Source organism: Engystomops pustulosus, chromosome 2 (genome assembly GCF_040894005.1).
Source record: "Engystomops pustulosus chromosome 2, aEngPut4.maternal, whole genome shotgun sequence".
Taxonomy (NCBI): domain Eukaryota; kingdom Metazoa; phylum Chordata; class Amphibia; order Anura; family Leptodactylidae; genus Engystomops; species Engystomops pustulosus.
In genome coordinates, this window is record NC_092412.1 from 20,018,638 (window position 1) to 20,090,726 (window position 72,089).

Genomic DNA, 72,089 nt, shown 5'->3' on the forward strand with positions numbered 1-72,089 from the left:
TAGACTGTAAGCTCTTGTGTCACCCCTCATCCTCATAGACTGTAAGCTCTTGTGTCACCCCCTCATCCTCATAGACTGTAAGCTCTTGTGTCACCCCCTAATCCTCATAGACTGTAAGCTCTTGTGTCACCCCTCATCCTCATAGACTGTAAGCTCTTGTGTCACCTCCTCATCCTCATAGACTGTAAGCTCTTGTGTCACCCCTCATTCTCATAGACTGTAAGCTCTTGTGTCCCCCCCTCATCCTCATAGACTGTAAGCTCATGTGTCGCCCCCTCATCCTCATAGACTGTAAGCTCTTGTGTCACCCCTCATCCTCATTGACTGTAAGCTCTTGTGTCACCCCCTCATCCTCATAGACTGTAAGCTCTTGTGTCACCCCCTCCTCCTCATAGACTGTAAGCTCTTGTGTCACCCCCTCATCCTCATAGACTGTAAGCTCTTGTGTCCCCCCTCATCCTCATAGACTGTAAGCTCTTGTGTCCCCCCTCATCCTCATAGACTGTAAGCTCTTGTGTCCCCCCTCATCCTCATAGACTGTAAGCTCTTGTGTCACCCCCTCATCCTCATAGACTGTAAGCTCTTGTGTCTCCCCCTCATCCTCATATACTGTAAGCTCTTGTGTCACCCCTCATCCTCATAGACTGTAAGCTCTTGTGTCGCCCCCTCATCCTCATAGACTGTAAGCTCTTGTGTCTCCCCCTCATCCTCATATACTGTAAGCTCTTGTGTCACCCCCTCATCCTCATAGACTGTAAGCTCTTGTGTCTCCCCCTCATCCTCATATACTGTAAGCTCTTGTGTCACCCCTCATCCTCATAGACTGTAAGCTCTTGTGTCACCCCCTCATCCTCATAGACTGTAAGCTCTTGTGTCTCCCCCTCATCCTCATATACTGTAAGCTCTTGTGTCCCCCCTCATCCTCATAGACTGTAAGCTCTTGTGTCCCCCCTCATCCTCATATACTGTAAGCTCTTGTGTCGCCCCCTCATCCTCGTAGACTGTAAGCTCTTGTGTCACTCCTCATCCTCATAGACTGTAAGCTCTTGAGTCGCCCCCTCATCCTCGTAGACTGTAAGCTCTTGTGTCACCCCTCATCCTCATAGACTGTAAGCTCTTGTGTCACCCCCTCATCTTCATAGACTGTAAGCTCTTGTGTCACCCCTCATCCTCATAGACTGTAAGCTCTTGTGTCACCCCCTCATCCTCATAGACTGTAAGCTCTTGTGTCACCCCCTAATCCTCATAGACTGTAAGCTCTTGTGTCACCCCTCATCCTCATAGACTGTAAGCTCTTGTGTCACCTCCTCATCCTCATAGACTGTAAGCTCTTGTGTCACCCCTCATTCTCATAGACTGTAAGCTCTTGTGTCCCCCCCTCATCCTCATAGACTGTAAGCTCATGTGTCGCCCCCTCATCCTCAAAGACTGTAAGCTCTTGTGTCACCCCTCATCCTCATTGACTGTAAGCTCTTGTGTCACCCCCTCATCCTCATAGACTGTAAGCTCTTGTGTCGCCCCCTCATCCTCATAGACTGTAAGCTCTTGTGTCACCCCTCATCCTCATTGACTGTAAGCTCTTGTGTCACCCCCTCATCCTCATAGACTGTAAGCTCTTGTGTCACCCCCTCCTCCTCATAGACTGTAAGCTCTTGTGTCACCCCCTCATCCTCATAGACTGTAAGCTCTTGTGTCACCCCCTCCTCCTCATAGACTGTAAGCTCTTGTGTCACCCCCTCCTCCTCATAGACTGTAAGCTCTTGTGTCACCCCCTCATCCTCATAGACTGTAAGCTCTTGGGTCACCACCTCATGGAGGTGCTTCTGTACATTTTAGGACTGGGAATGAAGCGTCTACATGGAGCCCCTCATTAATATCTCAGGAAATCCCGCATAGACGTCGTTGATTGGCCGCGGCGGTCACGTGCTCGTTTTATTTTCATTGTCCATATGCAATGTTATGAGGCGACAAAGCTGTCACGTGTGACAAACCCACCAATACCAACCACCACTGCTTTGTCATAGATTACTATAGCTCCTTATCAGGGCCTCGCCCACTTAATGTTTGATTGACGGCAAATGCATCCAGTAGCATGAATAGTAATGGTACTCAGCCAATCAGAGGGCGGTCAGCGCGTCCAGGGGGCGGAGCTGGTTTCTGAGTGTTTGTGTCGGGGCGCGCCGCCGTGTGGGAGCGGGAGCGCGCTTGGTGCTCGCAGGATGGTGGCGCGCCTGAGACCCGGAAGGAAGCGGCGTCATCCAGTGAGTGAGCGAGCAGAGGAGCGGACACCGCCATGAGCCTCCCGGGGCCGCTCAGGGGCAGCGCCAGGGAGGGCCCCGTGTCCATCTCGCCGGGGGTCGGAGTGGTGGCCGGGACGCGCTCACTGCACGTAGAGCTGCACACCCAGCAGGTGAGAGCCCAGCGCCATCATCACCGGTGATACCATCCTGGCACCGGGCATTGTGGGTGATGCCCCCCTGGCACCGGGCATTGTGGGTGATGCCCCCCTGGCACTGTGCATTGTGGGTGATGCCCCCCTGGCACGGGCATTGTGGGTGATACCCCCCTGGCACGGGCATTGTGGGTGATACCCCCCTGGCACGGGCATTGTGGGTGATACCCCCCTGGCACGGGCATTGTGGGTGATACCCCCTGGCACCGGGCATTGTGGGTGATACCCCTCTGGCACCGGGCATTGTGGGTGATACCCCCCTGGCACCGGGCATTGTGGGTGATACCCCCCTGGCACCGGGCATTGTGGGTGATACCCCCCTGGCACCGGGCATTGTGGGTGATACCCCCCTGGCACCGGGCATTGAGGGTGATGCCCCCCTGGCACCGGGCATTGAGGGTGATGCCCCCCTGGCACCGGGCATTGAGGGTGATGCCCCCCTGGCACCGGGCATTGAGGGTGATGCCCCCCTGGCACCGTGCATTGTGGGTGATGCCCCCCTGGCACCGTGCATTGTGGGTGATGCCCCCCTGGCACTGTGCATTGTGGGTGATGCCCCCCTGGCACTGTGCATTGTGGGTGATGCCCCCCTGGCACTGTGCATTGTGGGTGATGCCCCCCTGGCACTGTGCATTGTGGGTGATGCCCCCCTGGCACTGTGCATTGTGGGTGATGCCCCCCTGGCACTGTGCATTGTGGGTGATGCCCCCCTGGCACTGTGCATTGTGGGTGATGCCCCCTCCCCTGGCACTGTGCATTGTGGGTGATGCCCCCTCCCCTGGCACTGTGCATTGTGGGTGATGCCCCCTCCCCTGGCACTGTGCATTGTGGGTGATGCCCCCTCCCCTGGCACTGTGCATTGTGGGTGATGCCCCCTCCCCTGGCACTGTGCATTGTGGGTGATGCCCCCTCCCCTGGCACTGTGCATTGTGGGTGATGCCCCCTCCCCTGGCACTGTGCATTGTGGGTGATGCCCCCTCCCCTGGCACTGTGCATTGTGGGTGATGCCCCCTCCCCTGGCACTGTGCATTGTGGGTGATGCCCCCTCCCCTGGCACTGTGCATTGTGGGTGATGCCCCCTCCCCTGGCACTGTGCATTGTGGGTGATGCCCCCTCCCCTGGCACTGTGCATTGTGGGTGATGCCCCCTCCCCTGGCACTGTGCATTGTGGGTGATGCCCCCTCCCCTGGCACTGTGCATTGTGGGTGATGCCCCCTCCCCTGGCACTGTGCATTGTGGGTGATGCCCCCTCCCCTGGCACTGTGCATTGTGGTCTGTAGTCATGGCGACGTATAGAAGCTGTGTACAGATAATTAGATACATACTTTAGCTACAATGAAGCTGTAACATATTGTATGATTTTGGGTTACATGGATGATACATGGGGCGCACTCATGTGCCGGACTTCTCTTCTAGCCTGAGGTGAATACAGACACAGCTGAAGGAGCATTACAATGTTGCAGCTTAGATAGTTTGCTGTATGAATGCAGCAGCTCCTAGCTCTCCCCTCACACTGACCCCAGACCTGTACCACAGCCCTTTGTAGACGATTGTTACATTGTATCTTACGGTTATTTACTAGAGCGTCCCTATTCAATGACAGCAAGGGGAGATCCTGGAAATGGTGATAGAGTGGAGCTCTCATCCATAGTCTCCCCTCTGCTGCGTGCGGCTCCAGTATACACAGTGTGATGCCAGCCTCTGGCTGGTGCCCGGCCTGTGATGCCATGTGCCTGGCACTGCCTGTGCCTCACCAGAGATGAGAACATTACAAGACATGACATTAATAATGGATGAGCTGCCAGCGGAGCGGCCGGTGCCTCGCTGCCCGCACCTGTGGGGGGTGACTGTAGTGCCCAGCGGAGGAACACGAAGCCCTGCTGCTCAGCGACATCGATCGTAATTTTTTGCAAATTCTAACCCTTTTCAAGATCTCTGCTTGCAGTCAGTGAAGCAAACCCTCCTGTCCCAGCCTCCCCTTACATCAGTATAGTGAGATTTTGTACCAGGGGAAGGATTTTCCATAAACTGGTAGAGGACTGTACACACTGATACACTGTAACAGTCCTGCAGCTGAGAAAGAGCGCTTCATTCTTACAATATCTCAAGAGGTTCTGCAGCAGCTGCAGTGTGTGTGTTCTCCTTCCCGCCCTGCAGCATTCCGTAATCCGGAGCGTGTGATCCTCATGTGCGGGGCAGAGTCATGTGGAATTTCACAATAGCTAAATTCTGTGGAATGAGAGAGTGACCGCTGCAGATTTGGTGGTAACCGGAGCTCCCTGAACGCTCTTTATCATGGATTTTTATGGGACGGATCGTTGACAATCCTGACAAATTAAAAAACTTACTTCTAAATCCATGTCATATACTCTATTCACATCCAGAGCTGCGTCAAGGGACTGTGCAGCTTTCTGTGTGAATGTTACATCTTCCACTATATCTGGGCTCTATCGATTCCTCAGTAGGGTGACTGCAGCTCTGGATGTGACTGGAGCGGTGATGTAACGCTGTAGTAGTGCAGGATATAAGCCTCTTACATCACCCGCTGTGGCCGGGACTCTCTCTTATGTAACGTCTACTGGACGGAGAAGAGGTTTCTTCCTATTTCTGGGGGTGCGAGTCCACACATGGCTGTTTTAGGCGATGCAAGGAGTCCCTGCATCTGAGACGGCACAGAGAACAGCAGTGTGAGGACACACCTCTTGGAGAAACTACAACACTGAAATATAAATCCATGTATCACAATCCTGCTTCTACTAACAACATACACAAAGGTCCGATTACACATCTCTCCAGGGATAATACCGAACACTGTCTGCGGAGAGCACAGCAGTGTGAGCACGCATGCCCTGTACAATGCTGTAAAATATATCCATTTTTCACAGTTCTGCTGCTACTAACGCACGCAAAGGTAATGATTACACGTCTCACCAGGAGCAATACTTACTTAACACTGTCTGCAGAGAGCACAGAGCACTGCAGTGTGAGGATACAGGCCCAATACAATCCTGGAATATATATCCATGTTTCACAGTCCTGCTGATACCAACATACACAAAGTTACTGATTACACATCTCTCCAGGGATAATACATAACGCTGTCTTCAGAGAGCACAGCAGTGTGAGGACGCATCTTGATACAATCCTGGAATATATATCCATATTTCACAATTCTGCTGCTTCTACCATACACAAAGGTACTGATTACACTTCTCTCCCAGGACAATACATAGCATGCTTAACACTGACTGCAGAGAGCACAGAGCACAGCAGTGTGAGGGCACAACCCTAGTGCACTTTGAGCTGCAATCCTGGAGTAAAAATCCATTTATCACAGTCCTGCTGCTACTAATAAAATACACAAAGGTCTGGTTACACATCTCTCCATGGACAATACAGAACACTGGCTGCAGTGTATGGTTGCACCTGCTGACAGGTTCCCTGTATGTCAGTATATGACTGTCCAGCACACGCAGTATTGTTCTTGTCACGTTGCTCCAGCGCTGGGATTTCCTCTCCGGTGAAGGCTCCAGGTTCTGCGTCATTGGGGCTTTGTGTTTGGAGTAGTTGATCTCGGTGTTTTGTACCAGGTTTCGGCGTGGCTCCGGGGCCGCTCCCGTCCTGTGGTGTGTACAGGGCCCTGTGTCTTATGGAGAATAAATCTATTTGTGTCTGACTACCTCTGTAGGAGGGATCCCAGTGGTCAGACCCTCGCAGACCCCTGAAAAAACGTCATTGTTTATGTTTCTGTAAACTATAAAAGATGGGCACAGCTGAAGGATTGTAACAATGTGTCAGTGGATATAAAGTGTACTCGCACCGCTGGTCTCTGTGCTCTCTGGGGACATTATTGGGCATTGTCACTTGTATTGTGTATGTTGTTAGTAGCAGCAGGACTGTGATATATGGTTTGTAACCTCTGGGGTGTCTCCTCACACTGCATTGCTCCCTGCAGACAGTATTGGGCTTTGTGCCTGGAGAGATGTGTAATCATTCCTCTGTGGATGGTGTTAGTAGCAGCAGGACTGTGATGTATGGATTTACAGGGCAGAATTATAATCTCCGGGGGGGGGGGGGGGGGGGGGGGGGCTCCTGACACTGCTGTGTTCTATATAGACAGTGGAGGGTAATATCTCTGGAGAGATGAATAGTCATTACGTTTATGTTGGTTGTAAGTAGCAGCAGGACTGTCCTCACACTGCTGTTCCCTTCTCTCCCTGCTTTTGGTTAGATAGTGAATTACACTTTTACTTTTTTTTTCTATGGAGTAGCACAAAGCCGAGGGCACAGTCATGTACATGCACACCCAAAGCAAATGCTTCAAGCGCACTGGTAGTGTCCTGACACTGCTGCGCTCTGCACTCTCTGCATTGAGCTGCTCTCCCTTTTGCACTGAGAGAGTGTGACAGGACAGTGCAGAGGACTGGAGGAGCTGTGACTGCTCTCCCTTATGACAGACGTGTGAGGAAGTGTCTTACAAGACGTGCAGAGCGCTGAGGCTTTCCCTGCTCCCCCCGAGCTGACTCTGCACATTCCCCAGAAAATTCCCAATCATCCAAAGGCCGGAGAAGAGGAAAAGGTCACCAGACCTGCAATGTATCCACCGGCCTGTACCACCGCCTGCAGGGGGTGTAGGGAGCGGCCTCTACCACCGACTACAGGGGGTGTAGGGAGCGGCCTGTACCACCGACTACAGGGGGTGTAGGGAGCGGCCTGTACCACCGACTACAGGGGGTGTAGCGCTGCTACTATGTAACAGTAGATGACACCTTTTCCCTGATTGTCCGGTGATTCCCTGTAATTTTGGGATGACTGGTGATCTGTGCTCCTGTGATCTCTTCCTCCCGCTGTGACAAGTCGTTACTTTGTTCTCTGTCACATGATGTATCCCTGACCCCGGTCACATGTTGGGGCTTATTAAGCTCAGTAATTTGGAGGAGCCTGTGGGGATGGATGCTATCAGGGGCACATGATGACTACATGTGATGGGTGGTGTGGGCTCGTGTGCTGCTGTTCTATGTCCGGCCGTGTGTCACTATTGTGATGGGTGGTGTGAGCCCCGGGTGCTGGATGTGCGGCTGTGTATCACTATTGTGATGGGTGCTGTGAGCCCCGGGTGCTGGATGTGCGGCCGTGTATCACTATAGTGATGGGTGGTGTGGGCCCGGGTGGTGGGTGCTGGTGCTGGATGAGCGGCCGTGTATCACTATAGTGATGGGTGGTGTGGGCCCGGGTGGTGGGTGCTGGTGCTGGATGTGCGGCCGTGTATCACTATTGTGATGGGTGGTGTGGGCCCGGGTGGTAGGTGCTGGATGTGCGGGCGTGTATCACTATTGTGATGGGTGGTGTGGGCCCGGGTGGTAGGTGCTGGATGTGCGGCCGTGTATCACTATTGTGATGGGTGGTGTGGGCCCGGGTGGTGGGTGCTGGATGTGCGGGCGTGTATCACTATTGTGATGGGTGGTGTGGGCCCCGGGTGCTGGATGTGCGGCTGTGTATCACTATTGTGATGGGTGCTGGTGCTGGATGTGCGGCCGTGTATCACTATTGTGATGGGTGGTGTGAGCCCCGGGTGCTGGTTCTGGATGTGCGGCCGTGTATCACTATTGTGATGGGTGGTGTGAGCCCCGGGTGCTGGTGCTGGATGTGCGGCCGTGTATCACTATTGTGATGTGTGGTGTGGGCCCGGGTGGTGGGTGCTGGTGCTGGATGTGCGGCCGTGTATCACTATTGTGATGGGTGGTGTGGGCCCGGGTGGTGGGTGCTGGATGTGCGGCCATGTATCACTATTGTGATGGGTGGTGTGGGCCCGGGTGGTGGGTGCTGGATGTGCGGCCATGTATCACTATTGTGATGGGTGGTGTGGGCCCGGGTGGTGGGTGCTGGATGTGCGGCCATGTATCACTATTGTGATGGGTGGTGTGGGCCCGGGTGGTGGGTGCTGGTGCTGGATGTGCGGGCGTGTATCACTATTGTGATGGGTGGTGTGGGCCCGGGTGGTAGGTGCTGGATGTGCGGCCGTGTATCACTATTGTGATGGGTGGTGTGGGCCCGGGTGGTGGGTGCTGGTGCTGGATGTGCGGGCGTGTATCACTATTGTGATGAGGATAGTATGGGACGCGTCCGCACATGGCAGAATTGCTGCAGATTTTACCTGTGCAAATGGGAGAACTGGACGTCCCATTGGTTGGGAGGGATCATGTGGTCCATAGCTCTGCGCTCTTTACACTGCGTCTGTGTTATCTTGTCCTGGATGCTGCTCCGATCTCCCGGGGAACACTGGGATCATTGCCACGGATCCACCCTTATCCTTGACTGACCTGGTATCTCACTCCTGAATATAATGCTAGAGGAGCAGTGCCCACTGACACACGGCTCGTATATAGTGACAAAGCATCAGCCACGTGTTTGAGAATTGTATTTCTTGTCTTTTAGAGACGTCTCCGCCACCTCCGGAGCATCGCCGCCCGGAACGTGATAAACAAGAACGGATACCGCCTGCTGGACACCTACTTCACCCTGCACCTGCTGCACGGGGAGAAGATTTACAGAGGTGCGTGTTATCACACAGTGTGTACAAGACCGGGGGCTGCAGGGGGCGATGGTGGGGCCAATATTATCCTGGGTGCTGACATCTAGCAGGATAGTAACCGCTCTCTTTTTGCTCTTTGCAGAGTTCTACAGGAGTGAAGTGGTGAAGGACTCCCTGGTAAGATCCCCCCCCCCCCCCGCCTGTGTGTGCGCTCCCTACTGCCCCCCTCTGCCTGTGATGTGATCCCTCCGGCGCTTCCCGCCTGTGTGTGGTTCCTACGGCACCCTCTGCCTGTGATGTGATTCCTCTGGCGCCCCTGTCTGTGGGTGATCCCTACAGCTCCCACCTGTGTGTGATCCCTACGGCTCCCCTCTACCTGTGATGTGATCCCTCTGGCGCCCCTGTCTGTGTGTGATCCCTATGGTGCCCCTCTGCCTGTGATGTGATCCCTACAGCTCCCACCTTTGATGTGATTGCTCTGGCGCCCCCCACCTGTGTGTGATCCCTATGGTTCCCCTCTGCCTATGATGTGATTCCTCCGGCGCCCCTCTAGCTGTCCTCTGGTTACGTGCCATGCTTCATGGACCTCTGAAGTGGCAATTTCCAATAAATGTATTTTTGTGATGAAAACCTTTAAAGGGAAAAGAATCTGTAGGAAGACGCCTTGTAATAAGAGATTATTCTATACTGTACTATATTCTGATACCACACACAGTGCGCTCTATGCACTGCAGGTTGGGGGGGTGATGTTGTATCCAGAGATTTGGATGGGGAAATAGACTGTGGAGGGCTGGGACTCCTGGGGGTCAGTATGTGTACATGGGGCGGCCGGGACTCCAGGGGGTCAGTATGTGTACGTGGGGCGGCCGGGCCTCCTGGGGGTCAGTATGTGTACATGGGGCGGCCGGGACTCCAGGGGGTCAGTATGTGTACGTGGGGCGGCCGGGACTCCAGGGGGTCAGTATGCGTACGTGGGGCGGCCGGGCCTCCTGGGGGTCAGTATGCGTACATGGGGCAGCCGGGACTCCAGGGGGTCAGTATGCGTACGTGGGGCGGCCGGGCCTCCTGGGGGTCAGTATGTGTACGTGGGACGGCCGGGACTCCAGGGGGTCAGTATGTGTACATGGGGCGGCCGGGACTCCAGGGGGTCGGTATGCGTACGTGGGGCGGCCGGGACTCCAGGGGGTCGGTATGCGTACGTGGGGCGGCCGGGACTCCAGGGGGTCAGTATGTGTACGTGGGACGGCCGGGCCTCCTGGGGGTCAGTATGTGTACGTGGGACGGCCGGGACTCCAGGGGGTCAGTATGTGTACGTGGGACGGCCGGGACTCCAGGGGGTCGGTATGCGTACGTGGGGTGGCCGGGACTCCAGGGGGTCGGTATGCGTACGTGGGGCGGCCGGGACTCCTGGGGGTCGGTACGCGTACATGGGGTGGCTGGGACTCCTGGGGGTCAGTATGCTTTGTCCAGCCCTACACGGTTGCAGACCCCTACATGTTAAAGCCTGATGGGTCAGTATGTGTACATGGGGCGCCCGGGACTCCTGGGGGTCGGTACGCGTATGTGGGGCGGCCGGGACTCCTGGGGGTCAGTACGCGTACGTGGGGCGGCCGGGACTCCTGGGGGTCAGTACGCGTACGTGGGGCGGCCGGGACTCCTGGGGGTCAGTATGCTTTGTCCAGCCCTACACGGTTGCAGACCCCTACATGTTAAAGCCTGATCCGGTCTTCTATTTTTATGATCCTTTAGTCCCCTTTTAGTCCGGCTCCTGCCGCCTGCATTGTGCTCAGATGTAATTTCTAGGTTTTGTCTCTTCTGTAGTTTTAATGTTGACTCCTACCTCTCACAGAATCCAACATGGAGAAGTCTCGACTTCGGGCTGATTCCTGATAGGCTCGATACGTCGGTCTCCTGCTTCATTGTCAGGATATGGGGGGGCAACAATGACACCTACCGCCTGCTAATAGAGTGGAAGGTGAATCTGGATGGACTCAAGTACATAGGTCCTCAGGTAAGAAATTACTGGAATCTAAAATGTGTTTTTATTCTGTATGTTAATGCAGCTCAGGATCAGTACAGGATAAGTAATGTCATGTATGTACACAGTGACTGCACCAGCAGCAGAATAGTGAGTGCAGCTCTGCAGTATAATACAGGATGTAACTCAGGATCAGTACAGGATAAGTAATGTCATGTATGTACACAGTGACTGCACCAGCAGCAGAATAGTGAGTGCAGCTCTGGGGTATAATACAGGATGTAACTCAGGATCAGTACAGGATAAGTAATGTCATGTATGTACACAGTGACTGCACCAGCAGCAGAATAGTGAGTGCAGCTCTGGAGTATAATACAGGATGTAACGCAGGATCAGTACAGGATAAGTCATGTCATGTATGTACACAGTGACTGCACCAGCAGCAGAATAGTGAGTGCAGCTCTGGGGTATAATACAGGATGTAACTCAGGATCAGTACAGGATAAGTAATGTCATGTATGTACACAGTGACTGCACCAGCAGCAGAATAGTAAGTGCAGCTCTGGGGTATAATATAGGATGTAACTCAGGATCAGTACAGGATAAGTAATGTCATGTATGTACACAGTGACTGCACCAGCAGCAGAATAGTGAGTGCAGCTCTGGGGTATAATACTGGAGGTAACTCAGGATCAGTACAGGATAAGTAATGTCATGTATTTACACAGTGACTGCACCAGCAGCAGAATAGTGAGTGCAGCTCTGGAGTATAATACAGGATGTAACTCAGGATCAGTACAGGATAAGTCATGTCATGTATGTACACAGTGACTGCACCAGCAGCAGAATAGTGAGTATAGTACAGGATGTAATTGAGGATCACAGACTATAAATACCTATGGATACATATGGAATGACTCTGCCCCCTCCCCTGTGTGCTGCTCACTGTCCGCTATCGCTGTGATGTCCCAGTAACTATAGACATCCTGCAGAATAGAAGCTGAGAGTGTAATGGAAAGTGTGTAAATAATGGAGGATGATCTATGAGGGGGCGGCTTTTCTGCAGCAGGTCAGGACTGAGGGCATAGAGCAGGTCTCTGCTCTCGGTCTCAGTGTCCGGTTAGTGATCGGTTGCAGTGTCCGGTTAGTGATGGCTGTGCACGGGGGGAAGGGATATGGTCATAGAGTGAGTCTTGGTGTTGGTAGAAGTCTTGTAGTTAATGAATGTTCACAATCCATGGTGTGAGATGCAAAGGTTGTGGTTTTATTTTCTTGATGTAATCCAACTGTTCGCTTTATCTACACAATCTGGTTTATATTCCCTCGTTATTCTTCTTCTTGTCTCCACAGATCCGCGCTCGTAACCCAAACGAAATCATATTTGGCCTCAATGATGGATATTATGGCGCCTCTTTTGACAGCAAGGTAAGTACCTGTACATAAGTTCTGAGCAGCCAAGTGCTGTCAATTGTTTACTACAAGTTTCACTACTTTGGAAGGGATTATAGGATTTTTGACTTGCCATATCTGATGGGACCTTGTGAGAGATACCCTGCAAGTCTGACTCTTGCTCCTTCAGCCGAGCGATCTGCATCTTGAGTTTGCAATCGCTCTTTAGCTATCATTTGTCAGGTATATGACAATTTTTATATATATATTTTATATGCCTCCCCTTGTGTGTGTATATTATGCTGATTTAGGTATTTATTGCTGCTGTATCCTATACACACAGTATGAGTGAGCAGCTTTGCTTCTTACAAGTGAACGATACCAGGGGCTGCACTCTCTGCCCATGTCTTATAGCTTTTATACAATCTATCCAAGGTCAACATTCAAAAAAAGTGTATTATCCTATAGAAGAAATACAGAAGCTTAAACCATATCCAAAGGAGCAGGGGTCAGGCTTGCAAGGCATCTCTTGCATGCACCCTGTCGCTATCGTGAGATCATGGTCTCACTAAATCTACAGCCCAAAGTGTGTTGTTATGTAGTTTCACATAATCTTCAATCACACTATATAATGCAGTGTAATCAGCTGCTGCAGTACATCTTTTGGAAGAGCTTGCTATAAAACTAACTCTTCCCTGAGACGCCAGCCAGGAGTAGACATTACAGCTGCTGAAGAGTCTCTTGTCTCTATTTTGGATCCTTATGCATTATGCACAACAAAAATCACCGGCAGGCAGAGTTATCCTGGGGTCATCAGAACAGAGAAGTCACAGTTTTTGGAACCGCAAGCATTGATTTTGTGGTGTTTTGTCTTTCTTCAGGGTAATACAGAGACGAGCAGGAACAGCCACCTGCAGGTGGAGCAGAACGCCGTGCGCAACTCCTATGGAGTCTTCTCTCTGCTCAGGTAAGTGCCGGTACTTCTCCTGTTTCGGTGAAGACCTGGGGTTTTGTGCCTGGTGAAAATCGGAGCAGTTATGGATACGGGTGTTAGTAGGCCCCTTAACGACTTGTGACATATCTGTACGTGCCAAGTCCGTTAACAGAGTATGGCGATGGCTCACGTGCTTAGGCCTCTCCATAAAAGCTGGATGTTTGCTATAAATTGCAGCAAACACCCACAAACTGTGCTGATGCCGATTGCAGGTGTTAACCCTTGAACTGCAAAGCCACCAGCGCCATTTAAACCTTGGCAGTGCGTGGGGGTGGCCATATTGCCTTTGATAGTCTCTCCCTGTGACATTGGGGCGAGATGATTAGGTGCCATGACAGCCTGAGGTCTTTATAAGCCTCCAGCATCTGTCATTGCTGAAGATCTGTATTGGTGTGCCAGTGGCACACCACCCGCTTCCCATCATTCCCCATCTTCTTAAATCTTGTAAATCGGAGATCTGGAATCTAATCGGAGCCTGAGATGGAGTGTGACATCAGGCATCTGCCTGGGCGGTGGAGATAGTACAGGCTTGGGTCTGCGGGGATATCGATTTTTCTTCTGGTCCGGTTACATAATCTCTCTTAAAAGCTGAACTTTTAACCTCAGCAGTGTCAGCCGAATGGTCAATGCCTTCCATGCATGTTGCGTTTACATAACAACAGCAAGCAGAGATGGTGACAACCATTGTTGCAGAGCTTTTTCATTATACAGGATCTAAGGAGCGTCTTATATAAATCTGGGCTCCATCCATATCCTTTCCTTTTAGTTACACATTAGTTGTGTGATTACTCATGTGACCACAAGGTGGCACTCTTGTACAGTCCAGGAACACTAGTGCGTCTAGGGGACCCTTGAAGCGCGGTGCCTCTTTGCTGCTGGTGCCTCAACCTCTCTGAGATGTCAGCTGAACCTTATGGGTAAACACTTACATCAAAAGCTGCTGTCTCAAGGATTGCAAAAGAGGGTCTCATTCAGACTGTCACTCAAGGCTGATATATTACACATAGACTGGAGGCTCATGTATAGAAAAGCAGCAGCGGTTGTATTGCATCCAAGGAGACAAACTTGATGCACTAAATGCTCATTTTCATCAGAACTTTACTTTATGTTATGCCTCTATGATCAACAGGAGTGTGGGGAAAACACTGCCTGGCAAACCCTTAAAACTAACATCATTTTATTCCATGCAGCTTTTATGTAAAATGCAGATCAGTATACCGTAGGTGCAAGGGTCAGACCTACAGGGCATATCTTACATGCGGATTGAGCAAGGGTCAGGCCTGCAGGACATCTCTGACATGAGGATTGAGCCAGGGTTAGGCCTGCAGGGCATCTCTCACGTGAGGATTGAGCAAGGGTCAGGCCTGCAGGACATCTCTCACATGAGGATTGAGCAAGGGTCAGGCCTGCAGGACATCTCTCACATGAGGATTGAGCAAGGGTCAGGCCTGCAGGACATCTCTCACATGTGGCTTGAGCAAAGGTCAGACCTGCAGGACATCTTTCTGCTCGAGCAAAGGTCAGGCCTGCAGGACATCTCTCACATGAGGATTGAGCAAGGGTCAGGCCTGCAGGACATCTCTCACATGAGGATTGAGCAGGGGTCAGGCTTACAGGACATCTCTCACATGAGGATTGAGCAGGGGTCAGGTTTACAGGACATCTCTCACATGAGGCTTGAGCAAGGGTCAGGCCTGCAGGACATCTCTCAGATGTGGCTTGAGCAAAGGTTGGACCTGCAGGACATCTTTCTGCTCGAGCAAAGGTCAGGCCTACAGGGCATATCTTGCATGTATCTTAAACAAGGATTAGGCATGCAGGGAATCTCTCAGATGTGGCTGGAGCAATGGTTAGGCCTGCAGGACATCTCTCACATGCAGCTTGTTTGTACATTGGCTCTAATGGACTGATCCTGGTCTCTGAAAGCAACAATGACCGTGTACTTCTCCGTCCTTTGTAGGCTTCACCGCGCCCAATGTGCCATCAAGCAAACCCAGGTGACCGTCCAGAAAATTGGGAAGGAGATTGAAGAGAAAATACGTTCCTCGTCACCTTCTACTGATTTGGTAAGAACAATTCCTTGTATGTTGATTTAAAGGGGTTTTCCTGGATGGGAATGCACACTGTGATTTGTTTTAAAGTATTCATGTTAGGAGGCAGATGTCTCTGTCCACTAGTGGCCAGCTAAGCTATACCTGCCAGCACCCACCATTAGAGGGAACCCATGAGCTTGCTGCACACTATGTTATAAATTAATTAAATGGTTCCTCTGTATTCAGGAGGTTCTCTAGCTCCCTCTAGTGGAGGCTGCAGGCAAATGGAATGTCAGTGCTGTATCTATACTTTTATATTATACTTTCTATTGGGGACAGAATTATTAATAGATTCAGATGCTCTTGAGTTTCGATAACAATGCTTTGTACTTAAGAAGGATTGTGTCTTCTTTCATAAAGAAGAAAGAGAGTGAGTGTCTACGACTTAAGATCATGGTGCTGCAGGACGAGCTGGAGAGACAGAAGAAGGCGCTGGGCCGGGAGGTGGAGCTGCTCCACAAGGAGCAAAATGCACTGAATGTTAAACGTGAGTAAGAGTTTTTTTTTTCCTTTAAATCTCTGACGCTTCCATTCAATGTCTGAGAGCGCTGGAAACAGAGCGCTGTGCTCAGCAGTTTCTGACACTCTCATAGCATTGTATGGAGACGCAGGACGCTTTCTTGGCCTCTGGCTCCGTCAGTTAATGAGAACAGGACCCCCATTCTCGTGATCGCTGGGAGTCCACATCGATCAGATCATTAACCCCTGTCCTGAACATGTCCATAGGTATAGAATCTACATCCCCAATTATATGAGTGTTAGAGAGGAAAGCGTGACCCCCTCATGCAGTCTTTTCGTGAGCTCTCTGTATATTTTCCTGTCTCCGGCCATCGCTTACAACGCTCCGTTAATCACTTTTTACATTTCATCGGCCAATTTCCATAAACCAATCTGTGCCAAGTCATCGGATTACATAAATACATCTTCAGGCGGTTTATTTAGTTACGCCCCATGACTGCTAGTGCTCACACATTACCATATTCACACATCTCTACACTGATGTACATAGGCACAGAGACTGAAACCCCCCAGGAATCTATGATAAAAGGATTAAATGTAAAGCTTAACTCAGGATATGTAATGTCATGTATGTACAGCATCTCCATCAGTAGCAGAATAGTGAGTGCAGCTCTGGAGTATAATACAGGATGTAACTCAGGATCAGTACAGGATAAGTAATGTCATGTATGTACACAGTGACTGCACCAGCAGCAGAATAGTGAGTGTAGCTCTGGAGTATAATACAGGATGTAACTCAGGATCAGTACAGGATAAGTAATGCCATGTATGTACACAGTGACTACACCAGCAGCAGAATAGTGAGTGCAGCTCTGGAGTATAATACAGGATGTAACTCAGGATCAGTACAGGATAAGTAATGTCATGTATGTACACAGTGACTGCAGCAGCAGCAGAATAGTGAGTGCAGCTCTGGAGTATAATGCAGGATGTAACTCAGGGTCAGTACAGGATAAGTAATGTCATGTATGTACACAGTGACTGCACCAGCAGCAGAATAGTGAGTGCAGCTCTGGGGTATAATACAGGATGTAACTCAGGATCAGTACAGGATAAGTAATGTCATGTATGTACACAGTGACTGCACCAGCAGCAGAATAGTGAGTGCGGCTCTGGAGTATAATACAGGATGTAACTCAGGATCAGTACAGGATAAGTAATGTCATGTATGTACACAGTGACTACACCAGCAGCAGAATAGTGAGTGCAGCTCTGGAGTATAATACAGGATGTAACTCAGGATCAGTACAGGATAAGTAATGTCATGTATGTACACAGTGACTGCACCAGCAGCAGAATAGTGAGTGCAGCTCTGGTGTATAATACAGGATGTAACTCAGGATCAGTACAGGATAAGTAATGTCATGTATGTACAGTGACTGCACCAGCAGCAGAATAGTGAGCGCAGCTCTGGGGTATAATACAGGATGTAACTCAGGATCAGTACAGGATAAGTAATGTCATGTATGTACACAGTGACTGCACCAGCAGCAGAATAGTGAGCGCAGCTCTGGAGTATAATGCAGGATGTAACTCAGGATCAGTACAGGATAAGTAATGTCATGTATGTACACAGTGACTGCACCAGCAGCAGAATAGTGAGTGCAGCTCTGGGGTATAATACAGGATGTAACTCAGGATCAGTACAGGATAAGTAATGTCATGTATGTACACAGTGACTGCACCAGCAGCAGAATAGTGAGTGCAGCTCTGGGGTATAATACAGGATGTAACTCAGGATCAGTACAGGATAAATAACATATCCCTCCAGCATTGCAGTGGTTAATATAATTTGGCTTCCCACGCCTGTTTCTGCCCTCTCTGGGGTCTCTGGGCTCCATTATAAATCTCCCATCACGGTATTTGTGTATTTGCATTGTTTTAATGAATCTGTGACTTGTACATGTTCTCACAGTGTGATAGTTCAGCATTTTTCCATGGATATGAGGCTTTTCCGGGGATCTCTCATCTGACTCTTTCCGGCTCAGGAAAACTTCTATTGTTACGAATTCATAGAAAAGTTCCTTATCCGTTAACCCTTCCCTCCCAGTCTGAGCTGCGGCTGTTCTGTAACTCGGTCTCTGCATGTGTCTCGTAGGTAATAAATTCAACTCTCAACGCGAGAAGCTGCAGAAGAAGAGCGAGTCCCTCGATGAGTTAAAGAAGGAGTGCGCGGCGAAAAGGTAATCGCCTGTATCCCGCCCAGAGTCTGCTGAAGACTACATTGTGTTAAAAGATGCAAAAATAACAAAAATTTTTATTTCCACCAGGGAGTCGTTCCTAAAGACAAATGCACAGCTGACTATTCGCTGTCGCCAGCTGCTCTCGGAGCTTTCCTATATCTATCCTATAGATGTGGTAAGTGCATCTTCAGGCCCTGTTCACATGTGCATAAGCCCCTCTGTCATGGCTGTCTGTAAAAAAGATGTAAAAGATTAACCGGTTAAGGACCGGGCCCTTTCCTGTTTTTTTCATTTTCCATTTTTCACTCCCCACCTTCAAAAATCTATAACTTTTTTTTTTTTTTTTATACTTTTCAAAATGGCAAAATAGTGCCATTTTCGACTTTGGGCGCTATTTTCAAAATATATTTTCATCAGGCATTTTCGGACCCATCGATACCTGATGTGTTTATGATTTTTACTGTTTATTTATGTTTATGTCAGTTCTAGGGAAAGGGGGGTGATTTGAATTTTTAGGGTTTTTTTATTATAATTTTTTTAAACTTTTTTTTTTTAATTTTTACTATTTTTAAGACTCCCTAGGGTACTTTAACCCTAGGTTGTCTGATCGATCCTACCATATACTGCCATACTACGGTATGGCAGTATATGGGGATTTTCCTCCTCATTCATTACAATGTGCTAGACCCTAGGCTACCATGGAGGCGGATCGTCGCTCCCCGATGACGTCACGGGGAGCGCCGATCCTAGGCAAGATGGCGGCACCCATGCGCCGCCATCTTTTTGAGGCTGCCGGCAGCAATCGCTGTGATAACGCCCGCGATCCGTGCTAGCAATATGCAGCAAAGACTTACCGGCTATGGAGAGGGCTCAGCCCGTGAGCCCTCTCCATGCAGCGGGACCCGAATACACGGCGGGCGGTCGTGAACCAGTTAAAGAAAATCCATCCTGATAAACCAGGGACACTTACTCATAGATCCAGGCACCGCTGACTGTCGTAATCTTCTTATATTTGTTATCCATGGCCTCCTGCTTTCTAAAGTCGACTTTAAAAATTATGCCAATGAGACCGAGGGACTTGTGGTTTTGTTACGAGAACCCCTTTGTGTTAAAGCTTCAATGGCTGTTACACTGTGCAGGAGCACTTCCCCCTTCCCACTGTGTTAGAATACATCAGCCAGAAGGAGGAAAGTCTTGAGTGCACAGTGGGAGGGGGAGATATTGTAACGGCCTATGAAGCTGCTGCACTGAAGGGCCCTGGTAACCCCTCAAAGCCCTTCAGGCTCATTGGCATAATTTTAAAAGTTGATGTTGGTAGGAAGGATAACACATGAGAAGATTACCACTGTCACGTTGCCTGGATCTTTGAGCAAATGTCCCTGGTTTATCATGATGGATTTTAATGAGTTGTCCAGGATTACAAAAACCTCCAATCCGACCCTTAGCAATGGGGTCGTGTCTGGTATTGCAGCTCAGCTCCGTCAAAGTAAATATTGTGGGATGTGCAATACCAAACACTACCTATTGTCAGGGGTGGTGCTCTTTCCAGAAGAAAGCAGTTTCGGTTTTCTCATCCTAGACAACCCTTATAACATGTTTTTTTTTTAAAGAGGATCAAATGTTATCCCTTACTCCTAGGATAGGGGGAAAACTTATTGATCCTTGTAGCCATTCAGTTGGGTGAACAGGACCCCTTTTCCAGAATTCGTCATGGATTCCTGATCTTAGAATGTCCAATGTAAAAACTAACCTTGTCCTCTTCCCACAGCTTGACCAAAAGGATTACTTTGTATGTAACGTGAAATTACCAAATTCAGAGGATTTTCAAGGTAGTGTAACCTGCATCCTGTATGTGTATATTCTTATTTATTGGTGTTTTTTTGCACTCATTCTGCAGAGCGGAATTGCCTTTTTTCTCACAGATGAAAGCTCAGACCTGCTTCTCCTCACCCTTCTCCATGGCCAATGTCACAGCGGACGGCTCAGATAATTCCAGCTACTCCCCTCCCTCAGCCATGCCCCATCATCTCACAGCAGACAGCTCAGTTCTACTGTTTATCTGCCTCACAATACCTCATCCAGACTCACAGCAGGACAGATCATTCTAGCTGCTCGTCCCCCCACCCCCTCGGCCCGCGCCTCCTCTCGCCTCCCGCCCCCCCTCTGCCCTCGCCTCCGCCCCCCCCCCCCCCCTCGGCCCGCGCCTCCTCTCGCCTCCCGCCTCCTCTCGCCTCCCGCCCCCCCCCCCCCTCGGCCCGCGCCTCCTCTCGCCTCCCGCCCCCCCTCTGCCCGCTCCTCCTCTTGCCTCCCGCCCCCCCCCTCTGCCCGCTCCTCCTCTTGCCTCCCGCCCCCCCCCTCTGCCCGCTCCTCCTCTTGCCTCCCGCCCCCCCCTCTGCCCGCTCCTCCTCTTGCCTCCCGCCCCCCCCCTCTGCCCGCTCCTCCTCTTGCCTCCCGCCCCCCCTCTGCCCGCTCCTCCTCTCGCCTCCCGCCTCCCCTCTGCCCGCTCCTCCTCTCGCCTCCCGCCTCCTCTCGCCTCCCGCCTCCCCTCTGCCCGCTCCTCCTCTCGCCTCCCGCCCCCCCTCTGCCCGCTCCTCCTCTCGCCTCCCGCCTCCCCTCTGCCCGCTCCTCCTCTCGCCTCCCGCCCCCCCCTCTGCCCGCTCCTCCTCTCGCCTCCCGCCCCCCCTCTGCCCGCTCCTCCTCTCGCCTCCCGCCCCCCCTCTGCCCGCTCCTCCTCTCGCCTCCCGCCCCCCCTCTGCCCGCTCCTCCTCTCGCCTCCCGCCCCCCCTCTGCCCGCTCCTCCTCTTGCCTCCCGCCCCCCCCCCCCTCTGCCCGCTCCTCCTCTCGCCTCCCCTCTGCCCGCTCCTCCTCTCGCCTCCCGCCCCCCCTCTGCCCGCTCCTCCTCTCGCCTCCCGCCCCCCCTCTGCCAGCGCCTCCTCTCGCCTCCCGCCCACCCCTCGGCCCGCGCCTCTTCTCGCCTCCCCCCTCCCCTTCGGCCCGCGCCTCTTCTCGCCTCCCCCCTCCCCTTCGGCCCGCGCCTCTTCTCGCCTCCCGCCCACCCCTCGGCCCGCGCCTCTTCTCGTCTCTTGCTTTAAGTGAAGCATTTGGGTCATTTTAAACCCCTAGTCCTTCTATATTGAATACATTAAAAAAATAATATTTTGACCACTACAACACCGGGGGGAAACTATAGTAATGGGTTGTATCTAGAAATAGCACCTCATGTGCCCAGAGGTTGTTTCCGGTATTGCAGCTGTGTTCTAGGTGCAATACCAGACATCACCTAGGGACATATGTGGCGCTGTTTCAGGAGGAAAGTCTTATTTTCTTCCTTTCGGACATATATCCTGGGATGAAACCGTGCATTGAGATGTCCCAGGTTGTGTTCCCACATTTTCTGTTCTTTGTTCTGCAGCTAAGGATGACGGCAGCGTGGCGGTGGCGCTGGGTTACACGGCTCATCTGGTGTCTATGATTTCCTTCTTCCTACACATCCCACTACGCTATCCTATTCTCCACAAAGGCTCCCGATCTGCAATCAAAGACAACATCAACGACAAACTGACGGAGAAGGAGAGAGAGTAAGTGCAAGCTCTGGGGGTGTCAGGGGTGCAATGACCTGGCGGGTGCCTTATACACATTACCCCAATTCCTTGGCTGAGGAGCCCCATTGTCGTCAGATCTTTCCCCTAATGTGTGATACTTCCGGCTTACCGTAATGTAATACCACACTTGTCCTGTAGAGGCCACTGTAAGATAAATGAGCATTGGGAGGCCTCTCCGGCCCTGATCATTCTGCTGTTGGTACTAATTACAGAATCAGAGATTGGGCTCATTTATTCTGCACAATCTGTTCAGGTTTTATGGTCCTTATAATCTTTTTTTTATAGGAATTTTTGGGTGTGTTAAAGTTTAAATTCATCTTTTGGTAAAAGTCCCTTTTGATTTGTAATTTCAAAGGTCATTGCAACAAAAGAATATACTTTTTTGTGTTATAATGGAACATTTTGGCCAAATTATAGAAAATTGCCTCCTCCTCTGTGATTGGATAATGGTTTTAGCATGTGGGGGCTGAGCCGGGGGTCTCTGCGCCGGGAGCTGCTGCAGGTTTACAAGGGTTTTTTTTTTTTCTCTCTCCGCTTTTTTCGCCGTCATTAAACAAGTTTCATATTGTGAGAATTTTTTTGCAAACCTGAAGGTTTATGAAGTCATTTGGTTGAAATTTCGTTTATAGCCCCGACTTCAGCGCGTAAAAAATGTTCGTAATCTGCGGCCCACATGTCCCCGAGCGTGAGAAGAATTAAAGGACATCAAATATTCACATACGGAATTAAAAATTTTAAATTTAAAGTTTGGCGCATTTAGCAAGTTCCAAGTTAACCCCTCCAGGGCCAGGCCCAATTTAGAATTGCCGTTTTTTTTTTTTTCTTACCTTTCCCGTACTTCATATTACTATTAAACATAAGCAAGTAATAAATCCTAAGTACGATAAAACCCAACTAAGGCCACATTCACACAGAACGTGTGCCCGATGTACTGTAGCACGGCGGGCACACGTCGGCGCCGGGGAGAGGAGGAGCAGCACTCACCCCCACCTCTCTCCATAGAGTAACAAGGGGCACGGCGCCGTATTCCGAGATAAGATAGAACATGTCCTATCTTTTCACGGAACAGTAGGGTGCCGCACTTGTACTGCACTGTACCGCTCCATACGGCGCCGCGTCGTATATATGTTCCCACCCAACGGCCGTGTAATTGAGGCCTTAGTCTTTTGCTCATTATACTTCCCTCAATAATCGGCTTTCCATATTTGGAATGTGGCTCCGCAATTTTTGATAAAATTTATTTGTATCTTTTATTCCAGTGAAACTTCTTTTAGCAGACCACCCAATGTTATGTATGTATACGCCTATGTATGTATACGCCTATGTATGTATACGCCTATGTATGTATACGCCTATGTATGTATACATGTGTGTGATAAATATGTTCCATAGCGTTGAAAAAAAAACGGAAAAAAAATCCATTTTCTAGGGAGGGGGTCTTCTTATTTCCCCCTCCCCCCCCCCTTATTTACAATGTATGCCCCCATCTCGCTGTGTTTCCCCTTCCATGCCCACAATTTCTCTATGCTGCATTTCATCTCTCTATGCCCAGCTTACTGCAGACTCCTATTTCACATTTCATGTGGGTTGCCCCCCCCCCACTTGTCTTTTAACCCCATTTTCCTTCCACACCCCTACCTCATTCTCACCCATTCCTCGGTTGACCCCAATTTATTTCTATGCCTCTCATCTCTGAATACGTCTGTGAATTGACTAGCCCCTCCTGTGTCATGCTGCTAGCTCTGCCACAGGGGTAATAATTCAGCTGCAATACCCCCACCCCCGCCTCTGCTGTTGGGAACGCCCCCCCCCCCCAAGCATCTGCTGTTAGGAACCCGCCTCTGCTGTTGGGAGCCCCCCGCCACTGCTGTTGGTGCCCGAAAACCTCCCCCACCTCCCGGCCCTGCTGTTGACGCCCGCCCAACAACCCACCACCACCCTTTATACTTTTTTTTTTTTTTTTTTTGTGGTTTTATAATTGTTCACATAATAATATGCTATAATCTTAATATGTAAAAAGTTCCATAGTGGCTGCTGTATCCCTTCAAATTGGTACCACAAAAAAATAAGCCCTGGCATAGCAATGCATCTCGAAAAAAAAAAAAGATAAAGTAGAAGAATAAATAATAAAAAAAAAAACTAAAATTGTGCAATTGTACAAAAGCAAAATAATAAAAATAACACGTTAAATTAAAAATTGACATACAAAATACAACTTGTCCTGCAGAAAACAAACCCTCATCCGACAGCTCCGTTCTCTGTGTGATGACTGATTTGAGTCACTGCAGCTCAGCTCTTGTATATGGGAGGATAAGGTCACCAGTATCTTCCATCATATAGCCCCCTGTATGGTCTTGTACACCAGGGAGAGCAGTTTTTATACACAGGGCTGTGCTGATAGTTTAGAAAATACGGTATAATGCAAAAAAAATTCTCAGGCATCCACTTCATACACAGCGGCGGCTCCTGGCTGACCTCTACACACAAAGCGGCTATCATAGTTTTGATTTTTCCAAAACTTCAGCGGCTGTTACCATTTATATGTATTTAATGTGGGATCTATCTAGAATTTTTTATCCCCCCCCCCCCCGCCCCCCTGAAAAAAAGTGGAAAAAGAGAATTTGATTCAATGTCAGACAAGAAAATTACTGATTGCTGGAGCAATAAAGGGCCGAGTGGTCTACCAAAATAATGGATTCCAGCAGTTTTTGGAAAAACAAAAAAACAATGGGTTGGTTTAGAGCCAAGAAGAATAAAAAGATGGGCGGAGGCAAAATATATGGAGATCAACAGAGCAAATGTGATGAAAGGCTGTGATGACAACATCCTACTGCCCAGAGATCGTGATTATACAACAAACCTCCAGAAATACATGATTATAACTACTAAAACACCGCCCCCTATGTACAAGAATATAACTACTATAATACTGCCCTCTATGTACAAGAATATAACTACTATAATACTGCCCCCTATGTACAAGAATATAACTACTATAATACTGTCCCCTATGTACAAGAATATAACTACTATAATACTGTCCCCTATGTACAAGAATATAACTACTATAATACTGCCCCCTATGTACAAGAATATAACTACTATAATACTGCCCTCTATGTACAAGAATATAACTACTATAATACTGCCCCCTATGTACAAGAATATAACTACTATAATACTGCCCCCTATGTACAAGAATATAACTACTATAATACTGCTCCCTATGTACAAGAATATAACTACTATAATACTGCTCCCTATGTACAAGAATATAACTACTATAATACTACCCCCTATGTACAAGAATATAACTACTATAATACTGCCCCCTATGTACAGGAATATCACTACTATAATACTGCCCCCTATGTACAGGAATATCACTACTATAATACTGCCCCCTATGTACAAGAATATAACTACTATAATACTGCCTCCTATGTACAAGAATATAACTACTATAATACTGCCCCCCTATGTACAAGAGTATAAGTACTATAATACTGCCCCCTATGTACAAGAATATAACTGCTATAATACTGCCCCCTATGTACAAGAATATAACTGCTATAATACTGCCCCCTATGTACAAGAATATAACTACTATAATACTGCCCCCTATGTACAAGAATATAATTACTATAATACTGCCCCCTATGTACAAGAATATAATTACTATAATACTGCCCCCTATGTACAAGAATATAACTACTATAATACTGCCTCCTATGTACAAGAATATAACTACTATAATACTGCCCCCCTATGTACAAGAGTATAAGTACTATAATACTGCCCCCTATATACAAGAATATAATTACTATAATACTGCCCCCTATGTACAAGAGTATAAGTACTATAATACTGCCCCCTATATACAAGAATATAACTGCTATAATACTGCCCCCTATGTACAAGAATATAACTGCTATAATACTGCCCCCTATGTACAAGAATATAACTGCTATAATACTGCCCCCTATGTACAGGAATATAACTACTATAATACTGCCCCCTATGTACAGGAATATAATTACTATAATACTGCTCCCTATGTACAAGAATATAACTACTATAATACTGCCTCCTATGTACAAGAATATAACTACTATAATACTGCCCCCTATTTACAAGACTATAACTACTATAATACTGCCCCCTATGTACAAGACTATAACTACTATAATACTGCCCCCTATGTACAAGAATATAACTACTATAATACTGCCCCCTATGTACAAGAATATAACTACTATAATACTGCCCCCTATGTACAGGAATATAATTACTATAATCCTGCCCCCTATGTACAGGAATATAATTACTATAATACTGCCCCCTATGTACAAGAATATAACTACTATAATACTGCTCCCTATGTACAGGAATATAATTACTATAATACTGCCTCCTATGTACAAGAATATAACTACTATAATACTGCCCCCTATGTACAAGAATATAACTACTATAATACTGCCCCCTATGTACAAGAATATAACTACTATAATACTGCCCCTATGTACAAGAATATAACTACTATAATACTGCCCCCTATGTACAAGAATATAACTACTATAATACTGCCCCCTATGTACAAGAATATAACTACTATAGTACTGCCCCCTATGTACAGGAATATAATTACTATAATCCTGCCCCCTATGTACAAGAATATAACTACTATAATACTGCTCCCTATGTACAGGAATATAATTACTATAATACTGCTCCCTATGTACAGGAATATAATTACTATAATACTGCCCCCTATGTACAGGAATATAATTACTATAATACTGCCTCCTATGTACAAGAATATAACTACTATAATACTGCCCCCTATGTACAGGAATATAACTACTATAATACTGCTACCTATGTACAAGAATATCACTACTATAACACTGCCCCCTATGTACAAGAATATAACTACTATAATACTGCCCCCTATGTACAAGGATATAACTACTATAATACTGCCCCCTATGTACAAGAATATAACTACTATAATACTGCCCCCTATGTACAAGAATATAACTACTATAATACTGCCCTCTATGTACAGGAATATAACTACTATAATACTGCCCCCTATGTACAAGAATATAATTACTATAATACTGCTCCCTATGTACAAGAATATAACTACTATAATACTGCCCCCTATGTACAAGAATATAACTACTATAATACTGTCCCCTATGTACAAGAATATAACTACTATAATACTGCCCCCTATGTACAAGAATATAACTACTATAATACTGCCCCCTATGTACAAGAATATAATTACTATAATACTGCTCCCTATGTACAAGAATATAACTACTATAATACTGCCCCCTATGTACAAGAATATAACTACTATAATACTGCCCCTATGTACAAGAATATAACTACTATAATACTGCCCCCTATGTACAAGAATATAACTACTATAATACTGCCCCTATGTACAAGAATATAACTACTATAATACTGCCCCCTGTGTACAGGAATATAACTACTATAATACTGCCCCTATGTACAAGAATATAACTACTATAATACTGCCCCCTATGTACAAGAATATAACTACTATAATACTGCCCCCTATGTACAAGAATATAACTACTATAATACTGCCCCCTATGTACAAGAATATAACTACTATAATACTGCCCCCATGTACAAGAATATAACTACTATAATACTGCCCCCTATGTACAGGAATATAATTACTATACTACTGCATGCTGTGTAATTGATGGTAACGACTATTTTACTCTCTCTTGCAGGTTTCCTATGTATCCAAAAGGGGGTGAAAAGCTTCAGTTTGATTACGGAGTTTATCTTCTTAACAAGAACATAGCTCAGGTCTGTGACTCCAGTAGCTTTCTTTTCCAATATATATTATATATTTTTTTTTATTTTCATGCTATATTTGATTGTGGTTGATGCTCCTTTTAGGTTTTATAGAGATTTATTCACCCCTAGGTGGGGCTGATGGGCCCTCTGTATACAGTTATATAATGACGCTCCCCCTAGTGGTGGCGGCAGCTCATAAGAAATCTTAGTTGTCTACTGTTTGTATCAGATCAGACGTGTTCTCTTAGATCAGATCTATTATTACAGAAGGGTAAAGGTTAATTCCGACACTGAAGGATAATTTATCATTTATTTATAATCCTTTCACCTTTCATCCTCTATCACCTCATCCCAATTGTCTCGCCTCCATTAATGACAACAGATTTAACCTGAGCGCTTTCACAGAGCGGCGGCTGCGTTTCAATGTGTTTGTCCTGACACTATACGATACTCTGACAATTAGTGGTGGAAAAACGGAAATTAAAATCCCGTGTCAGGCCGTTCACTGGAGAGGTAATGGGATCTGTGCACCTGTAGAGCGCCTCCGCGGCGGACCCCCAGGGGTAACCTTCCCATGAACCCGGAGGATCCAGGGATGTAATTGTCTCCTGACCTCAGTTCACCAGAGCAGCAGCTGGAGGCTTATCCTACTCTCCGGTAGAACCTGTCACCAGCTTTACATCACTAAACTACCTGTTGTGTGGAAAGGAGCTGAGAAGAGTCACTTTTTATCTGAGATGAGACCCATTTAGAGGCTCGAAAGAGAATTTTGAAAATTTAGGGAGTGATAGAAGTTAGAGACCAAAATACAGAAGCGAGTTACTTTTACACTGTGAGGAGTAGGAGCAGCAGCAATAACTTGGTATCTGTCGGATGGGAAGTTGGCTGCTGTTTTTTCACGAAAATTGGGTCTGAAGGAAAAGTAATGAAGATTTAGAGACAACTTGAGTGTAATAATCTTTGTGACCAGGTTACTGAGAAATGGGAGGTGTGAGGACAAGCGTGGCTCACGTGGTGGTCATCGGACAAGTTATTGGCAGCTCCAAACACTATTCAGGTTTAATAATAATAATAATAATAATAATTCCTTTATTGATATAGCGCACACAGATTACGCAGCGCTGCACAAAGTTTGCCAAATCCCCAATTGGGCTCACAATCTAATCAACCTACCAGTATGTTTTGGAGTGTGGGAGGAAACCAGAGGACCCGGAGGAAACCCACACAAACACAGAGAGAACATATAAACTCTTTGCAGATGTTGTCCTGGATGAGATTTGATCCCAGGTCCCCAGCACTGCAAGGCTGTAATGCTAACCACTGAGCCACCGTTTCTTTAAATTCTTTATTGAGGAAAGGGTTACAAATAAATCGCGGGACTCGCAGGTCCCTCAGATGATCTCCAAAGATGAGAGCATATTTCTATACAAGCAAATGAGTTTTCGGCATGAACATATACAAGTGTAAGGTCATAATATATAATATCATCTGGTCCGTGCCGAAACATATTCCCCAGCATTGGCAGCACCAATGCGGTTACTAGGCCAAATAAACTACTGAGTGATTGGTTGAAGTAGAAGTTATTGCCTTCACGTGGGACACGGAGGCAGTAGCCAAAACTTGGGAAGTGGAAAATTTTTGGCTACTTTGTTGATGGAATTGAGGAAACGGCAACAACCTGAGCATTGGGTAAAGTAAGCAACATCCTGTATTAGAGACTGGACAACTACAAAAGTACAACATTGTTAGGCTACATTCACACTGCCGTGAGCCCGCCGCGCCGTAGCACAGCAGGCACACGGCAGCGCGGGGAGAGGAGGAGGAGGTGAGTGCCGCCCCTCATCATAGCGATATATGGCCGCGGCGCAGTAATACGGGGAAAGATCGGACATGTCCTATCTTTTCCCGGGCTACGGAGCGGTACGGTGCCGCACGTGTGCTGCACCGTACCGCTCCCGTACAGGGCCGTGAGCCCATAGAAGTGTATGGGGGACGTATTTTTGGCCGCATATAAGTTGGCCGTATATACGTCCCCCATACATGTGTGTGAATGCAGCCTAACTTTGAGAATTTAGCTACTTCTACTTTGCACAGCGTTAACGTACCCGAAAAACTGTAGTAGGGGGAAAAAAATGGCAAGAAGTCACAATTTTGGGGTAGAGGAGTAGGAAGAAATCGGAGAACCCAACGACTTTGGGTGGTAGAAGAACTTGGTTACTTGTATGTGTGAGGATTGTTGCAGCAGAAAAGACTCAATGATTGAGTCGGAGAAGTTGGCGACTTCCGTCATGGAAGGAAAGAACTTGTTATGGAGAAGCAGGAAGCTACATCCTCGTTGTTGGAGATGGAAGGAAACTGCTGCAGGAGAACCCTCCTATAATAAAAGCAGCAGCAGAACCTTCACTTGTAGGAGAAGAAACGACTGAAATCACAGCAAAACAAAAACAAAAAACACAAAACTTGTAATGGAAATAAATGTAGCCATGAGATGGAAGCGTCTGCAAGAAAACTTACCTATAACAGAAGCTGCAGCAGAACTTTCACTTGGAAAAGTTATCCACTTCCTTCATGTACTGAATAACCCCCCCCCAAAACTTCTGATGGAGAAGCGGGGGATCTGCTGTATCCTTGCAAGAAAACCCTCCCTAAATAAAAGCTGCAGCAGAACTTTCACTTGGAGGAGAAGTTACTTCCTACTACGGCAAAAGAACCCAGAAAAATTCTTGGGGGGGGGGGAAGCTAGCTGGTTGGAGATGGAAGGAATCGGCTGGAAAAAAACTTATAATGAAGGCAGAAAAGTCATCGCTTGGAGAAGTGGCTGCTCAGTTTGTCCCCTTTGTTTCTCTCATGGACATTTCCACCTCGGGGCAGGGTGAAAATTTTGGGGATAATGGGATGGGTCAAGGAGATCTTTGTAACCAGGTGTCCTGTGGCTGAGGGTGGCAGTGCCCTCGTAGCCATAGAACATGGAACACCGTATGTAACCGTTACGTTATTCCGCTCCCCGTTTCCCCTGCGCTGTACTTGGATACGCCCCCGGTCTTGGCCGCCTGTGTTTTACGTGCCGGGGAGGCGGTGAAGCTCGGAGTTATCTTGGCCTGGGTTTCCCTTTTCTTTAAGAACCTTCAATTTCTATCTCTCCCTGATGAAAAATGAAGCCCAGAACCTGTAGCGGGAGAAGTCGCTGAGCTGTAAAGTGCAGCGTCTGCTCCGCACACGTGTAAGTAATAAAGTCTGGAGCGCACAGGATTCTTGGATTTTCGCAGCAAAACAAGTCGGAATGTAGGAAAAAGAGAGGTCAAGTCCTAACTTTTTGCTTTTCCTGAGCCACTAAGGTGGAAGAGACTGCGCCGTTATTTCCACGTGCTCAATGTGTCATTTTGACTATTTATGAAATGGGCAACCCCTTTAAAAAAAGGATCCTTTCTCAATTAGCTAGAGCACGATAGGCGAGACTCCTGGGGTATGAGGAAACCATGTGGAGAAGGGAAGGAGAGCAGTTGGCAAGGAGCTGAGTACACAAGTACAGACAGAGGCTAATGGAGGTTTTAGTAGGGTTCTATCTCGCCCCAAGTGCTTTATTCCCATAAAACGGGGCCAGTACTTCTCTATAATGTCCTGTTTGATGCTGCTGAGCGACAAAAGAGGAGATAAAGGTACAGATGGAGGCTGCTGGAGTAAATAGTAAGTTTCTATCTCACCCCAAGTGCTTTTATACCCATCAGTACATGACAATACTTCTCTATAATGTGACTTCTTCTATATATATGACCCTGCTGACTCTTCTGGGTGTGAGAGGTTTTGGTAAGTTTTCTATATCGCCTCAAGTGCTTTTTTTTCCCCCCATCAGTACATGACAGTACTTATAATGTGCTTTATTACACTGCTGACTGGGTGTGAGAGGAGAGGCACAGGGGGAGGACGCTGGAGGTATTAGTAAGTTTCTTTCTCATCCCCAAGTTCTTTTTTCCCATCGGGACAGGATCATAAAGGCACCGACCTGTATTTGTGGGGATAAAGCACATGAGGTAGGTCTTACCCCGGAAGCCCCTGTCTGTCTCTCTCACCCCAAAGGATCAGCAGGATCATATAGGGCATTACAGGAAAGAACGGACCTGTACTGATGGGGGGGGATAAAGCACCTAGGGTGAGATAGAAACTTCCTATTATAGAAGAGGAAAATGTTCAGACAAAGATTTCTTAGGTTCTTATCTTGCCCGAAGAGCTTTATCCCCATCGGTACAGGCCAGTACTTCTCTGTAATCTGCTACATGACCCCGCTGATGCTTCTGAGTGAGAGAAAGCAAAAGCACATACAGAGGCTGCTGCAGCGAATAGTAAGTTATTATCTCACCCCAAGTGCTTTATTCCTATATGTACGGGTCAGTGCTCCTTTATGATGTCCTATATGGAGTGAGACTTTCTGGGTGCAGTGTACGGGAGACCTCATAGCAGCCGGTCTCCCGCTCCGAGACCTACAGAATATACATATAGAGTCACTCCTCATGTACACCCTCTGGACTAGGGATGTATGGAGAGTGTATAGGAGGGTTAGATACACTATAGAGGAAACGACGGATTCCCTTTCCATAATCACGTGTGATGTCTCAGTAATTTAGTGTCTGCCTTGTGATGGGATGGGCTCCCCCAGTGCCCCGCACATGTCTGGCCTCGGGGAGGAGGCGTCTCGTCGCGGTGGTTTTGATCAAACTTCCAGCAGATCCAATGTGACGGCGCGGTATTACATGTGACGGGCTAATGCTCGTCTCATCCTCGTGTCATCCAAAGAGACGGTTTTATTAGCTCTAAGATGGGAACTATTTGTAGTTAAAAGCCGGCAGTAAAGCAGAAGTTCTCCCTTAAACGCTGGCAGCGCCTCACATGTCATCCCCGAGATGTCTCGTAAACGGCGATCTGCGCACCCTAATGCACCATATAAATTCCATCGCGGATCTTATCCCCTCCCGGCAGGACAATATATTCCTGGCAAGTGTACACCGCTTCTACTTACTGTAATAGTCTCAGGACCGATCATCTGTCTAGTGTATCCTTCAGAGGCTTCCTGGTTTACATTACTTAAAACTTCAAAATTTTACCTTAAAAGAAAAATTCCAAGGACTCCTACTCATGTCATTTCGTTGTAAATTTGCACTTGGATGAATATTATTTACTAGTAATTTTACTACTTGTTTTATTTATTTAGTTTCACTATCAATTGGGTTCGTAAGGAGCCTTCTGTACACAGCTGACCCTTTAGCCCCCTCTAGTGGTAGCAACTGGAAGCTGAGAATTCAGCTATTGGTGTGTGGTGGGAGGTTCCACCGCAGTTATGTCACCTATAGGCCGGTTGTTGTCTACACTAGGACCACCTGTAGTGTTCTAGTAATACCCCTGCAGGGAAGTCCAGACTCCAATATATGGGTTAAGGGGTAAAAAAAACAATAGAGGTCACGTAAGAGGTTGTCTGTCTGGTTTAGGGGGCCACAGTACCCTGGGTTGTCTCTCTGGTTTGGGCGCTGTAGTACCCTAGGGGGCCGCAGTACTCTGGGTCATCTGTCTGGTCTAGGGGGCCGCAGTACTCTGGGTCGCCTGCCTGGTCTGGGGGGCCTGCAGTACTCTGGATCGTCTGCCTGGCCTAGGGGGCCGCAGTACTCTGGATCGTCTGCCTGGCCTAGGGGGCCGCAGTACTCTGGATCGTCTGCCTGTCCTAGGGGGCTGCAGTACTCTGGGTCATCTGTCTGGTCTGGGGGTGCTGCAGTACTCTGGGTCATCTGTCTGGTCTGGGGGTGCTGCAGTGCTCTGGGTTGTCTGTCTGGTCTGGGGGTGCTGCAGTGCTCTGGGTCATCTGTCTGGTCTGGGGGTGCTGCAGTGCTCTGGGTTGTCTGTCTGGTCTGGGGGTGCTGCAGTGCTCTGGGTCATCTGTCTGGTCTGGGGGTGCTGCAGTGCTCTGGGTTGTCTGTCTGGTCTGGGGGTGCTGCAGTACTCTGGGTCATCTGTCTGGTCTGGGGGTGCTGCAGTGCTCTGGGTCATCTGTCTGGTCTGGGGGTGCTGCAGTACTCTGGGTCATCTGTCTGGTCTAGGGGGCCGCAGTGCTCTGGGTCGTCTGCCTGTCCTAGGGGGCCGCAGTACTCTGGGTCGCCTGCCTGGTCTGGGGGGCCTGCAGTACTCTGGATCGTCTGCCTGGCCTAGGGGGCCGCAGTACTCTGGATCGTCTGCCTGTCCTAGGGGGCCGCAGTACTCTGGGTCATCTGCCTGGTCTGGGGGTGCCGCAGTACTCTGGGTCATCTGTCTAGTCTGGGGGTGCTGCAGTGCTCTGGGTTGTCTGTCTGGTCTGGGGGCCGCAGTACCCTGGGTCATCTGTCTGGTCTGGGGGTGCCACAGTACTCTGGGTCATCTGTCTAGTCTGGGGGTGCTGCAGTGCTCTGGGTTGTCTGTCTGGTCTGGGGGCCCGCAGTACCCTGGGTCATCTGTCTGGTCTGGGGGTGCTGCAGTACCCTGGGTCATCTGTCTGGTCTGGGGGTGCTGCAGTGCTCTGGGTTGTCTGTCTGGTCTGGGGGTGCTGCAGTGCTCTGGGTCATCTGTCTGGTCTGGGGGTGCTGCAGTGCTCTGGGTTGTCTGTCTGGTCTGGGGGTGCTGCAGTACTCTGGGTCATCTGTCTGGTCTGGGGGTGCTGCAGTACTCTGGGTCATCTGTCTGGTCTGGGGGGCCTGCAGTACTCTGGATCGTCTGTCTGGTCTAGGGGGCCGCAGTACTCTGGATCGTCTGCCTGGTCTGGGGGTGCTGCAGTACCCTGGGTCATCTGTTTGGTCTGGGGGTGCCGCAGTACTCTGGGTCATCTGTCTGGTCTGGGGGTGCCGCAGTACTCTGGGTCATCTGTCTGGTCTGGGGGTGCTGCAGTGCTCTGGGTTGTCTGTCTGGTCTGGGGGCCCGCAGTACCCTGGGTCATCTGTCTGGTCTGGGGGTGCTGCAGTACCCTGGGTCATCTATCTGGTCTGGGGGTGCTGCAGTACTCTGGGTCATCTGTCTGGTCTAGGGGGCTGCAGTGCTCTGGGTCATCTGTCTGGTCTGGGGGTGCTGCAGTGCTCTGGGTCATCTGTCTGGTCTGGGGGTGCTGCAGTGCTCTGGGTCATCTGTCTGGTCTGAGGGTGCTGCAGTACCCTGGGTCATCTGTCTGGTCTGGGGGTGCTGCAGTACCCTGGGTCATCTGTCTGGTCTGGGTGCTGCAGTACTCTGGGTCATCTGTCTGGTCTGGGGGCCGCAGTACCCTGGGTCATCTGTCTGGTCTGGGGGCCGCAGTACCCTGGGTCATCTGTCTGGTCTGGGGGCCCGCAGTACTCTGGGTCATCTGCCTGGTCTGGGGGCCGCAGTACCCTGGGTCATCTGCCTGGTCTGGGGGCCGCAGTACACTGGGTCATCTGCCTGGTCTGGGGGCCGCAGTACCCTGGGTCATCTGTCTGGTCTGGGGGCCGCAGTACTCTGGGTCATCTGTCTGGTCTGGGGGTGCTGCAGTACTCTGGGTCGTCTGCCTGGCCTAGGGGGCCGCAGTACTCTGGATCGTCTGCCTGTCCTAGGGGGCCGCAGTACTCTGGGTCATCTGTCTGGTCTGGGGGTGCTGCAGTGCTCTGGGTTGTCTGTCTGGTCTGGGGGCCCGCAGTACCCTGGGTCATCTGTCTGGGGGTGCTGCAGTACTCTGGGTCATCTGTCTGGTCTGGGGGTGCTGCAGTGCTCTGGGTCATCTGTCTGGTCTGGGGGCTGCAGTACTCTGGGTCATCTGTCTAGTCTGGGGGTGCTGCAGTGCTCTGGGTCGTCTGTCTGGTCTGGGGGTGCTGCAGTACTCTGGGTCATCTGTCTGGTCTGGGGGTGCTGCAGTGCTCTGGGTCATCTGTCTGGTCTGGGGGTGCTGCAGTGCTCTGGGTCATCTGTCTGGTCTGGGGGTGCTGCAGTGCTCTGGGTCATCTGTCTGGTCTGGGGGGCTGCAGTGCTCTGGGTCATCTGTCTGGTCTGGGGGGGCTGCAGTACCCTGGGTCATCTATCTGGTCTGGGGGTGCTGCAGTGCTCTGGGTCGTCTCTCTGGTCTAGGGGGCTGCAGTACTCTGGGTCGTCTCTCTGGTCTGGGGGTGCTGCAGTGCTCTGGGTCATCTGTCTGGTCTGGGGGTGCTGCAGTGCTCTGGGTCATCTGTCTGGTCTGGGGGCCGCAGTGCTCTGGGTCATCTGTCTGGTCTGGGGGGGCTGCAGTACCCTGGGTCATCTATCTGGTCTGGGGGCCGCAGTACTCTGGGTCATCTGTCTGGTCTGGGGGTGCTGCAGTACTCTGGGTCATCTGTCTGGTCTGGGGGTGCTGCAGTACCCTGGGTCATCTATCTGGTCTGGGGGTGCTGCAGTACTCTGGGTCATCTGTCTGGTCTGGGGGTGCTGCAGTACTCTGGGTTGTCTGTCTGGTCTAGGGGGCCGCAGTGCTCTGGATCGTCTGCCTGGCCTAGGGGGCCGCAGTACTCTGGATCGTCTGCCTGTCCTAGGGGGCCGCAGTACTCTGGATCGTCTGCCGGTCCTAGGGGGCCGCAGTACTCTGGGTCATCTGTCTGGTCTGGGGGTGCTGCAGTACTCTGGGTCGCCTGCCTGGTCTGGGGGGCCTGCAGTACTCTGGATCGTCTGCCTGGCCTAGGGGGCCGCAGTACTCTGGATCGTCTGCCTGTCCTAGGGGGCCGCAGTACTCTGGATCGTCTGCCGGTCCTAGGGGGCCGCAGTACTCTGGGTCATCTGTCTGGTCTGGGGGTGCTGCAGTACTCTGGGTCGCCTGCCTGGTCTGGGGGGCCTGCAGTACTCTGGATCGTCTGCCTGGCCTAGGGGGCCGCAGTACTCTGGATCGTCTGCCTGTCCTAGGGGGCCGCAGTACTCTGGATCGTCTGCCGGTCCTAGGGGGCCGCAGTACTCTGGGTCATCTGTCTGGTCTGGGGGTGCTGCAGTGCTCTGGGTTGTCTGTCTGGTCTGGGGGCCCGCAGTACCCTGGGTCATCTGTCTGGTCTGGGGGTGCTGCAGTGCTCTGGGTCATCTGTCTGGTCTGAGGGTGCTGCAGTGCTCTGGGTCATCTATCTGGTCTGGGGGTGCTGCAGTGCTCTGGGTCGTCTCTCTGGTCTAGGGGGCTGCAGTGCTCTGGGTCGTCTCTCTGGTCTAGGGGGCTGCAGTGCTCTGGGTCATCTGTCTGGTCTGGGGGTGCTGCAGTGCTCTGGGTCATCTGTCTGGTCTGGGGGTGCTGCAGTGCTCTGGGTCATCTGTCTGGTCTGGGGGCTGCAGTGCTCTGGGTCATCTATCTGGTCTGGGGGTGCTGCAGTGCTCTGGGTCATCTGTCTGGTCTGGGGGTGCTGCAGTGCTCTGGGTCGTCTCTCTGGTCTAGGGGGCTGCAGTACTCTGGGTCGTCTCTCTGGTCTGGGGGTGCTGCAGTGCTCTGGGTTGTCTGTCTGGTCTGGGGGCTGCAGTGCTCTGGGTCATCTGTCTGGTCTGGGGGTGCTGCAGTGCTCTGGGTCGTCTCTCTGGTCTGGGGGTGCTGCAGTGCTCTGGGTTGTCTGTCTGGTCTGGGGGCTGCAGTGCTCTGGGTCATCTGTCTGGTCTGGGGGTGCTGCAGTGCTCTGGGTCATCTGTCTGGTCTGGGGGTGCTGCAGTGCTCTGGGTCATCTGTCTGGTCTGGGGGTGCTGCAGTGCTCTGGGTCATCTGTCTGGTCTGGGGGTGCTGCAGTGCTCTGGGTCATCTGTCTGGTCTGGGGGCCGCAGTGCTCTGGGTCATCTGTCTGGTCTGGGGGTGCTGCAGTGCTCTGGGTCATCTGTCTGGTCTGGGGGTGCTGCAGTGCTCTGGGTCATCTGTCTGGTCTGGGGGTGCTGCAGTGCTCTGGGTCATCTGTCTGGTCTGGGGGTGCTGCAGTACTCTGGGTCGTCTCTCTGGTCTAGGGGGCTGCAGTACCCTGGGTCATCTATCTGGTCTGGGGGTGCTGCAGTACTCTGGGTTGTCTGTCTGGTCTGGGGGTGCTGCAGTACTCTGGGTCGTCTCTCTGGTCTAGGGGGCCGCAGTGCTCTGGGTCATCTGTCTGGTCTGGGGGTGCTGCAGTACTCTGGGTCGTCTCTCTGGTCTAGGGGGCCGCAGTGCTCTGGGTCATCTGTCTGGTCTGGGGGTGCTGCAGTGCTCTGGGTCGTCTCTCTGGTCTGGGGGTGCTGCAGTGCTCTGGGTCATCTGTCTGGTCTGGGGGCCGCAGTACTCTGGGTCATCTGTCTGGTCTGGGGGTGCTGCAGTGCTCTGGGTCATCTGTCTGGTCTGGGGGTGCTGCAGTGCTCTGGGTCATCTGTCTGGTCTGGGGGTGCTGCAGTGCTCTGGGTCATCTGTCTGGTCTGGGGGTGCTGCAGTGCTCTGGGTCATCTGGTCTGGTCTGGGGGTGCTGCAGTGCTCTGGGTCGTCTCTCTGGTCTAGGGGGCCGCAGTGCTCTGGGTCGTCTGCCTGGTCTGGGGGCTGTAACACCCTGGGTAGTCTGCCTGGTCTGGGGGGCCGCAGTACCCTGTGTCCGCCTGGTCTGGGGGGCCGCAGTACCCTGTGTCCGCCTGGTCTGGGGGCCGCAGTACCCTGGGTCGTCTGCCTGGTCTGGGGGCCGCAGTACCCTGGGTCGTCTGTCTGTCTGGCCCTCAGACTAAGATAAAGTTGTGCCTCCCTGTCTTAAGGGGACGGTCACTGATCCTCGGGCAGATGGAGGCGACACACGACTTGTTAGTATGCTTGTACTCGCCAGAGTAAATATCTGGCTGTTCCTTCTGCTCCGGAGATAATTCCTCGGCTTTGGTGTCTCTGGGAACCATTTGTCAGTGAACGGCTCAGGCAATTTTCAGTCTGTTCACAGATCCATTGTGTGCGGCGCGGACGTCCTGCCAAGCCCGGCCGGCAGCCATTTATCTTCACTTCCCGACATATTAGAAATGAGAATTCCTTGGCTGCGGCTCCTGGACTCGGGTCATGGCATCGCTTCATCACACGGCGGCCGTCCTCTGCGGGTGCATGGATCCCCCCGAGGGTGCAGAGATCTTAGCTAGGGGTCCTGTGTGAAGTCTCTGCTAGGAGCCAGCCCTCCGAACTGTTACAATATAGCAAAGTGTCTCCCATCTTTGTAACTATTTGACCACTAGGTGGCAGCATCGCACTGTCCTAAACATATGGGACAACAGCTGCAATGTATAGCTGCGCTTCATACGGGGTATAAATCTATATGGGGATCAGCCTGTGTGTTTCCATTCACACAGAGCAAGCAGAGATCTTTACAGCAGTGGTCTTGTTCCTTGCCGGTTCTCTCTCTTGCATTACAGATGTAGGATCTTAGGTAACGTCTACAAGACCTGGATTAGATTGTGAGCTCCTGGGCCCAGGGTCTATGTGAATAGACCACATGACTCATTAGCGTTTCCTTGGAGGTCACGATTATGCGCCGATTTATAGTCGGGGGCGTCATCCATCTTTCATTGGCCGGCCGTGGCGCGGAGCCCCGTATAAGCCGCACTTTTATTATGAATATCCCGCGTATAATTTCCTAATCTGTGATTTTAGCACCAGCTCTAAACGTTTCATCCCGCAGAACATTTTATCACTTCCATATGGATGCCCTCAGCCCGTGCCAGGATCACGGGACGCAACGTTACAGAGGATAGCACTGCAACAACACTTAAAGGGACGGGAGCCCTGAGGGGACATAAGTGCCACCACTGGGGTGGCTGATAACAGGGAGCACTAGAAAGCCTTCACAGTAATAGGTGGTGGACTTGCCTTCCTTCGAGAAAATCTTTTTAAAATCTGAAGTTTTGATCGGAATAAAAAGTGCAGTTTTGAGTCATGGATGCGCCCCTTTAATTGCAAGATTGAGGGGGCCATATTAAGCTTCCAACATCCTCAGGAAAGGGTATGAAATGAATTTTTATAGTCTGTCTATAAAGAATCTACTCCAGTGTCATGTGACAATGTGCAGAGAAGAGTCAGATTAACCTGAGATGAGTCAAGTTTAGAGTGTCCATGAAGAAGCCCTTATCTTTGTTTCTGTAGCACCTAGAAACCAGCTGCTAGTATCACATGAAAGGTAAAATTCTCTTCTGTCAGACAAGATCTTGATTGTGGTTCTGTAATCTATAGAACCAGAGATACAGGCTGTTAAAGACCTAGTTGGAAACGTTTGCTGCAGATAAAGATCCAGTTTGTGCTTTTATTTTTTACCTGTCTGTATTTCCGGTTCTGTAGATCACAGAACCACATTGTTATCTGTAATATGACACCAGCAGCATGTTTCTGGGTGCTATAGAACTGAAGATAGAGATTTAAAATAATGCTCTAAATGTGACTCATTTCTGGTAAAATATGACTCTTCTCTGCTCATTGTTGCATGATTTTGGAGGGGATTTTTTAGGTAAACGGGTGAGGTTTCACACACAATAGGGAATCTTCGAGAGGGCATTTCATGAGGGGGATGGTAGTTTAATGGGGTATGTTGGTAGTTTTAAGTCTCCTCCTCACAACCCTTGCTATCCTGATCATTAACTTTTCGTGATATGTCTCTGCAAACATGTACAGAGATGATGCCAGTCTCGGGTGGTGCCTCCTTCACCCCAGGGCATGTGCCCACCCATAATACTGTAGGTACTATGAAACATTTCCTGTAAAATGCATGGAAAGTAGAAGCGCAAGTCACAAGCTCCGATTCTTCCTCTTCTCTTACAGCTAAGGTACCAGCATGCAATGGGGACCCCGGATTTACGGCAAACCCTTCCTAACCTGAAGACGTTCCTGGAGCTCGGCCTCATGGTCAGATGGTAAGTGACAAGGTTTACCAAGCCAGTGTTATGTATTGTCCCTGCAGAGATGTGGAATAACCTTTTGTGTATGTTTTTAGTAGCAGCAGGACTGTGAAATATGGGATTGTAGCTTCAAGATCGTGAGGGGTGTGTAATGAGCCCCTCTGATTAAAAAACTGGTGGACTTTTATGTGAATACTCCAGCTATCATCCAAAGGGGAATGGCTCTGCTGCTACTAACAACACCAAAAGGTCTGATTACACATTTCTCCAGGAACAATACATAACACTGGCTGCAGAGAGCATAGAGCACAGCAGTGTGAGGACAGTTTACATGGTCATACTGATCCTGAGTTACTGCATTATCCTGTATTATACCCCAGAGCTGCACTCACTATTCTGCTGCTGGTGCAGTCACTGTGTACATACATGACATTACTTATCCTGTACTGATCCTGAGTTACATCCTGTATTATACTCCAGAGCTGCACTCACTATTCTGCTGCTGGTGCAGTCACTGTGTACATACATGGCATTACTTATCCTGTACTGATCCTGAGTTACATCCTGTATTATACTCCAGAGCTGCACTCACTATTCTGCTGCTGGTGCAGTCACTGTGTACATACATGACATTACTTATCCTGTACTGATCCTGAGTTACATCCTGTATTATACTCCAGAGCTGCACTCACTATTCTGCTGCTGGTGCAGTCACTGTGTACATACATGGCATTACTTATCCTGTACTGATCCTGAGTTACATCCTGTATTATACTCCAGAGCTGCACTCACTATTCTGCTGCTGGTGCAGTCACTGTGTACATACATGACATTACTTATCCTGTACTGATCCTGAGTTACATCCTGTATTATACTCCAGAGCTGCACTCACTATTCTGCTGCTGGTGCAGTCACTGTGTACATACATGGCATTACTTATCCTGTACTGATCCTGAGTTACATCCTGTATTATACTCCAGAGCTGCACTCACTATTCTGCTGCTGGTGCAGTCACTGTGTACATACATGGCATTACTTATCCTGTACTGATCCTGAGTTACATCCTGTATTGTACCCCAGAGCTGCACTCACTATTCTGCTGCTGGTGCAGTCACTGTGTACATACATGACATTACTTATCCTGTACTGATCCTGAGTTACATCCTGTATTATACTCCAGAGCTGCACTCACTATTCTGCTGCTGGTGCAGTCACTGTGTACATACATAACATTACTTATCCTATACTGATCCTGAGCTGCATCCTGTATTATACTCCAGAGCTGCACTCACTATTCTGCTGCTGGTGCAGTCACTGTGTACATACATGACATTACTTATCCTGTACTGATCCTGAGTTACATCCTGTATTATACCCCAGAGCTGCACTCGCTATTCTGCTGCTGGTGCAGTCACTGTGTACATACATGACATTACTTATCCTGTACTGATCCGGAGTTACATCCTGTATTATACTACAGAGCTGCACTCACTATTCTGCTGGTGCAGTCACTGTGTACATACATGTCATTACTTATCCTGTACTGATCCTGAGTTACATCCTGTATTATCCTCCAGAGCTGCACTCACTATTCTGCTGCTGGTGCAGTCACTGTGTACATACATATTACTTATCCTGTACTTATACTGCAGAGCTGCACTCACTATTTAAAGAATAATATATATTTTTTTATTGTTATTTGTTCCTCCACCAGTGATAGACATAAAATTTCAAGTGCAATCCCAGTTCCAAAGAGACCAGCCAGCTCCACGTTCGGCAGCCAGGACGTTGGATTTTCCAGTCGGACTCCGACTCCTGAGAAAGGACCCCGGAAGCGGGCCAGCTCGGAGAACGAAAAGCTGCAATACAGAACCCCTCCATCGAGCTACAAGGCAGAGCCCCTGGCGATACTGATCCCTGCGACGCCGTCAGACAAGGGGCACTTCGCCTCCTCGCTGGACACGAGCCTCGATGGGCGCAAGGATTTTTGCGAGAGCCTGAATGGCGACAGCCTGACCACCACCACGGATAGCCACGGGCGCAGCCAGGCGGAGCGCTCCCCGGACTCCTGCGCGGTGAATGGGACTTTCCTGCAGAACGATAGTTTGGAGTTTATGGGTGAGGGCGTCCCCTGCGCGGTGCACCCCTCCTCCTTCAGCGCTGACCTGCACTGCGCCGTAGAGCAAGCGGAGGAGATTCTCGGCACCGAAGCCTCGGACTTCACCTCGGGGGATCAGTTAGGAGCGTTCCACAGCATTCCCGTGGACCGCGCCGTGGCGGTGGAGTGCGACGAGCAGGTCCTGGGGGAGTTTGAGGAATTTTCCCGTAGGATTTATGCATTGAATGAGAACATGTCAAGTTTCCGAAGGCCACGGAAGAGCTCGGACAAGTAGCCGGATCACGGCCCTCTTTGCACATAATTGTTTCAGGACATTTCTATTGTTTGCCGCAGTTTCCATCAAAAATATTTTTAGAAAATTTTTTTTTTTCTTTTTAATTTCCCGAAGAAGGGGCTGAAGAAATTTTTGAAAAAAGTTTCTATGCTCCTGTTTATGATTCAGGTTACTGGCGCTGAGCTGCAGTACTCGACACCGACTATGGACAGGACTGATGATTTAAAGGGGTTGTCCGGAGTGTGAAAAACATGGCTTTTTTTTTTTTTTTTCAAAAACAGCGCCACACCCGACCATGGATTATACCATTATACGGCTCTATTCAACTTTATATAGCTGCAATACCGGCACAGGCCATGGTCAGGTGTGGCGCTGTTTTTAAAAAAACAAAAACAAAACAGCTATGTTTTTCAGCTTTTGGACAACCCCTTTAAGACCTCTTGTTCTACCAATTTGGTTACGTCTTCACAATCATTTCTTTTACATTTTGTGGTCCAAAAATGATAAAATTGAGCAAAAAAAAATAAAATAAAAAATTGTCTCGCCGTTTTGTGTACACAGCGACTGCAGGCCTATGTGTATCCATGTCATCAGACTACAAACAATTCCTATGTAGACTGGTCTAGAAGTTCTCTTTCTTCTGGGCTCAACTTAAATTTATTTGGGGAGATTCATCAGAACAGTAGTTCTCTGGGGGTGTGGCTAGTGGCGGAGTGGGCCGGCTTAGGGCGTCGCTGCCCCGTGTCTGCGCTCTTGCTAGAGCACGCGAACGTTCGCAGGTCATATTGCACTTATACGTCAGTTGATTTTGCCATTTTGGGGGCTTCATTATACACCAATGCACAATAAATTCCCCCATTATGCTTTTAGAACTCCTATACAAACCTGTATCTATGGTAACAGACTACAGACGGCTCTTGTAGTTGGAATCATCCATCCCTTACTGTGTTTTTATCGGCATATTTTCGCCAGTGACTGAGAACCGCAGGATAATATTGCACAGGATTTGTTTGTAGTCTGTTGTTACGGAGACACAAGTCTGCATAGGAGCTGTGTACACAGAACGGTACAGTTTGGCTGCAGTGGAAAATCTGATTGTGAAGGTGAACATCCCCTTTAAGTTGAGCCCTGCTACATCTACACGGCTGGTGGAACCAAAACAGTGGCCGCAACTGGAGCTGTCACGTCATAGGAGGAAATTATTTTTTTAATTATTATTATTTTTAAATCAATCTTTATTGATTGGTTTAATCTCCTCCCCCAGGACTTGTTTTTTTGGGTTTTTTTTCCTCATTTGTTCCATATTTAGCATGTAGCTAGACATTCATATCAAGAATTATTATAGTGACTTTAGTAAACATTTCATTTTTTAGCATCTCCCCCCTCCCCCCAACAAAAAAAAGGTGGATGATGACCAATATGGCCGCTACTCAGAATCCGGAACACTTCTGTCATGTGGATAGAGCTATATGAAGGACTTTGTTTTTTCCTGATATATTTTTTTCACTAAAAATTTTTGGGGAAGTTCCCCTTTAAATTTGAAGGGCATCTACCACCAGGATAAAAGACTGTATGCAAATGAGCCTGAGGGGCTCCAGGCTCCATAGGTGATAATGGAGCCTGGAGCCCCTCAGGCTCATTTGCATACAGTCCTTCATCCTGGTGGTAGATGTCCTTTAAGCTCCGCCTTTCCCGTTATCGATTTGTAATGCCTGCTCTTCTGAAACGAAGCAAGTTTGCGAACGATCATGATGAATCCTAAACGGTTTTGTGTTTACAGCCTCAGTGCAGACTTGTACGTCTCCGTGTGCACCGTAGTCCCATCTGTAATACTTTGGGAAATGTTTGTAGCTCCTATGAACCAGATACTTGTCTCCTTGGCTACAGACTACAAACAAACGCACTGTAGTCTGATCCTGCTGTCCTTCGACTTTTTCCAAACCTACCAACCTGCAAGTCAAATTTCACCGTAGCCAACATACATGGGATACACGAAGTACAGGACTGCAGGATCAGACTACACGGGTTTTCTTTGTAGTCTGTAGCCATGGAGCCAAAGTATCCATGGTAACAGACTACAAACTCGTCTCCTGTAGTCGGATCGATTAATACTTGTTATTTTGTTAACTTGCCCATGTGTACCTGCTAGAAAGTGACAGATAGAAGCCGTAGTGTGACTACATGATCTGACTGCACAGGATTTTGTTTATGGTCCATAACCATGGAGACTGATATCTGTTCACAGGAGCTGCGTACCCTTGTCTCCTCGGTCACCGGGCCAGAAAGCAAAACCCAGCATTGTCAGATTTGTAGCCAACGCTCATAGGGGTAGGTTTACAAAAAGTACAGGACTGCAGGATCCGACTCTACAGGTGTTTTTTTTTGTTTTTTGTTTGCCAAAGAGACAAAATATCCATGGCAACAGACTACAAACTGACCTCCGGTAGTCTTATCCTGCCTTTTAAAGAAAAAAAAAAAATTTGATACATACTTACCTGTGTATTTTGGCTCGTAAGTTAGTGACGGCGTAGTCTGCCTTCCCAATGTGACTACATAGGGTTTTTTGTTTGTTGTCTGTAACCATGGGAACACACAGCTGCAAAACGGTTGGGGCGTTTTATTCCATGATATTTGCAAAGTTGCTTCGTTTTACCTGCACCTTATCAAGGGAATGCCGGTCGCCATGTTGGACGTTCCCTATGGTATATTCCGGAGGTGCTGGGGGTCACTGGGTGGTGTATGTTACCCCCCCCCCTCCCCTCCCCCAGGAGGTGACATTATGCACAGTATTAATATGTATATGGCAGAATTATTTATGTTATCGGAAAATATTCTCAATTTCATAATTCGGGGTTTATTTTCCTATGAATATTCAGTAAAGCAAACGACATTCTGCGTACAAGCCCCGCCTCCCTCTGCTGGTATTTATTATGTCATTGGCTGTGAGAACACGACACGAGGGTTTGGTCCCCAGGGGGGTCTGATTCACATATGTCTCCTGAGTCTCACAGGAGGAACATGGATTCTCATTGAAGAGGCCTAGAGGGTGCAATGCTCATGGGAAATAAATATGCAAATTAGACCCTGTCACCCAAATTAGAGGCTCCTAGGTGCTCTGGGGGTGGGAGGGCGGTCCTAAGCTCGGTCGGTGCTCTGGGGCTCCTTCCTAAATCCTGCCAGTGGCTGGAGGGGTTGGGAGCAGTCCAAAGCCTGGACCGTGCTCTAGAAGGTGGTCCTAAGCTCGGCCAGTGCTCTAGAAGGTGGTCCTAAGGCTGGCCACTGTTCAGGGAGGTGGTCTTCAGCTCAACCAGTGCTTTTGGGGGGTGGTCCTAAACCTGGCCAGTGCTCTGGGGGATGGTCCAAAACTTGGTCAGTACTCTGGGGGTTGGTCCTTAGGAATGTCACCCAGGACAGTAACTTGGCTAAGGACCACCCGCCAGAGTATTGACCACGTTTTGGACCTGGCACAGGTTTAGGACCACACCCCAAAGCACTGGCACAACGTGGGTGGGGGGGGGGGGGGGGGCATTGGCGCGCGTTCCCAAGACTAACCAGGGCTCTGGGGGTGATAAGAGCTCTAGATCATTAGGAGGCCGGCACTTAGGAACTAATTTGCATATACGTAGCAGTTTGTTCTGCCTATTTTCAGCCACACCGGTATTTGAGCAAGAGGGAAGGGCTTTGGTTAATTTTGGTGCAGAGAACTAAGAGCACAGCAGTGTGAGGACATTCTACAAAACATATATTATTCAAAGTTGGGGTATAACACGTAATGACCTGTAATTTATTCGCGTTGTACAAGGAGATGCACCTGAGGAAGCCTCCGGACCTGAGCCAAAACGCATTGTCTTAAAACTTTTAACATTTCCACGGATGCGACGCCCCTCCTATTGTGAATACGGATTTTAGAAGTGTGAGGACACATCTCCTGTGCAGACCTGGAATATAAATCCATATTTCACAGTCCTGCTGCTACCAACAGCACACACAAAGATCTGATTACACATCTCTTCCTGCAGAGAACAAAGCACAGCAGTGTGAGGACACACCCCTAGTGAACTTGAAGCTAAAATATTGGATTATGAATCCATCAATCACAGTTCTGCTCATACAAACAACATACACAAAGGTATGATGACAAGATCTCGCCAAGGACAATACCGAACACTGGCTGCACAGAGCACAGCAGTGTGAGGACACACCCCAGTGCACTTTGGAGAAGCTGCAATCCTGGAATACAAATCCAAATTTCACAGTCCTGCTGCTACTAACAATACACACAAAAGTATTACAACGCTCTCCAGGCACAGTACCTAATACTGGCTGAACAGAGCACAGCAGTGTGAGGACACACACTCAGTAGAAGCAGGACTGTGATGCTTGGATTTACATTCCAAGATTGTCCTAACATACACAAAGGTATGATTACGCATGTCTCCAGGGACAGTGGCTGCACAGAGCACAGCAGTGTGAGGATAGGAATCATTTATGAAGAACCTCATCCATCTGGGAGGTCACCCAATGTTCTGCCTCATACATGACCCTGTGACCTGAGTGTTAGCATTTGGGTTTGTACTCGCATCCCTTATTGCTGTGTAATGGGTCCGGGGCGGCGCCGTCTGTTACAGGAACACGGAGGTAACAGCCAGACAGGAAGAATTTGGGATTTTTGGGTCATAAGTTATGTTTCTGCCATTCTAGAGTGATGAATCCCGGACCTCCCATCAGACCTCCGGCCAGGGAGAGAGACCGGAGCGCCTCATAGAGGTGACACCAGGTAATGCAGCCTATAGAGAGGGGCTGGGGTCTCCAGACCTCCCATCAGACCCCCGGCCAGGGAGAGACACCAGAGCGCCTCATAGAGGTGACACCAGGTAATGCAGCCTATAGAGAGGGGCTGGGGTCTCCAGACCTCCCATCAGACCCCCGGCCAGGGAGAGACATTAGAGCGTCTCATAGAGGTGACACCAGGTAATGCAGCCTATAGAGAGGGGCTGGGGTCTCCAGACCTCCCATCAGACCCCCGGCCAGGGAGAGACACCAGAGCGCCTCATAGAGGTGACACCAGGTAATGCAGCATATAGAGAGGGGCTGGGGTCTCCAGACCTCCCATCAGACCTCCGGCCAGGGAGAGACATCAGAGCGCCTCATAGAGGTGACACCAGGTAATGCAGCATATAGAGAGGGGCTGGGGTCTCCAAACCTCCCATCAGACCCCCGGCCAGGGAGAGACATCAGAGCGCCTCATAGAGGTGACACCAGGTACTGCAGCCTATAGAGAGGGGCTGGGGTCTCCAGACCTCCCATCAGACCTCCGGCCAGGGAGAGACATCAGAGCGCCTCATAGAGGTGACACCAGGTAATGCAGCCTATAGAGAGGGGCTGGGGTCTCCAGACCTCCCATCAGACCCCTGGCCAGGGAGAGACACCAGAGCGCCTCATAGAGGTGACACCAGGTAATGCAGCCTATAGAGAGGGGCTGGGGTCTCCAGACCTCCCATCAGACCTCCGGCCAGGGAGAGACATCAGAGTGCCTCATAGAGGTGACACCAGGTAATGCAGCCTATAGAGAGGGGCTGGGGTCTCCAGACCTCCCATCAGACCCCCGGCCAGGGAGAGACACCAGAGTGCCTCATAGAGGTGACACCAGGTAATGCAGCATATAGTGAGGGGCTGGGGTCTCCAGACCTCCCATCAGACCTCCGGCCAGGGAGAGACATTAGAGCGCCTCATAGAGGTGACACCAGGTACTGCAGCCTATAGAGAGGGGCTGGGGTCTCCAGACCTCCCATCAGACCTCCGGCCAGGGAGAGACACCAGAGTGCCTCATAGAGGTGACACCAGGTAATGCAGCCTATAGAGAGGGGCTGGGGTCTCCAGACCTCCCATCAGACCCCCGGCCAGGGAGAGACACCAGAGTGCCTCATAGAGGTGACACCAGGTAATGCAGCATATAGAGAGGGGCTGGGGTCTCCAGACCTCCCATCAGACCTCCGGCCAGGGAGAGACATCAGAGCGCCTCATAGAGGTGACACCAGGTAATGCAGCCTATAGAGAGGGGCTGGGGTCTCCAGACCTCCCATCAGACCTCCGGCCAGGGAGAGACATCAGAGCGCCTCATAGAGGTGACACCAGGTAATGCAGCCTATAGAGAGGGGCTGGGGTCTCCAGACCTCCCATCAGACCCCCGGCCAGGGAGAGACATCAGAGCGCCTCATAGAGGTGACACCAGGTAATGCAGCCTATAGAGAGGGGCTGGGGTCTCCAGACCTCCCATCAGACCCCTGGCCAGGGAGAGACACCAGAGCGCCTCATAGAGGTCACACCAGGTAATGCAGCCTATAGAAAGGGGCTGGGGTCTCCAGACCTCCCATCAGACCCCCGGCCAGGGAGAGACACTAGAGCGCCTCATAGAGGTGACACCAGGTACTGCAGCCTATAGAGAGGGGCTGGGGTCTCCAGACCTCCCATCAGACCCCCGGCCAGGGAGAGACACCAGAGCGCCTCATAGAGGTCATACCAGGTAATGCAGCATATAGAGAGGGGCTGGGGTCTCCAGACCTCCCATCAGCCCCCCGGCTAGGGAGAGACACCAGAGCGCCTCATAGAGGTGACACTAGGTAATGCAGCCTATAGAGAGGGGCTGGGGTCTCCAGACCTCCCATCAGACCTCCGGCCAGGGAGAGACATCAGAGCGCCTCATAGAGGTGACACCAGGTAATGCAGCCTATAGAGAGGGGCTGGGGTCTCCAGACCTCCCATCAGACCCCCGGCCAGGGAGAGACATCAGAGCGCCTCATAGAGGTGACACCAGGTAATGCAGCCTATAGAGAGGGGCTGGGGTCTCCAGACCTCCCATCAGACCCCCGGCCAGGGAGAGACACCAGAGCGCCTCATAGAGGTGACACCAGGTAATGCAGCATATAGAGAGGGGATGGGGTCTCCAGACCTCCCATCAGACCCCCGGCCAGGGAGAGACATCAGAGCGCCTCATAGAGGTGACACCAGGTAATGCAGCCTATAGAGAGGGGCTGGGGTCTCCAGACCTCCCATCAGCCCCCCGGCCAGGGAGAGACACCAGAGCGCCTCATAGTGGTGACACCAGGTAATGCAGCATATAGAGAGGGGCTGGGGTCTCCAGACCTCCCATCAGACCCCCGGCCAGGGAGAGACACCAGAGCGCCTCATAGAGGTGACACCAGGTACTGCAGCCTATAGAGAGGGGCTGGGGTCTCCAGACCTCCCATCAGACCCCCGGCCAGGGAGAGACACCAGAGCGCCTCATAGAGGTGACACCAGGTAATGCAGCATATAGAGAGGGGATGGGGTCTCCAGACCTCCCATCAGACCCCCGGCCAGGGAGAGACATCAGAGCGCCTCATAGAGGTGACACCAGGTAATGCAGCCTATAGAGAGGGGCTGGGGTCTCCAGACCTCCCATCAGCCCCCCGGCCAGGGAGAGACACCAGAGCGCCTCATAGTGGTGACACCAGGTAATGCAGCATATAGAGAGGGGCTGGGGTCTCCAGACCTCCCATCAGACCCCCGGCCAGGGAGAGACACCAGAGCGCCTCATAGAGGTGACACCAGGTACTGCAGCCTATAGAGAGGGGCTGGGGTCTCCAGACCTCCCATCAGACCTCCGGCCAGGGAGAGACACCAGAGCGCCTCATAGAGGTGACACCAGGTAATGCAGCATATAGAGAGGGGCTGGGGTCTCCAGACCTCCCATCAGCCCCCCGGCCAGGGAGAGACACCAGAGCGCCTCATAGAGGTGACACCAGGTAATGCAGCATATAGAGAGGGGCTGGGGTCTCCAGACCTCCCATCAGACCTCCGGCCAGGGAGAGACATCAGAGCGCCTCATAGAGGTGACACCAGGTAATGCAGCCTATAGAGAGGGGCTGGGGTCTCCAGACCTCCCATCAGACCCCCGGCCAGGGAGAGACACCAGAGCGCCTCATAGAGGTGACACCAGGTAATGCAGCCTATAGAGAGGGGCTTGGGTCCCCAGACCTCCCATCAGACCTCCGGCCAGGGAGAGAGACCAGAGCGCCTCATAGAGGTGACACCAGGTACTGCAGCCTATAGAGAGGGGCTGGGGTCTCCAGACCTCCCATCAGACCTCCGTCCAGGGAGAGACACCAGAGCGCCTCATAGAGGTGACACCAGGTAATGCAGCCTATAGAGAGGGGCTGGGGTCTCCAGACCTCCCATCAGACCCCCGGCCAGGGAGAGACACCAGAGCGCCTCATAGAGGTGACACCAGGTAATGCAGCATATAGAGAGGGGCTGGGGTCCCCAGACCTCCCATCAGACCCCCGGCCAGGGAGAGACACCAGAGCGCCTCATAGAGGTCATACCAGGTAATGCAGCATATAGAGAGGGGCTGGGGTCTCCAGACCTCCCATCAGACCCCCGGCCAGGGAGAGACACCAGAGCGCCTCATAGAGGTGACACCAGGTAATGCAGCATATAGAGAGGGGCTGGGGTCTCCAGACCTCCCATCAGCCCCCCGGCCAGGGAGAGACACCAGAGCGCCTCATAGAGGTGACACCAGGTAATGCAGCCTATAGAGAGGGGCTGGGGTCTCCAGACCTCCCATCAGACCCCCGGCCAGGAGAGACATCAGAGCGCCTCATAGAGGTGACACCAGGTAATGCAGCATATAGAGAGGGGCTGGGGTCTCCAGACCTCCCATCAGACCCCCGGCCAGGGAGAGACACCAGAGCGCCTCATAGAGGTGACACCAGGTAATGCAGCATATAGAGAGGGGCTGGGGTCTCCAGACCTCCCATCAGACCCCCGGCCAGGGAGAGACACTAGAGCGCCTCATAGAGGTGACACCAGGTAATGCAGCCTATAGAGAGGGGCTGGGGTCTCCAGACCTCCCATCAGACCCCCGGCCAGGGAGAGACATCAGAGCGCCTCATAGAGGTGACACCAGGTAATGCAGCCTATAGAGAGGGGCTGGGGTCTCCAGACCTCCCATCAGACCTCCGGCCAGGGAGAGACACCAGAGCGCCTCATAGAGGTGACACCAGGTAATGCAGCATATAGAGAGGGGCTGGGGTCCCCAGACCTCCCATCAGACCCCCGGCCAGGGAGAGACACCAGAGCGCCTCATAGAGGTGACACCAGGTAATGCAGCATATAGAGAGGGGCTGGGGTCTCCAGACCTCCCATCAGACCCCCGGCCAGGTAGAGACACCAGAGCGCCTCATAGAGGTGACACCAGGTAATGCAGCCTATAGAGAGGGGCTGGGGTCTCCAGACCTCCCATCAGACCCCTGGCCAGGGAGAGAGACCAGAGCGCCTCATAGAGGTGACACCAGGTAATGCAGCCTATAGAGAGGGGCTGGGGTCTCCAGACCTCCCATCAGACCCCCGGCCAGGGAGAGACACCAGAGCGCCTCATAGAGGTGACACCAGGTAATGCAGCCTATAGAGAGGGGCTGGGGTCTCCAGACCTCCCATCAGACCCCCGGCCAGGGAGAGACACCAGAGTGCCTCATAGAGGTGACACCAGGTAATGCAGCCTATAGAGAGGGGCTGGGGTCTCCAGACCTCCCATCAGACCCCGGCCAGGGAGAGACACCAGAGCGCCTCATAGAGGTGACACCAGGTAATGCAGCATATAGAGAGGGGCTGGAGTCTCCAGACCTCCCATCAGACCCCCGGCCAGGGAGAGACACCAGAGCGCCTCATAGAGGTGACACCAGGTAATGCAGCCTATAGAGAGGGGCTGGGGTCTCCAGACCTCCCATCAGACCCCCGGCCAGGGAGAGACACCAGAGCGCCTCATAGAGGTGACACCAGGTAATGCAGCCTATAGAGAGGGGCTGGGGTCTCCAGACCTCCCATCAGACCCCCGGCCATGGAGAGACACCAGAGCGCCTCATAGAGATCATACCAGGTAATGCAGCATATAGAGAGGGGCTGGGGTCTCCAGACCTCCGGCCAGGGAGAGACACCAGAGCGCCTCATAGAGGTGACACCAGGTAATGCAGCCTATAGAGAGGGGCTGGGGTCTCCAGACCTCCCATCAGACCCCCGGCCAGGGAGAGACATCAGAGCGCCTCATAGAGGTCATACCAGGTAATGCAGCATATAGAGAGGGGCTGGGGTCTCCAGACCTCCCATCAGACCCCTGGCCAGGGAGAGACATCAGAGCGCCTCATAGAGGTGACACCAGGTAATGCAGCCTATAGAGAGGGGCTGGGGTCTCCAGACCTCCCATCAGACCCCCGGCCAGGGAGAGGCATCACAGCGCCTCATAGAGGTGACACCAGGTAATGCAGCCTATAGATAGGGGCTGGGGTCTCCTGACCTCCCATCAGACCCCCGGCCAGGGAGAGACATCAGAGCGCCTCATAGAGGTGACACCAGGTAATGCAGCCTATAGAGAGGGGCTGGGGTCTCCAGACCTCCCATCAGACCTCCGGCCAGGGAGAGACATCAGAGCGCCTCATAGAGGTGACACCAGGTAATGCAGCCTATAGAGAGGGGCTGGGGTCTCCAGACCTCCCATCAGACCTCCGGCCAGGGAGAGACATCAGAGCGCCTCATAGAGGTGACACCAGGTAATGCAGCCTATAGAGAGGGGCTGGGGTCTCCAGACCTCCCATCAGACCCCCGGCCAGGGAGAGACACCAGAGCGCCTCATAGAGGTGACACCAGGTAATGCAGCCTATAGAGAGGGGCTGGGGTCTCCAGACCTCCCATCAGACCCCCGGCCAGGGAGAGACACCAGAGCGCCTCATAGAGGTGACACCAGGTAATGCAGCATATAGAGAGGGGCTGGGGTCTCCAGACCTCCCATCAGACCTCCGGCCAGGGAGAGACATCAGAGCGCCTCATAGAGGTGACACCAGGTACTGCAGCCTATAGAGAGGGGCTGGGGTCTCCAGACCTCCCATCAGACCTCCGGCCAGGGAGAGACACCAGAGCGCCTCATAGAGGTGACACCAGGTAATGCAGCATATAGAGAGGGGCTGGGGTCTCCAGACCTCCCATCAGCCCCCCGGCCAGGGAGAGACACCAGAGCGCCTCATAGAGGTGACACCAGGTAATGCAGCCTATAGAGAGGGGCTGGGGTCTCCAGACCTCCCATCAGACCTCCGGCCAGGGAGAGAGACCAGAGCGTCTCATAGAGGTGACACCAGGTAATGCAGCATATAGAGAGGGGCTGGGGTCTCCAGACCTCCCATCAGACCCCCGGCCAGGGAGAGACACCAGAGTGCCTCATAGAGGTGACACCAGGTACTGCAGCCTATAGAGAGGGGCTGGGGTCTCCAGACCTCCCATCAGACCTCCGGCCAGGGAGAGACACCAGAGCGCCTCATAGAGGTGACACCAGGTAATGCAGCCTATAGAGAGGGGCTGGGGTCTCTAGACCTCCCATCAGACCCCCGGCCAGGAGAGACATCAGAGCGCCTCATAGAGGTGACACCAGGTAATGCAGCCTATAGAGAGGGGCTGGGGTCTCCAGACCTCCCATCAGACCCCCGGCCAGGGAGAGACACCAGAGCGCCTCATAGAGGTGACACCAGGTAATGCAGCATATAGTGAGGGGCTGGGGTCTCCAGACCTCCCATCAGACACCCGGCCAGGGAGAGACACCAGAGCGCCTCATAGAGGTGACACCAGGTAATGCAGCATATAGAGAGGGGCTGGGGTCTCCAGACCTCCCATCAGACCCCGGCCAGGGAGAGACACCAGAGCGCCTCATAGAGGTGACACCAGGTAATGCAGCCTATAGAGAGGGGCTGGGGTCTCCAGACCTCCCATCAGACCCCGGCCAGGGAGAGACACCAGAGCGCCTCATAGAGGTGACACCAGGTAATGCAGCCTATAGAGAGGGGCTGGGGTCTCCAGACCTCCCATCAGACCCCCGGCCAGGGAGAGACACCAGAGCGCCTCATAGAGGTCATACCAGGTAATGCAGCATATAGAGAGGGGCTGGGGTCTCCAGACCTCCCATCAGACCCCCGGCCAGGGAGAGACACCAGAGCGCCTCATAGAGGTGACACCAGGTAATGCAGCCTATAGAGAGGGGCTGGGGTCTCCAGACCTCCCATCAGACCCCCGGCCAGGGAGAGGCATCACAGCGCCTCATAGAGGTGACACCAGGTACTGCAGCCTATAGAGAGGGGCTGGGGTCTCCAGACCTCCCATCAGACCTCCGGCCAGGGAGAGACATCAGAGCGCCTCATAGAGGTGACACCAGGTAATGCAGCCTATAGAGAGGGGCTGGGGTCTCCAGACCTCCCATCAGACCTCCGGCCAGGGAGAGACATCAGAGCGCCTCATAGAGGTGACACCAGGTAATGCAGCCTATAGAGAGGGGCTGGGGTCTCCAGACCTCCCATCAGACCCCCGGCCAGGGAGAGACACCAGAGCGCCTCATAGAGGTGACACCAGGTACTGCAGCCTATAGAGAGGGGCTGGGGTCCCCAGACCTCCCATCAGCCCCCCGGCCAGGGAGAGACACTAGAGCGCCTCATAGAGGTGACACCAGGTAATGCAGCCTATAGAGAGGGGCTGGGGTCTCCAGACCTCCCATCAGCCCCCCGGCCAGGGAGAGACACCAGAGCGCCTCATAGAGGTGACACCAGGTAATGCAGCATATAGTGAGGGGCTGGGGTCTCCAGACCTCCCATCAGCCCCCCGGCCAGGGAGAGACACCAGAGCGCCTCATAGAGGTGACACCAGGTAATGCAGCATATAGTGAGGGGCTGGGGTCTCCAGACCTCCCATCAGACCCCCGGCCAGGGAGAGACATTAGAGCGCCTCATAGAGGTGACACTAGGTAATGCAGCCTATAGAGAGGGGCTGGGGTCTCCAGACCTCCCATCAGCCCCCCGGCCAGGGAGAGACACCAGAGTGCCTCATAGTGGTGACACTAGGTAATGCAGCCTATAGAGAGGGGCTGGGGTCTCCAGACCTCCCATCAGACCCCCGGCCAGGGAGAGACACCAGAGCGCCTCATAGAGGTGACACCAGGTAATGCAGCATATAGAGAGGGGCTGGGGTCTCCAGACCTCCCATCAGACCCCCGGCCAGGTAGAGACACCAGAGCGCCTCATAGAGGTGACACCAGGTAATGCAGCCTATAGAGAGGGGCTGGGGTCTCCAGACCTCCCATCAGCCCCCCGGCCAGGGAGAGACACCAGAGCGCCTCATAGAGGTGACACTAGGTAATGCAGCCTATAGAGAGGGGCTGGGGTCTCCAGACCTCCCATCAGCCCCCCGGCCAGGGAGAGACACCAGAGTGCCTCATAGTGGTGACACCCGGTAATGCAGCCTATAGAGAGGGGCTGGGGTCTCAGTGCCAGGCAGCTGCTGCTAAAGCACTTGAGCAGGATCCCTCTATGACCTTATTGTAATCACCCAGCTTTCCTTTAGTCCTGAATTGAAGTGTAAGTGTAATTATTTAGCATTACACATTGATTCCAAAATCTCCACTTATATCTGAACTTCTGGCATTCAGGGGTCTAGAAAAGTTTCAGATACCTTTAGCTGTGTTCCTATGGGAAGACACTCATCTTTCCTATGATCCTGAATGGTAAAGACAAATGTACATATCTAGCATTGCACCTTCTGCTCTAAAATATTTTCCTTCTATCTTGGCACTTTTGGCATTCAGGGGTCTACTGGTGGGCTTATTGGATGCCACCCATCTTTCCTATACACCTGAATGGTAAATATTTAGTGATACATATCCTTATCTCTTATCTTTTACTTTAATGTCTCCGTATACAGTAAGTCGTCACACCTATATTGTTGGTTTAAGTGGTAGTCACCCAGCTTTCCTATACTCCTGAACGACTAGTGTAACTATTTGGTGATACATTTTCCTCTCTTCTCATACTTATTTGTAACAAGGCAGGATCTGAGATAGATCCATATGCCTGTACTGTGACAACTGCATAACACCCAGCTTTCCCATAACCCTGAATGATGAAAGTACATTTAATAAAACATCTTCCCTGCTATATTTGTCATTCAGGGTCTCAGAAAAGCTACAAACCCCAATAATAACATTATTGGATGTCAGCAATACCAGTGACACATCTCCAGTATTTGCCAATCAGGTATCAGGGAAAGCTACAGACTCCTATAATGGCTTTACATGATGTCACCCATCTTTCCCATACGTGTGAATGGTTATTGTGCTTAACCAGTGCCACATTTCCCAATCCCATCTTTCCTATTCAGGGTTCTAGAGAAGCTACAGACCCCATGATAACCTTATTGGGTGTAACCCATCTTTCCCATAACCCTGAATGGTAAAGTACTTAATGACCCCCTCCCCTGCTCCCTTTCACAGGCCAGGGAAAGCTACAGACCTCAATAATAACTTTACTGCATGTCACCAATCTTTCTTATAACCTTGAAAGGTAGTTGTAGTTAACCAGTGACACGTCTCCCTCTCCCATATTTGCCCTTCAGGGTTCTGAGAAAGCTAATGTCCCCTATAGTTGTTTAATTGGATGTGACCCATTTTTCCTTTACCCCTGAATGGTGAAGTAGTTAATCAGTGTCCCATCTTCCGCTCACATTTTTACCATATAGGGGACCCCTATGATAACCTCATATGATGTCACCCATCTTTCCCATAACCCTGAATGGCTCACAACGGTTGAAGTTGATTGATTACTCCTCTCCTGCTCCCCTATTTGCCATGCAGGAGTTTGGAAAAGCTACAGACCTCTGTAGACTTACATGACAATCTTTCTCATACCCCTGAATGGTCATTGTATTCAACCATTGACACATTTCCCACTCCCAGGTTTGGCAATTAGGGGTCTAGAGAAGCTACAGACCACGGAAATATCCTAATTGGTCACCCATCTTTCCCCCTGAATGGTTAATATATCAATCACTGACCCCTCTCCTGTGAGCATATTTGCCATTCAGGGCTCTGGTAAAGCTACAGACCCCTATAGCAGCCTAATATAACGCCCCCCATCTTTCCAATAACCCTGAATAGTGAATGTAATCATATAGGGGTCTAGGACATCAACAGACCACCATGATAACCTCATACAAGGTCACCCATCTTTCCCATACCCCTGTAAGGTTCATGAAGGTTGAAGTCAATCAATACTTCCTTTGCTGTTCCCTTATTTGTCATAAAGGGGTCTAGGAAATTTACAGACTACAATAATAACCTGATTGGATGTCACCCATCTTTCCCATACCCCTGAATGGAAGAAGTTTAACAGTGATATTTGCCTTTCAGGGTTTAGGAAAAGCTGGGAGAGTATAGGCTGAGCTCTGAATTGAACCCTAGCTGCGCCTGAATTTAATTAAAACCTATTTAATAATTTTGGGTTGTGTTTGGAGGGTCTTGGCTTTGTCAGCGGTGTCGGGGGTCCGGGGGGTCCGGAGTTTTGTCATTCCTTCCCCCATTCCCCACATGTTGAGTGCGTTTATTTGATAAATGATAGCTATAACTGTATAGACCGCGCCACAATTGCGCCTTTGATGGTGGAGGGGGGGCCACATGGAGCGCGATGGTCGCCGCCACTTTAAATCCTATTTGTCATCCGCGCTAATGATGTGAAAGGCGAACGCTTGTGTAAACAAGGTAACGAGCCGCCAGCGCCTTCCCAGCGGGGTCACATAATTATTCACGTGCTAATGTAAACTGCCAGCCAGCCGCCCGCCAAAATACGGAACACAACGCTCCCAGCCGCCAACCGCAGCCCCGAATAATGGCGACTAATCAGCGGGAAATAAACAGCGCAAAGTTATCACATCCGTCCGCGGCGGCCACAGGTGATCTATGGGGGGGGGGGGGGCCAGATCAAACCACGTAGGGTCCTGTATGGAACTGGAGGCATTTCAGGTCTTGAACTCCAGTCACATCCAAAGCTGCATCCACTATTCTAATCATTCCATAGAAGGAATCTACTTTGTATCACATCTATTAAACATGGCCGTATCATGATTTGCACAAGTTCTCCAGTCACACCCAAAGCTGCATCCACTATTCTAATCATTCCATAGAAGGAATCTACTTTGTATCACATCTATTAAACATGGCCGTATCATGATTTGCACAAGTTCTCCAGTCACATCCAAAGCTGCATCCACTATTCTGTCCATTCCATAGAAGGAATCTACTTTGTATCAGCTCTACTAAACATGGCCGTATCATGATTGGCACAAGTTCTCTAGTCACATCCAAAGCTGCATCCACTATTCTGTCCATTCCACATAAGGAATCTACTTTGTATCACATCTATCAAACATGGCCGTATCATGATTTGCCCAAGTTCTCCAGTCACACCCAAAGCTGCATTCACTATTGTTTGAAGCAATCCATTTGCAAGATCTAGTTTACTCTCTAGCGCCCTCACTAGATATGTTTGTAGTAGTAATATTTGAGTAGATGTATATTGGCTATTGACAATGGCTTACATTTGGACTTATACTCCAATCACATCCAAAGCTGCATTGACTATTCTGTCGATTTTCAATAAGATTCCCCATCTTAGGAATCTACTATTTATTCCATCTATTAAAAATAAGTGTTCTAGATCATGATTTGCATAAAGTCTCCAGTCACACCCAAAGCTGCATTCACTACTGCTTGAAACACTACCTATGCAAGATCCAGTTTACTCTCCAGCCCCCCCCTTCTAGGAATGTTTGTAGTAGTAACATTTGCATAGATGTATGTTGATTGACCCTGGGTTAGATTAGTCTATACTCCAATCACATCCAAAGCTGCATTGAGTATTCTGCTCATATTGATGAGATTCCCCATGCACTAGCCTAAAGGGATCTACTCATCTATTAATAAATCTATTAAACATGGCAGTTCTAGTTATACGTACATTGATTTGTTCAGAGAACGATTTACATTAGGTCTCTAGTCACATCCAAAGCTGCATTCACCGTTTCATGACTATTTGCATAGATGTTACATTAGTCTCATACTCCAGTTGTATTCAAAGCTGCATTCACTATTCTGCCTGGTTCTTCAAGCGCTCCATTACCAGACACAATCTTCCCCATATCACTGCTGGCTCCCCTCCTCCCCCATGATGTACACTGCAGCTCTGCTTCTCCATATTAGTGCTGGCTCTCCTCCTCCCCCATGCTTTACACTGCAGCTCTGCTTTTCCATATTACTGCTGGCTCTCCTCCTCCCCCATGCTTTACACTGCAGCTCTGCTTCTCCATATCACTGCTGGCTCTCCTCCTCCCCCATGCTTTACACTGCAGCTCTGCTTCTCCATATTCCTGCTGGCTCTCCTCCTCCCCCATGCTTTACACTGCAGCTCTGCTTCCCCATATTACTGCTGGCTCTCCTCCTCCCCCATGCTTTACACTGCAGCTCTGCTTCTCCATATTACTGCTGGCTCTCCTCCTCCCCCATGCTTTACACTGCAGCTCTGCTTTTCCATATTACTGCTGGCTCTCCTCCTCCCCCATGCTGTACACTGCAGCTCTGCTTCTCCATATTACTGCTGGCTCTCCTCCTCCCCCATGCTTTACACTGCAGCTCTGCTTCTCCATATTATTGCTGGCTCTCCTCCTCCCCCATGCTTTACACTGCAGCTCTGCTTCTCCATATTACTGCTGGCTCTCCTCCTCCCCCATGCTTTACACTGCAGCTCTGCTTCTCCATATTACTGCTGGCTCTCCTCCTCCCCCATGCTTTACACTGCAGCTCTGCTTCTCCATATTACTGCTGGCTCTCCTCCTCCCCCATGCTTTACACTGCAGCTCTGCTTCTCCATATTACTGCTAGCTCTCCTCCCCCATGCTTTGCACTGCAGCTCTGCTTCTCCATATTACTGCTGGCTCTCCTCCTCCCCCATGCTTTACACAGCAGCTCTGCTTCTCCATATTACTGCTGGCTCTCCTCCTCCCCCATGCTTTACACAGCAGCTCTGCTTCTCCATATTACTGCTGGCTCTCCTCCTCCCCCATGCTTTACACTGCAGCTCTGCTTCTCCATATTACTGCTGGCTCTCCTCCTCCGCCATGCTTTACACTGCAGCTCTGCTTCTCCATATTATTGCTGGCTCTCCTCCTCCGCCATGCTTTACACTGCAGCTCTGCTTCTCCATATTATTGCTGGCTCTCCTCCTCCGCCATGCTTTACACTGCAGCTCTGCTTCTCCATATTACTGCTGGCTCTCCTCCTCCCCCATGCTTTACACAGCAGCTCTGCTTGCTCACATTATTTATACATCCCAGTAGTCCCTGTGGAGCAGATCAGGCGGCGGCCATATTGGATTGGTTATAAAAAACGATACAAATGATTCCAGGAGATATAAACAATCGGACAATCCGCCTGACACAAGTTCCTCATTTCCGGGATAATTGATCCCGGCCCCCGGATCGTGCGTCTGTCTGATGGATGATGGAGGCTGACAAGGACATTGATGCGATTATCACGCACTTGTCCTCCACATCTGCTGCGCAGGACTCCCCTCACACATCACAGTTTTATCCAGGTTATTTGTTTGGGATTTGGCAGATTCTCCCCAGATTTTGGGCTAAATTTGGAAGTCAGATGCTGATACTAACACGGAGCGAAAAGCCCATAATGCACCACTGCGGGATCTACTGAACAAATTACAGTATATACTGGGTAATGTCCCTTTAAAAGTGTGACTATACCTCCAGTGTTAGGTATTGTCCCTGGAAAGAAGACCTTTATGTATCTTGTTAGTAGCAGCAGGACTGTGATATATACATTTATATTCCAGGATTATACTATACGGGGGGCGTGTCCTTACACTGCTGTGCTCTGTGCAGCCAGTATAATGTACTGTCCTTGGAGAGATGTGTAATCATACCTTTGTGTATGTTGTTAGTAGCAGCAGGACTGTGATATATACATTTATATTACAGGATTATAATATAGGGGGGGGGGGGGCATGTCCTTACACTGCTGTACTCTGTGCAGCCAGTGTTAGCTACTGTCCCTGGAGAGATGTGTATTCATACCTGTATGTATCTTGTTAGTAGCAGCAGGACTGTGATATATAAGTTTATATTCCAGGATTATACTGGGGGGTGCATGTCCTTACACTGCTGTGCTCTGTGCAGCCAGTGTTAGCTACTGTCCCTGGAGAGATGTGTACACATACCTTTATGTATCTTGTTAGTAGCAGCAGGACTGTGATATATACATTTATATTACAGGATTATAATATAGGGGGGGGGGCTTGTCCTTACACTGCTGTGCTCTGTGCAGCCAGTGTTAGCTACTGTCCTGGAGAGGTGTGTATTCATACCTTTGTGTATGTTATTAGTAGCAGCAGGACCGTGATATATGGATTCATATTCTAGGACTGTAACATTGCCAAGTCTACTAGTGTGTCCTCACCCTGCTGTGCTCTGTTTTCTGCAGCCAGTATAAGATATTGTCATTCTGGGAGCATATCCTCACACTGCTGTGCTCTGTACTCACTGCAGTGTTGTATATCAGCCCTGGAGAGATGTGTAATCATACCTCTGTGTATGGCATTAGTAGCAGCATGTCCTCACACTGCTGTGCTCTTATCTTTCTGCATTGAACTGTTCCACAGCTGCTTCCACATATCTGATTCACTGCTGTTAAACTAAAAACCAGTGACAACTTTTGCCTAAGAGGAAGCTGTTATATGCACAGAGGTAAGAGCACAGCAGTGTGAGGATAATAGCTACAATCCAGGAATATGATTACAATTTTTATGTCATTGTAGTGGAAGGTCAACACTAGTGAGATTTTCACTAACCTTACTATACTATATTTACTTACTATACTCATTTTCTAATTATTTGCAGTCCACGTTAAAGGGAATGTGCACCTTTTAAAACGTTGTCTTGTGTAGCTGTTCAATTATTTCTTGATTAATCTTTTTGTTTTCCAAAACTGCTTCATAAACCCTATAATCACATAATAAAAATTAGCTTGCTGGCAGCCACCACTAGAGGGAGCTGACTACATACAGTTTTATCATAGAGATCAATATTCAGTGTACAGAACGTGCAATAAGCTTGTGAGTTCCCCCTAATGGTTCCTGCATGCAATTACAATTGTAGCATTTACTTCTGGAGGACATGCAGCTGTGTATTAGGGAAAAGAATTAGGAAAGTGCAGAATTTGGGCTCAATTTAGCTAAATTTAAAGGGGTTGTCCAAGATTTTTCTTCAAATAGTGCAATGTCCATCTACTGGTTATGTGTGGTATTGAAACTCATCTCTATTGAGGTGAATGGGGCTGATCTGCATTACCACACACAACCTGTAGACAGTGGGGGCGCTGTTTTTACTAATCTTTTTCATCTCCTTTAAGGAATTTACTATATTATTTATCATTTAAGACTTTTCCATACAATATGACGGCTGCTCCGTCTGATTGATGAAATCCATACCAGCTCCAACAGGAACGGAAGACCAGCTGTGGCAGGACGCCACCTGGAATGGGAAGGAGAGCGGGGAATAGCTGCGGTCGTGTAGCGGCCACAGAAACAAGTGGGAGACAAGAGTCGGGATTAGAGCGTCTGAGTGGGGGCGCAGCTCTGTTAACCGTGTGATGGCTGAGAGCTGCGCAGAGAGGGGCTCATCCTCATCATGGGGCAGACGTATTTGCATAATCCTTTTGGCCAAGGCCTTACATCACTTGAGGACATAGAAAACCAAATCGATCGCTTGTATTACACTAAAAGGGGTGTGGCCTGATTCCAAATGTTGCAACATATGTATCAGCATGTATCTAAGCCAATAGAGATACATGATGGTGTTCAGGAATGGATTACAGGGAGGGTACAAGGGGCATCTGAATAGTGTGATGACATCATAAATTATACCTGATGTCATTATACATAGAAATGATGTCATCAGCAGAAATAATGGAGATGTTCCCGCCGGTAGGGGGCGCAAGAGGAGGTTGTGCAGGGTACAACTCATAGTTAGTGAGCTAGTAAACTCCAGCTTAAGGTCATGTTAGGACCATAGAGGAGGACTAAAGATCAAGTCGTAGTCGTAGTCAGACCAGCCCACCTGCTGCAGATAATAGATTTTGCCTGCTATTAAGTAGGACTATGTTTGATAATTGAGGGGGGAAATAGACACATCTGAGTCTGGGACTAGGGGGGCGCCACTTCTGAGGTCATGAGACCTGAGATCGCTTTTGAAACGCGTTGCATAGGATTCGTTTTTCAATGATCCGTTTTAAGATATTCTGGAACCACCAAGCCCGGTGCCTTCTTCAGAAGTTGGACTGGTCAGGATCTGAACCCTGTGACCCTAATGTATCCATACGCGCGCCATTTTACCACTTTTCCAAAAATTCTAGTGCTGCCCCCTTCAGGTCAGGTGATGAATTTCAGAAATGTAAAGTGACATCACTCACTATTAGTCCCCTGCACTATTGACCTGTGGGGTTATGGGATGGGCGGTGGCGGTGCATGGGATGTATCCTGTATCTAACCTCGCGGTACGACCCCTAGCCAAGTGCACGGTCGTGCAGCTATTTTTATTACAGCAGACGCGCTCGGCGCAGGAAATCCCCGACTCCTCATTTAGCGCGAGTGAGTGGAGGTCATCGCCTCGAGGCTTGTGAATCCTTCTTTAAAGGAATTCTTCCTGGCCCCGATCCCACTAATTAGTAGCGGGAATAAAACCTGCAGATATGGGGACTGTTCCATTTCAGTGCGGCCGACTCTGTCTTAAAGGGGAAGTGTGACAAACTAACCCTGAACATCTCTTTAGACACGATCCAATCATAATTGGGGAACAAAGGTGGAAGCAAGTGTTCTACAGCGCCTCCAAAGGAGATAGGAAGAATTACACCAATCCACCAATTGTGTCACTTTTATTACATCATTTTTAGATATTGAGCCGTACTAACCTATAAAATTGTTCATCCAGAGCTTTCAGGTTCAGCAAACGACTATTATTAAATACACAGGACTGAATTCCAGGACCCCTAGACCACCAAGGATGCTGATATTAACTCATTCATTGTTCTAAAGCATCAGGGATGCTCTCCTATCTACTCCCGTTCCCCTAAAACATAATGATGATGAGGATGATGATACTTCCCCTTTACTACCCAAGACCACCAGGGATAATAATTCTAACTCCATCATTACCAGGGTCACCAGGGTTTCTGATATTTTCCCTTTGCTGCCCTAGACCAGCAGAGAAGCTCATACTAACTCTTTCACTCATCATTATCCCTGGTGGCTTGGGTATCTTTCCCTCCAATGCCCTAGACCACCTGAGATAATGATATTAACCCCTTTATTACCCAAGACCAGCGAGGATTCTCATATTTACCCATTACTGCCCTAGACCATCATGGACATTGATGTTTCCTGTTCACTATATCAAACCCCAAGGATAATAACTCCTTGGCTACCCTACACCACCAGGGATGCAGATATTTCCCTTTCATTCCCCTAGACGACCAGGGATATATATTTACTGTTCACTACCCTAGACCACCAGGGATATATATATTTACTGTTCACTACCCTAGACCACCAGGGACCCTGTCCACCCTACACCATGAGAGATGTAGATGTTTCTCTTTCCCTATCATAGACCACCAGGGATGCTAATATTAACTCTATCACTCCCCTGGAGCACCTAGGATGCCAATGTTAACTCTATCACTCCCCCAGAGCACCAGGGATGCTAATATTAACCCTTTCGCTCCCAAAGAGCACCAGGGATGCTAATATTAGCTCTTTTACTCCCTCAGACCACCAGGGATAATGATATTTTCCCTGTAAATGCTAACCAATTATTAATGTTATTAACCCCTTTATTTCCCAAGATCACAGAGGATTCTGATATTTCTTGTTCATTGCCATGGACAACCAAGATGTGGATGTTTCACAGACCCCCAGGGATAACGATAATAACCCCTTTGCTACCCTATGCCACCATGGATGCAGATATTTCCCTTTAACTGCCCTAGACCACCAGGGAGACTACACATGAAATAGTGGCTGTCAATCAGCTATTTCAGGTTTCTGAATGGTAAATTTAGCTGGACCTGGGGGTTTAGAGGGAAATTCAATGTTGTACTGTGGCATAAAATACACCTGCACAGGGTGATTGCCGCTGTAATTCCCCTTTAAGAGCAGAGCAGTATCAGTGCCATTCAGAATCTCAGGCAAACATGATTTATATTAATAATCTGGGGTCTTAGGATCCTATATTGACTTTTCAATAAAAAATTCCCAAGCCAATAATCTTTCACAAGTAGTCGGGGAGTTTGCAATTGTGGCGACTCTTAGTGTAATACCGCCATTGCCCTGCAGATGTCAGTGTTGTGTGTCTGTAGTTGTTATTAATGATACAAAGTTTCTATTATTCTAGAAGAATCAGATGAGGAAGGTTCCACAGGGGGAGGGAGGACTGATTTATTACATTCACTGTACAGTTACTGTTCATCCTGGGCCTCCTGGTTCATGAAGTAGTACCAAACCAGAGTGAATGCACAGGAAATCCATGTCAGTGATCAGATAGATGTTGTCCATAGTGTTCCAGAACATGTTATACTCACTAATATTTCTGAACATAGGGACAGATTTATTAATCTTGATGTGGGCTGCTCTGTATAGATCTAGAGGCTCTAGCGCAGACCTGGGCATTGTATGGGAAGTGCTGAGGCATTGTGGGTATGCAACCAATCCGGCGGCTGTCACTGTGGTTCTGCCACTATGGCACCGCTTCAGGCACCAGCAATCACTTCAATCAAAAAGAGAGAATGGCGGTCAAAAAAGAGAGAGGGCATCATGAGAGAGCAGACGGTGCCAATAATGCCAGGACCAGGAGACCACCGAGTACCTCCTGCTACACTGCTCCAAACACTCAGCAGTGAGGGACACTCACTTCAGGAGACTCTCACATCTCCTCAGATGGAGGAGGGAGAGAAGATCCATCCTGCTGGGGGAAGAGGAGACCACAATGGCCACAGCCACACAATGGGGCAGATTTACTTACCATTCCCTGGCGCGTTCCCCCGATCCGGAATGTCCGACTGGAATGCACTAAGATCGTGCGCCCGATATCCTGAATGTGTCGCTTCCCACGCTCAGGTCCGACAGAGTTCACCATCTTCTTCCCGGTGTATGTGAGTGCATTGTCTTGCGACACAATTTTAAAGTTAAATCCCGCGCTCAATCCAAATCCGTTGAAGTGTCCGGCGGCACACCCCTGATTTCTGTCACCTGTAAACCAGCGCAGCCGCGCCAAAATCCGGTCCTGTGCAACACAATCCCCAGTTAAATACCTGTCACAGAGGCTCAAATCCTGAAAATTTCTAAAATCTGACAAAAGTGCAATCCGTGGGACCCTTAGGAAATAAGCCCCAATATGTCACTGCCTGCTATAGACCGAGAGACATTTGATACCAGGGACTATAATAACCCCCCAAACCCAATGTCCCCCTTCATCCTCTTCCCCATCATCCTGTTCCCTACAATCCGATATCTTATAAATGCTTCGGCAATGCTGACATGCATTTGGTCCTGCCAATAAAGCTTCTTTGAATCTGAATTTGATCCATCCCCTCATAATGAGTGATCCCCTATCTATGTGATATCTATGGGGGGTTGGTTATCATTAGGCAGACGCCATGTGATTATGTAAGGGATTTATCACACCTTAAACAGGCGCACGAGCCGGGATTTAGTCACCATTTCCGACACAGAGCCTGGAATTGTGACCTCTCTGCTTGTGGGATGGGGAGGGGGCGCTACCTGGTTTAGTAATATCCCGCAGCATAAGCCGTCCTAGCCCCCCCCCCCTTTACATTGCAGGGTGCTGGCGGAAAGGGAGAAATAATCCCAGTGCCAGCACATCACATTTGTGATTATTTTCAGGGCTTCTACACTAGTTTCTGCCGTAGAAGCCCTAATAACAATAGCGGCTATTGTTTCTATCTACCTCATAGCGATCTAACATTGGAAAAAGCAGCACAGAAATAATATAGAAATAATGGGCCACATTTATCACTTTTGTGCGCCTAAGTGTAGTAGTTGCGCCTAAATTCTGGCGCACTGTTTTACCAGAATTATCACAAGCTACAACCATCTGTGATAAGTATATTTTCTGCAGGTTTGCTCTTAAGTTGAATTTGTATGTAAGTCAGAACTGTATACTTTATCATTGTAACCAAAGTCAACATTTTTTTTGGTCTCTGTGACAATTGGATTTTAAAAATGTTGGATTGTCATAGAAACCAGGATGAACAATAAGGCCCGTTCCACACTAGCGAGTGTGATGCGATGAACTCGCATCACACTCGCAACGCAAGCTGCCGGAAACGCACGGCCCGAACGCTGCACCGCCGGAGGGAACTCAGCATGTCAGTTCACTCCCGCGGTGCAGCGTTCGGGCCGTGCGTTCCCGGCAGCTTGCGTTGCGAGTGTGATGCGAGTTCATCGCATCACACTCGCAAATGTGGAACGGGCCTAAGGGTGAAGACACACATGGCGTTTTTAGGCCGTTTTTGGCCCATTTTTTGAAAACGCATGCCTTTTTGACAGGTTTGAGCAATTATCTTAATTCAAACTGGTCAAAAACGCATGCGTTTTTAACGATCTGAAAACGGCCCAAAAACGGCCTAAAAACGCCATGTGTGTCTTCACCCTTAGGCTTAGTTACAGACGCCTGTGATAACTATTGTAGCTGATTATTGAAGGCAAAGACTCATTTGAGCAAGAATTTTTTTTTTCCCGACATATAGGCAGTCCCCTACTTAAGAACACCTGACTTACAGACGACCCCTAGTTACAAACGGACCTCTGGTTGTTGGTAACTTACTGTACTTAAGCCCTAGGTACAGTAAATTACCAACAACCAGAGGTCCGTTTGTAACTAGGGGTCGTCTGTAAGTCCGGTGTTCTTAAGTAGGGGACTGCCTATATGTCGGGAAAAAAAAATTCTTGCTGAAATGAGTCTTTTCCTTTTTTATTATAATGTACATGAAATGGAGACTGATAATATTCTCAGATCTGTACAATAAGACAATAATCACTCCCAGAGATGATCCCATAGACAATGATGAAGTCGTTACTGGAGAAATTTTACATTATATAACTGCTCCGAAGTATTTTCCATGTTGCATTGAGGGAATTCTTCATTTGGCAAACGAAAACCTTTTTTAGTAATGGAAACTGAAGTTTTTTGGAGGTGCACCTGCTCCGAGTAGGGGCATTTTTTAGCCTTTTTTTTGCAATTTTTTAGGCACAAATTAGTGATAGATCCCGTGCATCTGTATAACAGCCGCTCACTATGTCAGATAAGGCGCAGGAACTCAAAACCACTAAGTGCCAGACTTTGCCGTGCACAGGAAAATGGCGGAAAAATGCGCCAGATTTTTGCGCAAAAAAAATGCCAAAACCAGGGTAGAAAACTATGATTAAGGTCCCCCCATGTTTCCCAGACTCATCAGTAAAAAATAATGGACCGCCATCAGTTTTTTTTTGCAGACCCATAGGGGCTCATTTACTAAGGGTCCGAACGCCGCACTTTCGTTGGGTTTCCCGAATATTTCCGTTTTGCTCCGAATTGCCCCAGGATTTTGGGGCACGTGATCGGATTGTGCCGCATTGGTGCCGGCTCTCACGTGACAGAAATCGGGGGGCGTGGCCGTCGGACAACCCGACGGATTCGGAAAAACCGCGGTGTTTAAAAAAGGAAATGTGTCGCAAGATCACGCACTTAAATGCACCAGGAAGAAGAAGGTGAACTCCGGCGGACCTCGGCACAGCAGTGACACCTGCTGGATATCAGGCGCACAACCTTAGTGAATCCCGGCAGAACCCGAATCCTCATCGGACAACGCACCGCGGAATCGCGACTGGGCCAGGTAAGTAAATGTGTCCCATGGAGTTCTTTTGCCTATGAAAAAAATAGGGCAGGTTCTAAAATTAGTTTCACAGACAACTGATCAGTTGTAAACAATGGAAATGTGAAAACACGCATCACTAGGTGTCAGGTTTGCTTCCAGTTACTGATAGATTTCCGCTGGTGTCGTGACTTTCCAGGGCTTTTTGCATCTCTCTTTCCTCATATCAGTTGAGGGCAATTGTCCCACTTCCAGGACACTACATAGTTAATGATAGCCTTAGCTCTGCTACATGTGTATCTGCGGTGCAGCCGCACCTTGCAGCGGCGGATGTTCATTGTACAAGTCACGTCAGGGTTATAAAACACCAGCCATGTTGTGTGTGACAGAATTTATTACCTGTCCTGGAGCCGGGCCAGCACATCGCAGATTACACCGCCGCTCGTGAAGAGGACGTGGCATGGGATATCCATTACATTCCAGAAAACCTTCCATTTAATATTTCACTTCTAACCTGAAGGAAAAGGCCCAAACGTCCAAAGGACACTGATCCCATTGTGCAGGGCCCCAGCGTTACTGCTGGGCCAGAGCCCAGACCTTCATCAGCTCTAGAACAGCGAAGCATCTGGAGGGAGAGCAAGAAGGAGGACAACACCGGCCGCAACACCGAGGCAGGGAACTCTAGAGGGAAACTAGAGAGATAGGAGATAGATAGAGGATAAAGGGGCACATACTTCCAGGGGGTCACTGATTGTGGATGTTTTGGAGTGCACAATGTCACCCGGCTAATACTCTGCTCCAGGGAGTGAAGGTGCAGCCCCGAGATCAGACACCTTGTGGATTATCAGTGACTGGGGCCCGGAGCGCCACTTATTATATATTACAGTGCAGACAACACGTCCGGATTGGCAGACGTTCCAGATTATCAGACGCTGCAGTATATATCACTAGTAATCTGGGATTTCGTAGTCTGGCGATGGTAATTCTCTCAACACACTGGCACCTCGAGGGTTACGGTAACATACTAATATCTGCTCTTTGTTTGTTACAATGTATCAGCGTGGAGTCCATGCTGTGAAGCTCGCAGAGCATTGTCTACACTAGACTTCTTATCTGGAAGCAGGACTAGATATGGGCTACATGAGTGGTCTCATTCACTGACAGCCAGCAGAGGAAAGTATTTTCTTTAAAATAATGAAAAATCTAAACAGATCTGTCAGCGGATTGCAGCCAGTGTTATGTATTATTGATTACACATCTCTCCAGGGACAATACCTACCACAGACTGGAGAGAGCACAGAGCACAGCAGTGTGAGGACATATCCCCAGTGTGATCCTGGAATATAAATTCATATGTCACTGTCCTGCTGCTACTAACACAGAGGTCTGACTACCCATCTCTCCAGGGACAGAACCTAACACTGGCTGCAGTCTACGTGGTCACATCTGCTGATAGGTTCCCTCTGATATATTCTTTATGAGCAGGAGTCAAGGAAGTGTCAGCCATTGTGTCTTGTCAGGGTTTGGAAGCAGAAGATATCAAAATATTATCTCTCTGACTTTAAACGGCCTTTGGGAAAGAAAAACGAGGGATTCGCAGCCAATGTGCAATGCTCTGCGGTGCCGACTGGGAAAAAAGTGAAAAATTGCAGTAATTTCCTGTGCGGGTTACGCGAGCGAGTAAGATTTGGTGAGGTTTTATGGGGTTGTGGCTGGTCTGCCAGTGAATTTGAGGGAATATTTTGGGTAAGGTGCGGATTGTTCTCACTACAGAAAGTGCTAATATGAATGTACAATGAGCCGCGGCCGGAGGGGAGGGGCCACCTCTAATCCCCGACTCCACAAAGTATTCAGCAGGGTCATAAAGCAAATAAGTCTCACACAGAACCAATAGGTTTTTACGTGACTTGTGTGGTTTGTCGGGTGAATTATGGAGTGCTGCGTTACGGGGAAAAGGGAAATAAGTTAAGTAAAACACGGCACGACATACAAGCTCGCTGACTTGAGAAAACCTCGGCTGTGATTTCAGGAAACCCCAAGAATCTTGTAAAAAAAATTGTAATTTTCCCAGTTTCTGTTGTTCCGTGTAAACGCTTTCCTTCCTTATTGATTTAATGGGGGGAGGGGGTGCTATATAAACATATAGGGGGGTGCAGACCTATAAGAATGCACTGTGTAAGAAGCCTACAGTATGTGGCATGGGAATCCCATGCATTAATGACAGTCCAAGAAGTAGGGATACCCCTTTAAGACTGACATTTTTATCTCATTTTTATTATTTATAAATGATCTATAAAACAGCTCCTTTGAAAACGTATGTGTCTCTATGGTTACAGACTATAAACAAACCCTCTGTAGTCAGAACAGGCAGTCATGTGTCATATGTCCTCTGATTCTTGCAAACCACAGGTGCAACACTGTAGTCAAACTTACGGTCAGTGCTTCCTAAGGAAACTTTTGAGATCGA

General features: G+C 49.7%; 1 protein-coding gene across 1 annotated transcript; it reads left to right on the plus strand.

Moving 5' to 3' along the window:
- The first annotated feature begins 2,150 nt into the window (after positions 1-2,150).
- UVRAG (UV radiation resistance associated) lies at positions 2,151-43,341 on the plus strand. The gene is made up of 15 exons (XM_072133916.1): positions 2,151-2,410; positions 8,888-9,005; positions 9,127-9,161; positions 10,834-10,995; positions 12,313-12,387; positions 13,233-13,318; positions 15,306-15,411; positions 15,799-15,925; positions 18,056-18,140; positions 18,228-18,315; positions 19,909-19,969; positions 21,553-21,718; positions 27,526-27,604; positions 40,326-40,417; positions 42,117-43,341. Exons 1-15 carry the CDS (start codon positions 2,294-2,296, stop codon positions 42,793-42,795), a joined length of 2,076 nt encoding a protein of 691 aa, XP_071990017.1. The 5' UTR covers positions 2,151-2,293; the 3' UTR covers positions 42,796-43,341.
- The last annotated feature ends 28,748 nt before the right edge of the window (positions 43,342-72,089 follow it).

Coding starts and splice junctions, on each gene's coding strand:
- UVRAG (XM_072133916.1), top strand. CDS start 2,294: ATGAGCCTCCCGGGGCCGCTCAGGGGCAGCGCCAGGGAGGGCCCCGTG. Junction 9,006..9,126: donor CGGGGAGAAGATTTACAGAG/GTGCGTGTTATC, acceptor TGCTCTTTGCAG/AGTTCTACAGGAGTGAAGTG. Junction 15,926..18,055: donor AAATGCACTGAATGTTAAAC/GTGAGTAAGAGT, acceptor TGTGTCTCGTAG/GTAATAAATTCAACTCTCAA.